Source organism: Ictidomys tridecemlineatus, chromosome 6 (assembly GCF_052094955.1).
Source record: "Ictidomys tridecemlineatus isolate mIctTri1 chromosome 6, mIctTri1.hap1, whole genome shotgun sequence".
NCBI classification, from domain to species: Eukaryota; Metazoa; Chordata; class Mammalia; order Rodentia; family Sciuridae; genus Ictidomys; species Ictidomys tridecemlineatus.
This window is the reverse complement of record NC_135482.1, coordinates 13,210,224-13,281,678: the sequence shown is the minus strand read 5'-3', so window position 1 is coordinate 13,281,678 and position 71,455 is coordinate 13,210,224. Positions and strand designations below refer to the sequence as shown.

Here is a 71,455-nt window from a genome sequence, read left to right as displayed (position 1 = left end):
TTGCCTCTGGCATTCATTCCCTGTGCTGATTATTTGCTACTCCTTCTAACTTCAGGCGTAGGGCTTTCTATTTTTGAATTGTAAGACATTGTCCGATGTGAGAAAAGCTTTCAACAAAAAGGAAGAACCCTTTGCTCTGGCTTCAACTCTTCAACAACGTGCTGTGTGAGGCCAGACAAGTTACTTGAGGTCTCTGAGCCTCATTTTCTTGTCTGACACAGGGAACTGCATCACAAGCTTCCTGCAAGCTCAACATTTTGTGAGTCTATCTCAGCTAGCTCTTGTGTTATTTAACCTTTTACATGTTTATCCTTTTCCATGAGGAGCACCGTGTATAGTTACTTCTTCTGTGAGGTAGGGGACCCTGTGTCCCACTGTTCTTTGTGGGATCCCCAGGACCTGGAATAGTACCTTCCACAGAGAAGACATAGTGAACAAGACAGGCAAGATGCAGCTCTCAGGGTGTTCATGTTCTTCCAGGGAACACAGAAAACGAAAATAAACAGGCTGTCACATAATGATAAGGACTCTCTAGTTCAGATATGTCCTTCAGGTCCATGTGCTGGGAATCCCCAGTGCAACAGTGTTCGGAGGTGGGACTGCTTTTCCGCCAAGTGCCAGGGAATCAAACCCAGGGCGCTGTGCATGCTGGGGAAGCACCCCACCACTGGGACACATCCCCAACCCCAAGAAGAGTGTGACCTTTAAGAGGTGATTGGGTCACGAGGTCTCTGCTCTCATGAATGGATTGGCGCAGCTGTTGAGGGAGTCACTGAGCAAATCCACATATAAAGAGAAAAGGTTTATTTTGGCCACAGTTTTGGAGGTTCTGTGATTGGCTGGACTCACTGCTTCTGGGCCTGTGGTTAGGCAGCACATCACGGCGGGAGTGTGAATTGGAGGAAATTCATCTACCTCATGCCCTGGTTGTGAAAGGGACAGGAAGAGACCAGGTCTCCAATCGCCTTCAAGGGCACACCCCCAATGACCTGAACGCCTCACCTTTCAAAGTTTCTACTGTCTCTCCAAAGTGCCAACCTGGGACCAAGCGTTTAACACAGGGGCTTTTGGGGACACCAGATTCAAATTACAGAAGGGGTGTAGCAGTCTTCTCTCTGACATGCATGCATGCTCGCTGGCACTTCTGCCTTCTGCCACGGGATGGTGCCGCAAGAGGACCCGTGTTCCAACTCCCTCGTCTCCACAACCATGACAAATGGGTCTCTGTACTTATGGTTACCTGGTTTCCAATATTCTGTTAGAGCAACCAAGAAACGGACTTAGTGTCAGGTGGAGAATTCAGCTGGGCCTTTGGGTTCAAGTAACTGTGACTAGCTGTGGTGAGGGAAGCCCTGTCGAGGAGGTGATTCTAGGAGGTGATTCTAGGAGGTGATTCAAAAGCTGAGAAGCAGAGCTGTATTTTTTTTTTTTTTTTTTTTGGTACCAGGAATTGAATCCGGGGGTGTTCAAACCACTGAGCCATATCCCCAGCCCTTTTATATTTTCTTTAGAAACAGGGTCTCACTGAGTTGCTCAGAGTCTTGCTAAGTTGCTGAGGCTGGCTCTGAACTCGCCATCCTCCTGCCTCAGCCTCCTGAGTGGCTGGGATTAAAGGCATGTGCCCAGACCTGTATTTCCATGAGGTGTTCCCATCACAGGAAAGGACACTTGTAAGAAACTAAAAAAAAAAAAACAACCCAAATGAGAAGCTAGACAAGACCAATGGAGCTGCACTCAAAGAGAAAGGGTGAGGGAGGGGTGGCTTAAGAAATTAGCGAAGTAGACCATAGTCAGATTATGTAGAGCTCTAAGGGACAGAAATTACACAGGGTTAATTCTGAGTACACAGACACACAGGGAGGCTGCTTAGAGGTGGGCAAGGGTGTGGCGGAAAGCCATTTAAAAGGAGGTAGCAATGAACAAGGAGATGGGATACATTTTGGAGGTAGAATTAGCAGAATTTGACAATGGATTTGTTGTGGTATGAGGAGGGAAAGAGAAGAACCAGGGACAGTTCTATCCCAATGGACAACTGGGTGTCTGCTATAGGCTGGGAGCTGGGAAATGAGGTCCCATAGGCCAAGTCTGACCTGTTGCTTGTTTATGCAAATAAAGTTTTATTGGAACCCAGCCAGGCTCATTGCTTTGCATTTTGTCTACAGCTACTTTTGCACTATTGCACTTTTGCCTTTTAAGGGAACAGTCAAGTCTGGAAGACTAGAACCTTTCCAAATGAAACCAAGGTGCTGTTGACAAGGCAAGGTGGCCATGGGGCCCCACCCCTAGAGATTGTGTTGTGGCTGGAATAGGGCCCAGGATTTCAGTTTCACAAGATCCCCAGGTGATTCTGATGACCACCCAGGTTTGGGAACCAGTGGCCTAGCAGAGGATGAGTCAGGGTTGTAGAGAGTGAAGAAGAGATAAGAGGTGGGGGTACAAGGGGCAGGAACATGATAAGGGCCCATCTGCACGTATCTTAGCTCTCATCAGCTCTGGAATTCCCCACATGCACATGGAGAGAGGAAGAGAGATAAAAAGCAGGTAATAGCAGGAATTCACCAGTTATTGCCACTGCCTTAACATATATTCACATGCATCCTAACCTTTCTCCATAATGATTGCATCCTCCTTTTATTTAGAAAAAAAATCTGCAACTATTATGCAGTGAAAGGTGATATACTGATAGTTTTGCATTATTGTCACAAAATGCCTGATATAATTAGAGGAAAGTTTTAGTCAGATGCCTTGGCACAGGCCTGTAAACCCAGCTACTTGAGAGGCTGAGGCAGGAGGATTGTATACTTGAGGCTAGCCTGGGCAACTTAGCAAGACCCTGTCTCAGAACTAAATAAAAAGGTTGGGCATGGTGGTGCACGCCTGTAATCCCAGCTTGGGTGGCTGAGGAAGCAGGATCATGAGTTCAAAGCCAGCCTCAGCAACTTAGCCAGGGCCTAAGCAACTCAGTGAGACCTTGTCTCTAAATAAAATATAAAAAGAGGCTGGGGATATGGCTCAGTGGTTAAGTACCTCTGGGTTCAATGCTTGGGGGAGAGAGAGAGAGAGAGAAATATTAAATAAAAAAGGCTGTGGAAGAGCCCTGATATACACATGAGGCCCTGGATCCAATCTCTAGCATCACACCCCCTACCCCTGAAAAGAGGAAAGGTTTATCTTGGCAGTTTCAATCCACAGTTGATTGGCCCTATTGCTTTCAGACCATGGTGGGAGCATGGGGCAGAGGAAGCTCCTCACCTCAAGGAAGCTATTAAGCAAAGAGGAAGGGGCGGGGTCCTATTATCTCCTTTGAGGTAATGCCCAAAGACTTACGACAGCCCACTAGACCCTGCCTCAAATGTTTCTACCATCTCCTAAAAGTACCAAGCTGGGGACTGAATCTTCAACACTTGAACCTTTGGGGACACTTTCCAAACTACAGCAAACTCTGAATCCAACTTGTGGACTCCTCCTCTGAGGCCCACTCTCAGCACACTCCACTCAGTTAAACTTTATTTTTTTGGTACCAGGGATTGAACTCAGGGGCACTCAACCACTGAGCCACATCCCCAGCCCTATTTTGTATTTTATTTAGAGACAGGGTCTCACTGAGTTGCTTAGTGCCTCACCATTGCTGAGCCTGGCTTTGAAATCACGATCCTCCTGCCTCAGCCTCCTGAACTGCTGGGATTACAGGCGTGCACCACGGCGCCCAACTCAGTTACACGGTTTTGACACATAACTTGTAATTACATCTCCCTAACACGTACAACTTGTAGGTAAGTCCTTGTAAGAGGCAGAGTGTTGTGCGTCAGAATAGGACCATAATGTGCAGTAACAACACTAAAACCTCAGTGTTGAAATGAAAAGGCTTTTCCCCCTTCTCATTTAAGCTTTATGTACATCAAGCAATTTCTAGGATGGGGAGCTTTGCTCCTCAGGGTCATGCAGGGACCTCCAACTGCTTGAGGCTCCTCTTCTGCCTGGGCTTCCGTGGTTTCAGAGGCAGGGGAAAGAATATGTGCTTGTTCTTAAAGCTTCTGCTTGTGACATGTGTCACTGCCCACATACTTTGGCCATGGCTGATCTTACACCCATGTTTGAGTACAGTGGGGTTGGGGTAGAGTCTCATGGAGGGAGAAGTGCCGAATATTGGTGAACAATAATAGGTTCTATCACACTAATTAGGTGAAACAACCCTTAATATCAGAGGTGTTTGGAGTTCAACCTGAGTTATCTGGATGATGATGATGATGATGTTGGTGATGATGATTTGGTACTGGGTATTACACACAGTAGTGTTTTACCTCTGAGCTATGACCTAGCCCTTTTTTAAAATTTTGAGAGAGGGTCTTGCTAAGTTGCCCATCTTGGTCCTGAATTTGTGATCCTCCTGCCTCAACCTCCTAAGTAACTGAGATTAGACATGCACCACCACACTCAGCTGGATATTTTTTTTTTTTAGAGAGAATTTTAATATTTATTTTTTAGTTCTCGGCGGACACAACATCTTTGTTGGTATGTGGTGCTGAGGATCAAACCTGGGCCGCAAGCATGCCAGGCGAGCGCGCTACCGCTTGAGCCACATCCCCAGCCCCAGCTGGATAATTTTTAAAAAAATATTTTTAGCAGTAGATGGACATAAATTTATTTGTTTTTATGTGGGGCTGAGAATCAAACCCAGTGACTCTCACATGCGAAGCAAGTGCACTACCACTGAGCCACAACCCCAACCTGGATAATTTCTTTCTCAGCTTAAATGATCTGAATAAGGAAGGTCTTGACTCTTTCCTTCTCAAAGTTTGCAGATATGATCTGGGTGTGACTTTGAGAGGCTCCCAAAAGAAAAATATTGTTTTTATATCAGATGTTATAAAGATCCAACTTTCCAAAAATTTTGTAGCTGGTTCATATCACTTTGGAAAAATGGCTTTAATCTTTTCCATTTTCATGTGTCTTCTTTCCCTTTACTAAGGTGAACTGTGCTGCTGGTTAAGAACACAGGACCAAGTTGAAAGGGGAAAATAATGAAGGATGCCGACTGTAGGCATGAGAGAGTCAGACAGTGTACAGAACACAGCATGAGCTTTTGAGCATTCTTTCATTCAAAACTTTGCCACTTTCTTGCATGACCTTGAGTGAGCTGCAGCCTCAGCCAGTTTCCTCACCAAGGGATGAGGAACACTTCTAGTTCATGCTAGAGATGTTTGCCAACAGCCTTCTGTTTAGTAGTTGCTGGAGAAATGCTCTGTGCTATTCTCAAAGGAAGTAATGAAAATGGCAGCTCTAGGAATGAAGTGATGGGTGGCTTCTGACTGGTATTTTGCCTTTTATAGACCTGTTTATACATCTGTAAAATGTGGAGCCATCACATGAATCATGGTCATGATTGCATAAGACCTCCTTGTGATCTATTTGCTGGAGGGCTGGGCTCAATCCAACAGAAAAGTACCATGGTCTGCTCATGATGTACCTAATAAACAGAAGGAGTCACAGTGATCCCTCTGTTTCATGTGGGCAAGGGGCACAGAGGCAGCCAGGTGTGATGGGTTTTCATATAGTTGTGGCTTGTCTCAGTCAGATTGGCTGAGTTGGGCTCCAAAGAACTCTAGGTGCTGTGTGGTCTAAGCAAAAATTTCTGAGAGTGCACATTCTTTGAGAGCACCATATACCCAATGGGCCGATTCTCTTTCCAATACCAAGCACACCAAGAAATCCAACATCATGGATTTCTTTCCAAGATCCTGACAGATGAAGCAAAGTATAAATATCTCAAGAACATCCTTTGGTTGAAACTGCACTGCAAATTGAGCTTCCAGGGGATTTTTCATTGGGTTTGTACTGACATGAAATCTTCAAGGGCATAGATCATTTGGCAATCACCTGGACATTACATTGAGGAGTTCATGTTCTTCCAAGTTTGGAAGGAAAACGTTTACTGTCTTAGGGTAGGGAAGTGCAAAATGAAAACACATGCAAAACAAGATTAACATCTACTTCATTAGAATTGTTTTGAGGATAAAGTCTTTTTTATGCATAAAAGGTTGACTCCATTGCTTGGTAGTAAATGCTATGTGATGCTAGCTATTGTTTTCATTAAAACTTTCCAAGTACACTACTGAGACTCGTGATCTGTTAATCACTACATCCAATAGTTCTTTCTCAGCGATCTCCTTTTCTCTGCAGGCTTGAATGAGGTCAGTGTTGCAATTTGTGGTACTTGCTTGCACTTCAGAGTTTACATGGTTTATAATGATTTACGTATCTGTTCCCTTTGAGCCTTGAGGGCTGGCACCATATCACCAATGCTCAGGAACTGCTGACGAGAGAACTACTAAGGGAAAGATGGTTGTTGGCTGCTGTGGCTGCACTTCGGCCTCTCTTTAAACCCTAAGGATCATATGAAGTCAGTTGCTCTTCTTTCGTTATGCTGGTTCTCTTGGAAATCTCATTTGCTCTGAAATTGAACGCTCCATTTGGGTCCTCTCTTTTGACTCCTGGAATCCTGAAGCACTTTAAATTTAACATGTCCAACTACAAAGTCATGATCTATTTGGAATCAAATTTTCTTAGCACTTCCTTGTTGAGAGGGAGGCTAGCCTTTCCATAACCCTGGTACAAAATTGTGGCTATATATATATATATATATATATATATATATATATATATATATATATATATATTTACTGTCAGCCAGGAATCTTTGGTTGTAAGACAACAAAATTCAAAACTGAGTTAAGCACAAAGAAAAATTTTCCCTCCAGGTGGGGTGCATATCTGTAATGCTGCCTCCTTGGGAGGTTGAAACAGGAGGATTCCAAGTTTGAGACCAGCTTTAGCAAAAAGGTAATTTTCCTGCCCATCTAGTGGGAAGTTCTTGGGTGTCCTGATTCCAGAAAGAGACAAGTCCAGGAGTTTGAATCTATTGCCACAGGGACTCCTGCTTTCTCTACCCTTCAACTCTCCTTCATGCGAGTCTCAGACAAGTTTGCTTGTGTGGCAAGATGGCTATCTACATCACATCCTCTTAGCAACACTGGGGGAGAGAGTACCTGGCTCCTGGGCAATTGAGAATATCCAAGATTAGCTCTATTCTAACCAGATCACATGACAGTTCAACCAGGACTGGAGGAAGTGATGCTCTGAGTGTCCAGGTCCCAGTCTAGGGATGGAGTCAGCCTATCCAAACTCTATGAACTGAGAATGAGGGAACAGCTGGTTCTCTAAAAAATGGGCTGTTACCAGAAGGAAAAAGGGCTTATGTGGAGCACTCTACCAATTGGAGACCCTAAGAGATGGCAGATAAGTCTCTTTAATACTGAATAATGGTGTAGGAACTGAAAATGGAGACAAAGATTTTTTTTTCTTTTTTTTGTACAGGTGATTGAAACCAGGGGTGCTTTACTGAGCTATAGCCCCAGTCCTTTATATATTTTTTGAGACAAAGTTGCTGTGGCTGGCCTTGAACTTGAGATCTCCTGTCTCAGCCTCCCAAATTGCTGGGATTACAACATGAGCCACCGTGCCTTGCATGAGAGGAAGGATTTTTAGAAGTATCCAGAAGTTAAAATTGACAGGACTTGGAAAAAAGGAGGGGAGGGACAGGTATAAGAGATATCAATTTCTGGCTCAGATTGGTGGGTAGTACCACCTTCCCTGAGACTGGGAAATATAAAGACGACAGTAAATTGAGTTTACCTGTGAATTTTAAGATGTTTATGGGACCTTTGGATGGGAATATACAGCTGATGGGGGCTCTTTATATGAATGTGGGGTCGTCAGCCATAGATGATGGTTGAAGTTATGGGAGGAGGTGTAAATGAGCCTTGAAACACGTGCACGAGGGCCAAGACCTAGTGCAGTGAATACATTAATTTTAGAGTATTTTAAGAGAATGATTAGTAGAATCAAATACTGTAGAAGGCATATAAAAATTAAAATTGACTCATCTAACTAGTGATGAGAAGACAACTGGTAGCTTTGGTTGAGTGCAGTCTCACTGGAGAATTGAGGGCACAGCCAGGACTAAAGGGAATCAAAAACGGAATGAGAGTCGAGGAAGCGGGGTCTGAGGCTGTCCTCTGAAGCAGCCGGCTGTGTCCAGAAGACCGGCCTTCCTTCACTGTCATTTCCCTGTAGAACTCATTCCTTTCCACATTCCCAAGACATCTATAACTTTTGGAAGAAACTCTGTGACAATGTTTGTGAACGTCATAGGGACTTGTTCACAGAAAGTAAATATTTGCCAACAAAGCAATGACTCAGAGTCTGGAGCACATTCTTTCTACTTCAATCCTGAGCAAGTGTCTTGGCACACGATTACACCGTTTTCCTTCCACTCTAGTACACAGACTTGTTTTAGTTAGCTTTGTATCACTGTGACCAAAAGACCTGACAAGAACAATTAGACGAGGTAAAGTTTATTTCGGCTGTTTCAGAGGGTCAGTGGATGGGGGACGACTCCACAGCTCTGGGGTCAACATGAAGGAGAACATTTTGGCTCAAGGTCATGGCAGCTCAGAACTTGGCAACCAGGAAGCAGAGAGAACTCAGCTCACCATGGACAATATACAAACCCCAAAGCTATGCCCCACTGACCTACTTCCTTGTCCATACCCTACTTGCTTACTGTTACCACTTAATTAATCTATGTAAGTAGATTAATCCATCTCTCAGGTCCTAACTCTTATAATCTAATCATTTCACCTCTGAACATGCTGCAGTTTTCTCACACGTTTTGGGGGACATCTCATATTTAAATCATACCAAGACTTGCAGCAACTGATGTAAGGCAAACTCCAGGAAAACATTTCAAGCTAGCACTGAGTGGGGCAAACAGAGTGCTGGAGTCTCTGGATAATCCTTGTTTTGATGGCTACCTGGAATTTACTGATTTGTGGAATACAAAACAAGGCAAAAGTAGAGGGCTGTTTTACAAACACTGAGCAAAATAAAATCATCTTTTTATCACAGAATAGGGGTCAAGATCTTGCTCTGCCTCAGAAAGCCAAGCAGGGGGATGAATCCTATTCAAGTGAAAATGTTGTGTTCTGCATTAAGTCAGTTTCAGATGGAACTGGCTGGTTCTTGTACTGAACAAGGACAGCACTAAATGGCAAATGAGACAGTATGAAAGCAGGACAACAGAGTAGGGAACAGATGGTTTTGCTATCATTGGAAGCCCTTGTACAAGCTGCTAGACTTTTCTGAGGCTTTGCTCAGAGGGGATAATACCCATCTTCCCAACCTCATTAAGTTCCAGGAATGGCTCCATAGTCTTCTCAACTGCCATTATTCATTACTAGTACCAAAACCATATATAAAAAACGCTTGATCGACCTCAAAGCATCAAAGCATCTATAAAATGCTTGGCATTATTATTTCATTTACTATCTGCCTGCAAGGTATAACTGAAGTCACTACTCACTTCTCTTGTAATTTTTCCAGAGGAAGTCTATATTTTCCTCTCTGCTTATCACACTATCTTCTCCTTGAATCTACAGTGCTTCAGATATCAGTTTTAGAGCAAGAACTTTTTTAAAAAAATCAGCATTTGTCAGAAAGACAAATGGTACCTGACTGAAAATGAATAGCACCTTCATACTTAACCAATCCAGATGGGCGCAAATCTCATGCTCTCTGGACAGCATGAAAATCCTCATAGCAAAGTACTGGGACAGATGCAAAAAAAAGGAACAGGCAATAAGTAATGAGGGCAAGAGCTGTGTTAAGTTGTGCACTGGACTATCAATTGGCATGTAAAAATGACTGTTACAGCAAGAGGTGATAAATACAATCTTTAACAGAAAAAAGAAAAGCTAAAAAACAACATTTTGTTATCTTGTACTTAAGCTTTCAAGTTACATCAAATGTTAACATAAAAATGGGAATATTTTAGGATTTTGATTATATCTTAATTTCTTTGCTATAAAGAATAGTCATTTCATTAGAAAATCAATGGCATGAGTTTGGTTATTTTTTTTTTCATTCACATGCTGATAACATCAATGATACAATCTTTAGCAGTGTGATTATAAGTACTTCTGGGAATATTGTAAACCAACTTTAGAGGCCTAGGATTTAGCTCAGTGGTAAAGCGTTTGTCTAGCACGCATGAGGCCCTAGATGTGATTGCCAGCACTACAAAAAATAAAGAAAAAAAGACAAGGATGTGCCCAGTAATAGCAATCACCCTTCACAACTGAAGGAATCAGATACTTCAAAGGTACTCCTAGCTGTGCAAAGGTATAAACTCTTCCTCACATCAGGGCAATAAAAATGCTGATTAATTCAGTTTCATTTGAAGATTTGTTTTTGTGGTACTACGAATTGAACCCAGGGTGCTCTACCACCAAGTTACATGCCCAGCCCTTTTCAAAACAGTATCTCATTAAGTTGCTAGCCTCCTGTCTCAGCCTTGCTGGGATTACAGGTGTAGGGCACCATGCATGGCTGAAGATTTTAGTGACTTTTCCCAAATGAGAAAATTATTTTATTATATCTTTTAAAACATTTTTATTTTTTGGTAAAACAATTTTAGAATAGGAAAAAAAGGGCCAGGGATGTGGCTCACTGGTAAAGCCCTTGCCTAGCAATGCGTGAGGCACTGGGTTCAATCCCTGGAACCACACAAAAATTAACAAATAAAATAAAGGTATTGTGACCATCTACAATTAAAAAAACATTAAAAAAGAAAAACAATGTACCTTTTTTTGAATCAAAATATTGCTTTCTATGATCATAGATAGTGCCAAGTTTGGTGAAGAATGCTACATAGGAAAAAAATTTATTAAAGAAGCAAACTGCATTGGATAAACCATTCTTCACTTCATTTCCCTTTTTCACCTGACCTCACCACAGAGCACCTTTCAAAGCATCTAATAAAACTCAACTTACGTATATAAGATGATCTACAGTATTTCCTGCACTGACATTATTTTTGGGAGGAGTCCTTGCTTTGAATTCATTTTGAATGAGACATCAGGCAAGCCCAGCTAGAGGAAGCATGCAGAGGCCCGAAGCTGCCTCACCTCAGAGCACCCACACCCTGCCAGAAGCCTGTTTCTCATCTTTCAGGGTCCTCCAGCTTCACTATGGATTTGCATCCTCAAGCCACAACAGTTGCTGGTCCAGCCTAAAGGCATGAGTCACCCATAATTATCACAGAGACTTAATTGTTTATTGATAACTTTCAAACTCTACCGTTAAAAACTTTAATATATCAAGTACTTAAGAGTCAAGAGGTATTGCTATTTCATGTTGCAAACATTTTTCCAGAGGAAGTCTGTTTTCCCCTCCCAACAGCAGGATTTAGAAGATATCCATGGAGGTTTTTCATTATAAGCTGAGGGGTAAGTTCTGGAAAGAACATTTTTAGGATGGGAGAAAACCAGAAGATAGCAACACTATCCAGGGAGTCAAAGTATAAATGCTAATTTTTCTAAGGTATAAAATATTACACACAAAATGTAAACAACATATTGCAACTTTATTAGATTTTTCTATTTTATGTTTGGACTCAAGCGAGGTCTTAGTAACCTATAATGATGGTCCTTTAACATCTTTGAGACATCACCATACATAATGTAAAATCCAATTAGGTGACATAAGACCATCAACAAAGAGCAACTGTGAATGTTGCAGCTGGCCACTTAATGCTTTTATAATAATTCAACCATGAAATGTAAAAATTAAGTATTATAAAGAAATGTAAAGGTTTTCAGTTTTATTTTTTATTTTTTTTTGCTGCTGCTATGCAATTGCATTACTTAAAAAAAGTTTGCCAGGTTGGGCCTAATTAAAGACAGATAACACGTTCGGCTGCAGGCAGCTGTTTTTAGTATGCAATTGTAAGGCTTTTAAAAATTATTTTCTCTTTTGGGCTCTATTCCTACACTTCCACACATGCCCTCCTCAACATGTTTCATTATTTAATCATCCAGTGTCCTAACTACAAGCCCTGGGTGCTCTGTAGGTAAGAGGGGTATTTAGATTTTGTTTAGTGCAGGGGTGGTTGGTAGATGAGTCAGTGAATGAATAAAGTTGAGGGGAAAAAAGAGAACATTCCAAAATTATATTTAATAGAATGTTCTTCATGACACCTATTAGGATGTAAACAGAATCTGGTGTGAAGGAGTTCATTCTGATGATTAAAGGAAGTTTCTTGATACCTCCCCCTAAAAGATTTTCCTAAAGTCTATGTGACTACTGAGGAGGAAGCACTTTCATCCTTTCCAGATGGTCCCCTCTGGAAGGTTATTTCACAACACTGGCTCTGGGATCAGCAGCCATTTTGACATGGACAGTTTCAGCGGCACACTTTGAACTTGCCAAGTCTCAAGTCTGACGTCTGAAGAGTGTTGCAGTCCACAGCCACTTCACTGAGGGTCAGTGGCGTCCAGAGGCTCCCATCAAGGTTCTACCCTTTGATAACAGCAATTGGTCTCAGTTTAATGGCCTTCTTGCTGATTCCAGCATCATGGCAGGTATTTACCACATCTGTAACGTTCTTATAGGACTCAGGAGCCTGCAGAGGAAGAATCAAACATTGTAAGTGTACTGAAAAGGGGACCTTTAAAAGTACTCCATTCCACTTAATGCTTTTATAATAATTCAACCATGAAATATAAGAATTAAGTATTATAAAGAAATGTAAAGGTTTTCAGTTTCATGTATTAAACAAATATACATTAAAACAATGCTGAGGGTAGGGTTTTTTTTTTTTTTAATCTATCAAATAAACAAAGATTAAAAAACTGAGTAAGGTCATTGTTGGGAAAGTGAGATAAACACTGTTTTATGTTCTTTATTTTAAAAACTTTTCCAAAGATTGCACATTGCTTGTATAATTAAGAAAAGCAGGGCTGGGGCTATAGCTCAGTGGCAGAACGCTTGCCTAGCACATGTGAGGCACTGGTTCAATCCTCAAGATCACATAAAAGAAGAATCATCTACAACTAAAAAAAAAAAAAAAAAAAAAAAAGGGCTGGGGATGTGGCTCCAGCGGTAGTGTGCTCGCCTGGCATGCGTGCGGCACGGGTTCGATCCTCAGCACCACATACAAAGATGTTGTGTCCGCTGAAAACTAAAAGATAAATAATAAAAAAAATTCTCTCTCTCTCTCTCTTTTTTTTTTTTTTGGGGGCTGGGGATGTGGCTCAAGCGGTAGCGCGCTCGCCTGGCATGCGTGCGGCCCGGGTTCAATCCTCAGCACCACATACCAACAAAGATGTTGTGTCCGCCAAGAACTAAAAAAAATAAATATTAAAAAAATTCTCTCTCTCTCTCTTTAAAAAAAAAAATCTCTCTTTAAAAAAAAAAAAGGCAGTAAACGTATTCTGTAGTTATCCAAATTTCTTAAATGAACATGTACTAGTAACTTTTTCTTTATAGCGAAAGTTAATAAATTCATATATAAACATGTGCAAAATTATAACTACCCCAAACTGTTTATGTAGATGTGTGTGTATGCACTCATAATTTACTTCTGTGAGTTTTTAGCAAGGCCCCCACCCTTCCTCCCTACCCATATCCTCTTGCCACCATCAGAATTCATCTCCTCACATCCCTGCTTTATCTCTATTTATGTCAACACAACCAGGCTAGGCCTCCTGGACCTATCCCCACTGGGCTCTGTACAAAGTGTTCCGGTGCATCTTTCATTCCTTTTCAGTTTCTATAACTTTCCCACTGTGGCCTCCGGAATTCCCTCTGGTGTACTCAAGTGCAAAATCCCTCTTTCCTTTCTCACCTTGTTCTTATTGAAACATACACCTCCTCTACTCCATTTTTACTGTATAGCACTTATATGGTCTTCAAAGCATAATACATGGTAAGTTCACAAGAAAGGAACATGTCAGTTCTGTTCACTGTATTATCCCTAAGCACCTAGATCTCTAGTAAGGATGCTATTCAAGAAAACAAACAAACAAAAATACCCAACCAAAAAAACCAACGGTGGCAAATTATTTCTTGCTGGTTGAAGTCTAAGTGTTTTTGTTTTCTCTGTATTTTTCTCTCTCTCTCTCTCTTTTTTTTTTTTGGCAGTGCTGGGGATTTGAATCCAGGCCTTGTACATGCTAGGCAAGTGCTCTACCGATAAGTTACAACTGCAGCCCTTTTATTTTGAGATAGGGTCTGGATAGGTTGCCCTACCTGGCTGGTCTCCAACTGTGGTAGTTTTGTCTCAGCCTCTGGAGCCACTGAGAGTAAAGGTGTGTGTCACCTGCTTTCATATTTTTTTTTTTTAACTAAACATGTATTACTCTTAAGAACAGGGAGAAATTAAATATTATAAAGAAGGCTTTGTCTTACTCTGAGTAATTCTACTTTTGAGACTTCATTCTAATTATTTTAAGACCAAGAAAAGTTTCATGAAAGAAAATCATTTCAACCTACAGTAGTAAAAACCTAGAGGATACTTATATGTACAGAAATCAAGGTATTCAGCTGGCAGAATATTCAGAAATGACTAAAAAGTGATTCAATTTTATAATGTGCTAAATATAAAAAGGGACTACACAATTCATAAACTGCAATTGTAACTAGCTTTAAATCACTATTTAGGAGTCAGGAATGGTAGGGTACCCCTGTAATCCCTGCTACTTAGGAATTTGGGGCAAGAGAATAACAAATTTAAAACTAGCCTGGTTAATTTAGCGAGACTTTGTCTCCAAACAAAATAAAAAGGAGTGGGGGTACAGCTCAGTGGTAAGTGAGGCCTTGGGTTTAATCCCCAGGACTACCAAAAAGTGGGGCAAAGGATTTAGGAAAAAATATGGCAACCAATATTCTAAAAGAAGAGGTGATAGTTGTGTTAGGGCTATTTCTGAATGACTGTAATTTTCTCTTAAATTTTTAAGAAAGAAGTCATGTTACTTCTAACAAGTATGTATATATGCGTCCAGACACACAAAAATAATTTAAACAAAAGCTTTCCTACTCATGAATAAAACAAAACTGTTTCTCTAAACATTTTCCCAAAACTTGCTTTTAAACTGAAACTTAAGTATAGAACTTACAAAAACCAAGTTATAATAGGTCAGCTCAAACTATTTTTAAGTTTACCATGTAGACAGCTAACATCACTTTTAATGGACTTGGCTTGAAACTGATCTCCAATCCAAATAAAAGAGAAGACAATACTCAAATGAGATGAACCAAGGAAGAGAAAGCAAACTGAAGTCATCAGAAATGGTTTGATGCTACATATTTATCAAAATTTCACTCACCTCTTCCATAACCAGTTTGGGTGAGGCAACACGGATTGCAATTCCCATATCTGCCAATTTGTCTAAAACATCCTGGAAATCTAAATTACGCCGAGATTTTGCTCGGGACAATGCACGGCCCTAGAATGAAAAGAAATGGGGACAGAATTAACTTCACTTTATAAATTCTGAGCTGATTTTAGGTTTGATCTAAGCAATCATTTAAAACCTTATGATTACAAGCTTTCTCCTTTATTTTTGTTTAAGATTAAAAAGAGTTTTAAAAACAATATTTCTTTTAACTCTATCAACCTTATTATGCGTTAAAAACTTCATCATATCCTTTTGGAAAATAAATTTTTATCTACATAAAACACTGTATTTAAAAATTCAGCTTTGTGTATCTCTCTCTCTCTCTTTTTTTTTTAATGTTTTAGTTGTAGACAGACATAATACCTTTATTTTATTTGCTTTTATGTGGTGCTGAGGATCTAACCCAGTGCCTCACACATGCAAGGCAAACCCTCTACCAACTGAGCTACAATCCCAGACCAGTTTTGCATATTTCTAACTATTGTCAATTAGTACTTCTATTTAATATGTGAATTAACTTTAAAAAGTGTCTATCAACATAAAAACTCTTTGTTGTGATCTGAAAGTTTCTCCACCTCAGCTCTACTGACATTTTGAACCAGGTAGCTCTGGTGTGGGGCGTCCTGTGCATTGTAGGATATTTAGCAACATTCCTGGCTTCTACCACTAAATGCTGGTAGCACTCTGCCTCCTTCTATTCATAAGAATCAATAATGCCTCCAGAAAGTGCCAAAGTCCCCAGGGGCTGGTAGGAAGTTCTGCCTAGTTGAGAACCATTTGGTTAAACTAGGAGTGGGAGGCAGCTGGAAAGGAGAAATAATCAGAGAAAAGAGCAGGGTTAAAATATACATGTGACAGTCTGTCCTATCAGTAAGTATAGTATACAGTTTCTATTTCCCATTCCAACACTGGCTAAGCACAGTCATTCAGAAGATGGGTTGGCAGACTGCAGTTTAACCCAGCACTTTTTTTTGTAAGTAAAGTTTTGTTGGAAATGTCTATTTAAATAGTACTTTTGGCTGCTCTTGTGCTAAATGGAAGCTGAACAGCTGGTACAGAGAACACATGATATAAAACGCATAAAAATATTTACTAGTATGGATCTTTTTTTTTTTTTTATTGTTGGTCGTTCCAAACATTACATAGTTACTAGTATGGTTTTAATGGAAAAAGTTCACTGATCCCTAGCTTTGCTAATAAAAGGCAATGTGGTGAAAACAGAACATGTGCCCTGAATCTTGAACGGGGCCACAAAAGGAAGAACTAAATTAGGCAAAAGAGTAGGTCTAGGGAATTACTGAGATAAGCTGTGATGTGAATTTGCATTCGTTACAGTTATGTCACTTATAAACCATTACGATAAACTCAACTAATGTAAGCTTACTGTCCCGGTATGGATTTTCTGGATTTGCAGAACAGTTCCGTCAAAATGCAAAATAACAACTAACCCAAAAAGTACATTTCTAAGGAAATTTTCATTTTCCTTACCGCTCCATGACAGGTTGTTCCAAAGGTCTCAGTCATGCCCTGTTCAGTGCCAGTAAGAACGTAACTACAAGTTCCCATGGTGCCACCAATAAGTACTGGCTGTCCAGTGAGCTGAGGATCACAAAATAAAAAATGTTAAATTTAAGTTCCTCTTGCATTGTAGAATTGTGGGAGAAACTTGGGCCTCTGAACACACTGCTCTTACAACTATATTAAGACTATTCTGATTCTTTGACAACAGGGAGACAATGGAAGAGGAAGGGAGTGAAGATGTGAGGACCAGAAAAGACACAGAAGCCAGACTAAATGTTAGAGCAAAGCAAAATCCAAAAAAGTGTAGACGAGTTGTTACTAGAACCATGCTAAGCAAGTATCTGCCCTCTTTTGGCTTTTGTTCCCTCATATGCAAAATGAGAGAACAGGCTAAAGGTCTTTCCAACTCTACCACAGGCAGACACCAAAAGAGTAAGAGGAAATGAAACAGACTGAGTTTAATCTTTATCCTTCTTCTAAAAATATGAAGGTTTTGATCATCTTAGTGGAGTGGAATACACTTAGTGCAGCACTTTTTAGACAACACACTGCAACCACATATGATGGGGGCAGGGGTCACTGCTTCAAAGACAGGGGATCCCTGTTCTCATGGGGAACAGATTACTTTCTCACAACTGCTGCTTTCCTTCATCCATATTCAGAATTAGTTAAATTATGACATATTGCTTAAAAAACATAAATGCAGGGGTACATACTTGGTAATCAACAGCAATGAGGGGGTGGTGAGGAGGGAAAGCACGGGTGGATCCCTTTCTGTGCACCAATAGTGTCCGTTCCTTTCCATCCACCACATGCTGCTCTACTTTGGCAATATTGTGAGAAACATCATAGATCACATGCAGGTCCAAGTCGTCAGGGGTTGTGTTGAAGACCTTGGCAAAAGCCTTAGGAAAAAAGCTTAAGTTAAAAGTAGTCAGAGCCAGCACTTCAGAACTTATCTTACTGACCTCAGCCAGTCTGTTCCTGAAGGGAGTGAGGGATTAAAGAGTCCAAAAATGGTAGTAGTATTAATTTCATGAAAAGGACAAAAAAAAAAACTGCTTTAGACCACACTCCACTCCATAAATTCCATATATGATTAAAAAGCTGCCTGGTTCCTCTTGATACCATCCTTTAGAAATGCTTCTTCCCAGCCTTCTCAATCTCAGTGAATGGTACTTCTGTTCTGAGACTCAAGGAAAATCCTATCAATAATTCTGGCTTCTCTTCTTTCTTTTTTTTTTTAAATACTTCTTTTAGTTGTAGGTGAAAATGGTAAGTTTTTTTTTTTTTTTTAAGAGAGTGAGAGATGGAGAGAGAATTTTAATACTTTATTTTTTAGTTTTTGGCGGACACAACATCTTTGTTTGTATGTGGTGCTGAGGATCGAACCTGGGCCGCATGCATGCCAGGCGAGCGCGCTACCACTTGAGCCACATCCCCAGCCCCATGGAAATGGTAACTTTATTTTATTTTTAGCAGTGCTGATGATCGAACCCAGTGCCCTCCACATGTGAGGCCAGCGCGCTACCACTGAGCTACAGCCCCAGCCCTCCTCTTTCATTCTCCAGGGCTGCCTGATACTGATTTAGTTTAAGAATACACCAAATTCTCAGATGCTTCTCCAGTATTTTGAATAGTACATAATATTTCCCAAACCAAACCCTACAGCCTTTGATCTGACTACACTATACTTTATCATGAAAAACTCAGAAAAGACCTATTTTACTGTACCTGACGCGTTAAGAAGGTCATAGACGAGCGGTTGACCCAGGCATAGTTCCCAGCTGCTGCCATTCCCTTTAGGTAGTCCTGACCCTCTGCAGAAGCAATTCGAGCACAAGCCAACTGACGGTCATTGACTATGATCTTGTCTCTCTTCATGGCCTTTTCCATAGCTACCAGTGCATCTGGAATGAGAGAAAAGAAGGCCCAAACCAGTTAGGTTTCCTGAAGTAAATCATTCAGATTTACTGCAGAAGGTAGGCTACATTCAAACCCATTCTATTAAAAAAAAACTAGTAAAACTTTTTCTATAATGTGCTTCTGACTCATCTATTCCCTTAATCAAGATACATTTGCCAACAATCTCCTCTTTCAGACTTCAGTGATACAAATTGTATGGGACACAAAGACTACATGTGTGTGTATTAGAACTTGTAATGAGAATGAGATGTGCACATAAACAATAACATTATAGTCTTAGTTATTCCTTTCCTAATACATGAATGAACGAGAAGGAGTAAAATACATTTTATTGCCATCATGGTTTTTAAAAACAAATTTAGTGCTTTAATATAAAAAAGAGGGGCTGGGGTTGTGGCTCAGTGGTAGAGCACTTGCCTAGCATGTGTGAGGCCCTGGGTTTGAGCCTCAGCACGACGTTAAAAAAAAAAGGTATTGTGTCCATCTATAAGAATTAAAAAAAAAAAATATAAAAAAGAGCTGGAGATATTGCTAGCTATGTATGCAAATCAAATCCATGATAAAATACAGAGAATTGCTCAGCAGAAAGTTCTGAAATACTTAAGGTTTCGTACAGCTGATAGAGGAAAATAAAGGTTCAAGCTGGCCCAAATTATTAAATTCTCACAGATGAAATGTAAACACAAAGTTGAACTATAACATGAAATTTAATGCTGTAATTTCCATGTGTCCAATTACCTTTTCATACATTTATTAATCCTTTCACACACTGCAAGTCATCCAAAGTGACCCATGTTCCGGCTTCCTGCTTTTGTTCATGTTGTCTTCTTGTCACGAGGGCCCTAAGTGTGACTGTTCAAACTTCAAAGCCCCGCTCAAATACTGTGCCCTTGAAGACATCTCTGAAATCTTTTTCCTAAACTCACTGTATTTGTGTCTCTTATAATATTTTATCAATTACTACATTTTACCCCTACTTTTATTTTAAATGAACATGATCTTTCCTTCATGAGAAAATCTTGGGATAAAGTATCTGCCTATTTTATAACCAAATCTACCATAATACCTAATCTTGCAGAGTAGGGATCTACTACATGAATGAATGCATTCTTTATCAACTTTGCAATTTAAATCTTTTTTGCTCTTTTTGGCATGAGAGCCAACAGTAACCCTTAAGTTAAACATAATAACTAGGGCTAGCATTTATTGAGTGCTTCCTATGTTTGGGGCACTGATTTAAGTGCTTTACATATTATTTATTAACCTTTTGTGAAAATATCATACAAAATAATTAAATATATTCATTTTTCTCAGATGAGAAAGTTAAGTCCTAATGAAGTTATTTGTTCAAGGTTACAAATTAGGGGCGCCAGGATAAAAATCCATGTAGTTCCAGGTTTAAATTTTCTTAAGCCTCTACATAGTTTCCTATAAAATGTACATTTTGGCACGAAGTAAAAAATTAAGTACTTTATATACCTGTGGCTACTTGGTGGCCCAAGCCTCTGCTTCCACTGTGGATCATTACACACACTTGTCCCTTATGGTCGATGCCCATTTTCTTAGCAGCATACTCATTGAAAATTTCATCCACAACCTGGATTTCTGCATAGTGGTTGCCTGCTCCAAGGGTCCCCAACTGCAAAAGTAAAATATCTGGTAAGAGGTTCTATTCTGTTTTTTAAAAAAATCAATTTAAAAAGCAAATAGGGGGGCTGGGGATGTGGCTCAATCGGTAGCGCGCTCGCCTAGTGTGCTTGCGACCCGGGTTCGATCCTCAGCACCACATACAAACGAAGATGTTGTGTCCGCCGAGAACTAAATAAAATGTTAAAATTCTCTCTCTCTCTCTCTCTCTCTCACTCTCTCTTTAAAAAAAAAAAAAAAAAAAAAAAAAAGCAAATAGGTAAAAACAAATGAACAACAAATAACCACACAAATAGTGTTTTATGTAATAAAAAATTCTAAGCCTTAGAAATGCTTTCATTTAAAACAATATTCCACACAAAAACAACAAAAAATATAGACCAGGCTCCTGAAGTCTGTTGTGTTATTAGATGCTTTTAGTATACAAACATAAAGGGCTTCATCAAAAAAAGTCATGCCATTAAGTGGTTCATGGGACATTTTAAACATGAAGAGAAAGTTTCAAATTCCGGGAAGAATGCTAGTGAATGCTGATTACTACATATGGTCCAAGTTCAAATGATTTTAAAAACATTTATAAATTCATGGACAACTGCTGCAATAATATATCCCATAACTGGAGCCAACAGATAAATTATAGAGAACAGCAGGGCTGGAAGAACCTTTAGAGGTTGCCTCATTTTGGTTTTTTTGGTTTTGTTTTTTGGTAAATCTCTTTTTCTCCTGTCTATCATCTACTTATGGTACTAGGGATTGAGCCCAGTGTTGCTCTATCCCCAGTCCTTGTATTTTTTATTGTGAGATAAGGTCTTGCTAATTTTCAGAGGCTGAGGCTGGCCATAAACTTGTGATCCTTCTGCCTCAGCCTCTGGAGTTGCTGGGATTACAGATATGCACCACTGGGCCTGGCAATCTTTTTTTATTTTATGAACACCTGCAAACTTCTAATAGCTTTTTAGAATGATACATAAAAAGATTCACATTCTTTTTTATATGCTACAAAAAACCCTGAGGAATAGCCAAAGCAATCCTCAGCAAGAAAGGTGAAGCAGAACTCATCACAATGCCAGACCTTATAGTACAGAGGTATAGTAACAAAAATGGCATGGTATTGGCTCCTAGACAGACAATGCAGATCAATGGTACAGAATAGAAGACATAGAGACAAACCCACATAAACAGTCATCTGATACTAGACAAAGGTACCATAAACATACACTGAAGAACAGATAGTTTCTTCAACAAATGGTGCTGGGAAAACTAGAAATCCACACGTGATAAAATGAAATTAGATCCTTATCTCTCACCCTGCACAAAACTCAACTCAAAGTGGATGAAGGACCTACGCATTAGACCAGAGACCTGCTCCTACTGGAAAAAAAAAGTAGGCCCAAATCTCCATCATGTTGGCTTAGGAACCAAATTCCTCAACAAGACTCCTAAAGCGCAAGCAAAATCAAGAATTAATAAATGGGATTGTATCAAACTAAAAAGCTTCTTCACAGCAAAGGAAACAATCAAGAACGCAATCAAGAGGGAGCCTACAGAGTGGGAGAAAATCTTTGCCACCTGCACCTCATTCAGAGCATTAATCTCTAGGATAAAGAATGCAAAAAACTTAACACCAAAAAAAAAAATACCCAATCAATAAATAAGCAAAGGAACTGAATGAACACTTTACAGAATAAATATGATCAGTTACAAACATATGGAAAAAAGTTCAACATTAGAGAAATGCAAATTAAAACCACACTGAGATTTCATCTCACTCCAGTTAGAATGGCAATTATCAAGAATACAATTAACAATAAATGTTGGTGAGGATGTGGGGAAAAGGTTCAGGCACACATGGCTGGTAGGACAAACTGTAGTTGCAAACTGGTGCAACCACTCTGGAAAGAAGTATACTGATTCCTCAGAAAACTGAGAATGGAACCACTGTTTGACCCAGTTATCCCGCTCCTTGCATTAACCCCAAAGACTTAAAAATCAGCATACTATAGTGACACAGCCACATCAATGTTTATAGCAGCTCAATTCACAATAGCTAAGCTATGGAACCAATCTAAGTGACCTCAATAGATGAATACATGAAGACAATGTGGTACATATACACAATGGAATATTTTTCAGCCATAAAGAAGAATGAAATTATGGCATTTGCCAGTAATTGGATGGAACTGGAGCCTATAATGCTAAGTGAAATAAGCCAATCCCCCCCAAAAACACAGGCAAAATGTTTCTCTCTGATTTGTGGATGCTGACTTACAATGGGAGTGGGAAGGGATGGAGATTCACTGGATAGGACAGGGAGGAATGATGGCAAGTGGGAAGATGGGAATAGGAAAGACAGAAGAATGAATCAGACATAACTTTCCTATGTTCACATATGAATACATGACCAGTATAACTCCACATCACGTACAAACACAAGAATGGGCAGTTATACTCCATGTATGTATGTGTCAAAATACATTACACTATCATGTATAACTAAAAAGAACATTTAAAAAAAAGTTATATGAAAAACCAAAACCCTGAGGATATGTTTTTTTGCTAACTGAAAGATAACAGATTTCATCCCTTAATTAAAATAAAATATGAGAAATTAACATGTCACTCCTGCAGAGTAAGTTACCTGAGGAAGGCCTCTTTTCTTGGCCCTTGCAGAGACCTTGTTGGGGTCAGCTTGCAGCATCCTTCCATACTCCTCACAGTGCTCCTTGTCTTCAGCCCAGGCATAGCCTTCCCTTAGGGACCAGTCCACGCCCATCTCCAAGGCCTCCTCCAAGTCTCTGGGTGAGTAATAAAAAAGTGTTACTCATTTCACAGCAAACAACATCAATTCTAAAAAACACCTCATCTCAAAGGGCAGAGGAACATGCTGCAAGTACTATCTTTGATGTACCTGGCTTACGCTGAATTTCATGCTTAGCAACTCTAGTTTTTTGAGCAAAGCAGTTGCATAAATAATTGCAATATGAAAATGGAAAGGCCCAATTCAACATGACTGCAGTTATACTTGATGTTCACATAGCTCTTAATTTTCAAGTCTTTCTTACTTTAGATTTGCCTCTTTTATCCTCAATCCTATGAAGTGGTGATCCAGCAGCCAAAGAAAATTGATAATTTCAATCAGATATTACCATCTACCAATACTTTTACCAGATACATGCCTTCAATAACAATTTACAGCTTTCAATGTTCCTTTCCCTACCAACCCAGATTGTCAGTCTATTTCAAACTTGTTTTAAATCTTAGGGTGTTCTATCATTGAGGCACATCTCCAATTCTCTCTTTTTTTAAAAAAAATAATATATATATATTTTTTTTTAGTTGCAGATGGACACAATATCTTTACTTTTATTTATTTTTATGTGGTGCTGGGGATGGAACCCAGGGCCTCAAGCGTGCGAGGCAAGTGCTCTACCACTGAGCTACAACCCCAGCCCCCTTCTCTTTTTTAAAAATAGTTTTAGTTGTCAATGGATCTTTATTTATTTGTTTATGGTGCTGAAAATCAAACTCAGTGCCTCACACATGCTAAGCAAGCTCTCTACCACTGAGTCCCAGCCCTTTCTCTCTCTCTTTTTTTAATCTTTATTTTTATTTTTATGTGGTGCTGAGGATCGAATCCAGCACCTCACACGCACTAGGCAAGTGCTCTACAATCTCAGCCCTCTTTTTAATTTTTCAAACAGGGTCCAAGTTGCCCAGGCTGGCCTTAAACTTATGATTCACCTGTCTCAGCCTCCCAACTTGCTGGGATTTCATGCTTGAACCACTATGCTCAACTAACATTATTTATTACAACAAAACTTCTATCTAAAACATTTGTAAAGATGCTTGAAATTAATTTGTGTTACTTGGAAGCTTCTCAAAATGAGGTTACTTGTCAGGGACCATGTGAAAACATGGAACTGTCATCTTACTCCATGTGTTTTTAGTGGGAGGGAGTTGCAAAACAGGCAATAGCTAAAAACATCTTTATATTAATGTGTACAAATTTTTTAAAAGAATGAAAAAGTCACATGAATTTTAAAGACACAACAAAGGTGGCAAAGAAACATCTTTGACTCTCCTTGTTAAACACACTATTTTGAAAATGAAGTTCTCTGCAAAGTTTAAGGTGAGCTGCTTTGCAGGATTTATGAAACAGTATGGTAGAGTTAATGGCCACCTGAGAGGCAGTTACACTTAATTCTCTAATTAGTTGAAGAGCACATTCAGTGCTGGCATTCAACAAGAAAACTGGATAAATGGGTTCACTGACAAAAGGCAGTGGGATTCAGAATATAGTCTCTGAAGAGTCAAAGGCTCTTTGGTTTGAATCCCTACATCACTTATTAAGCTTATTATCTTTCTTAACCTCAGGTTTCTTGGTGTAAAGCAGGGATAATAAGAGGGTTATTGTCTACAAGAAATAATATAATGCATAGTGCCTTACATATAAGAACTGCTCAAAAATGTTAGTGGAAATTACTCTACTTCCAAAAAGTGACTGAGCACTCCCCATCTCGAGTATCCTACACTGTAAATGAAGCTGGAGGTCATGTGGTTGTTCTCTCTCCCATTCCATATCTGGGAAATGTGTGCTCTTACTTGGCATTCATTGGGATCACACCTTTTGATCCCACTCCAACAGGAATGTGGTCAAACATAGCTTGGGCGAGTTGCTCTTTCACAGGCTGGACATCACTCTCATCCAAATTGGTTCTCAGCAAGCGCACACCACAGTTGATGTCAAATCCGACACCACCTACAAAATACAGAAAAGCTGGTCAAATATTAGTAAATCCAGGTGATCAGACAGTTATGCGTACCTGCAGTTTCTCTTCATTAACCTAGCATTACAGAGATACCCACTCTTTTTAAGATTACCATATTTTAATGTATTAGTTCTCTGAGGAGTGAAGTGTGATGACATTGAAATAATGTAAAGTAACATATATACTGTGGGCCTGGGAGACAACAATGAACAGTAACAAGTAAAATCAAGATAAAAATGAGTAAAGCATCACTCTTTTTCCCTTAATTAGTCATCAGAGGTTGATAGATTCTATTAGTTTTTGTGTTGTTTTTTTTTTGTACCAGGGTTTGAACCCAGGGGTGCTTTAACTACTGAGCCACATCTCCAGCCCTTTTTATTTTGAGACTGGGTCTTGCTAAGTTGCTTAGGACCTGGCTTAGTTGCTGAGGCTGGCTTTGAACTTGCGATCCTCCTGTGTTAGCCTTCTGAGTAGCTGGGATTACAAGTGTATACCCCTAGACCCAGCTCTATTGGTCTTTTGAAATAATCAACTTTTGGTTTTGCTGGTTCCTGGCTCGCCTCCCCTCTCCTTTTTTTGGTGCTAGGGACTGAACCCAGGAGTGCTTTATCACTGAGCTATGTCCCCAGTCCTTTTCATTAAAAAGAAAATTTATTTTTAAAAAATTTCTGAGACATTGCTAAGTTGCTGGGGTAGGACTCTGTTCATTTTTCACTCAGACCCTTTGAAAGTAAGGCTTTTACTTCTGGTGTAGAATGTTTTTACTGAACATACTCCGTAGCTATAGCAGTCCTGAATGTATAAACTACAAATGACCACAGATAAAACGATGAGAACAAATGCTTACTGAGTACCTGCTGTGTGCTCAACACTTGCCTAAGTATTTCACAAGGATGAACTCAATCTTTTTTTTTTTTTTTTTTTTGATGGTATATGGGGATTGAACCTGGTTGGGCTTGTTGGGCAAGCTCTCTTTCAGTGAGCTACATCCCCATGAACTCGGTCTTCAAAACAAGGCTATGTGGTAAACGACACTGTTAGACCTCATTTGTCTACAAGAATATAAAATTAGCTGAGAAATATTTTGGTTTTGTTTGGTAGCCAATGTCTGAATAGCATTTGGCATTTTAGCAAGTGTCCAAAAATTTTTAAAAATGTATACTTTTGATGTTTTAATAGTCTCTGAATGTTTACAACCAATTTTCTCAGTAAACAAGAGGAAAGGTAATAACAGGCTGAGTGTGGTGGCACAGGCCTGAGGTGGGAGGATCATAAATTTGAAAGTCAGCTTAGACAACTTAGCAAGATACTGTCTGAAAATGAAATTTTAAAAAAGGTTTGTGGCTACAGCTAAGTGCAAAAGTACTTGCCTAGCACATGTAAAGCCCTGGATTGAATCCTAGGTGTGCACGCATGCATGTGCATGTAGATAGATACACATACATACACACACACACACACACACACACACACACACACACACACACACACAAAATACGAGACTGAGATACAAAAAAAAAAGTAGTGCTCTGTTTTAAAAGAGTAGGATCCATGGAGAGAAACTACACACTTACCTGGGGATACCACCGCTTCAGGATCATTCATATCAAAGGCAGCCATATTCCCAATAGCAAACCCATAGCCTGAATGGACATCAGGAAGCCCAATAGATCGCTAGAAGAGAATCAGACAGTGAAATTGAAGCTATTTTAACCTGGAACTCTGGTTGCCAGATGGGCCTGATACTGTTTCTCAGGTTGCAGGCTGAGCTTTCCCAAGATCAAGATTTTTTTCACAAAATTTCTATTGGTGAAAATTAGGTATAAGAACTCCTAATCACAAAACTAAATACAGTGAGACAAAAATCAAAAAAACTTTCTCGTAAAAGTCTAATTATTAACTAAGGAAACCTAAGTCAGAAAAGCCTCAGACTAACAATGTGTACAGGAGGACCATAGGTAGCTTTAATATTTTAATACCTTTTAAAGGTGAGCTCATGGATGACACTGACAAATCAGTTGTGTCAAGTTAAGAAGAGGTAAATATCCATTACATGGCCATTAGAACTTAAGTAATCTATGAATATCTCAGACAATGCACAAACCGTGCCTTTTCATCCTCTTCACAGCACAGTATAATAACTGGCATGAAGAAGGACTCAAAGGGGCTGGAGTTGTGGCTCAGTGGTAGAACACTTTCCTCGAATGCATGAGGCACTGGGATCGATCCTCAGCACCACATAAAAATAAATTAAAAAATAAAGATATTAAAAAAAAATGTCTGTTAAATGGATATGTTTTCCACATGTACCTTTAGGTGAAATCTGAATATCTGACTGTGGTGGGGCCCACTCATATTACCCACTTCCATCTATTATTGCCATCATCTCTCTTTTCTTTTTCAGTTGTAGATGAACAGAATATCTTTATTTATCTATTTATTTTTACATGGTGCTGAGGATCAAATCCAGTGCCTCATGCATGCGAGTCAAGCGCTCTACCACTGAGCCAGAACACCAGCCCCTCTTTGTTTTCAAAACTATTTAAAATATATTATTTAGTTGTAGATGGACAAATTACCTGTATTTTACTTATTTATGTGGTACTGAGGACCAAACTCAGTGCCTCACATGTGCTCGGCAAGCATTCTACCACTGAGCCACAACCCCAGCCCCTGCCCTCTTTTTCAGTCATGTCCAGAACAGCTATCATGTTCTCTCTCCATCATTTCAGTCCCAATCCTTAAAACTTTTTCTTTCTATTCCTTCCCCAAGTATTCTCTTAAATGGGGCCATGGCAAAACCTACAATGATGGTAGACTAATACAGGAGTAATGATGTTTCTATGACAAAGAAATAAGAAAACATAAAAAATACTTTAAAGGTTCTCAAATGCTTATAGATTTGAGCCAAAGGCAACCAGAAACTAAGACATATTAGCCAGGCCCAGTTATTTCTTAGATCTCATGGTTAGTACTGTATGCTCAAAGGTTACTGTTTAGATGACACCACTTTGGGTTAGGAATGGTCATTCATCCATTCAACATAATTCAGACAAGAAATATAACTGATTGAAGTCCTGAAATCTAACTCACATGAACAATTCCAGGCAAGGCTGCCACGTTGCCAATCTGTTTCATGGCTGGCAAGAAGCCACCAACACCTGAAAGCAAAAAGTCAGTCTTAAAAAAAAAGATGTTTGATTTTCAGCATTAGTTACATTCATATTTCTAGACTGTATTACATGTTTACATGAATAATCTATGTAAAGAACCTAAAATGTATGGCACATAGTGTAGGATTAATGGTAGCTTTGATATTATTATTTAAGGGTTAGCTGAGACACAAAGCAGGCCCGTCCAGCTCCAAATCCTTTCTTTAAGTGCAAACGGCTAACAGTGTAATCACAATTCAGGACTTCCGTCTCATTATGTCTTTTTTTTAAGTTGTAGATGGACACGATACTTTTATTTTACTTATTTATTTTTATGGGTGCCGAGGAGCGAATCCAGTACCTCACCCGTGCTAGGCAAGTGCTCTACCACTGACCTATAACCCCACTCCCTCACTATAAATCTTGATCATTTCCTGACAATTACCATTTATTCAGGCCACAGGTTTAGGCAGATATCTGTAATACAACAAATGAAATGCTAATGTACTTACCACCACCTCGACAGGCATTCCTTAATTCCTCAAACATTAATTTCTCCAGAGCATCATTCACATAGAAAACTCCTTCAACCTGGTACCAAAGGAAAGGAAAAATGCTATTTAAGCATGTGTCCGTGAAGTATAGGCACACTGGACATAATACATAGTATATAATAATTATTTTATTTTGCTTTATTCTTTGTAAAACTTTCACATTAGCTCAAGCAAGGAAAAAACCCAACTCCTAACAAAGTCTAAAAGATGTTCAAAGGGTTTCAGATTTGGGAGTGTTTTGAATTGTATGGGTCAGGGCTGCTCAACCAGTGAAGTTTATGCAAATATGCCAAAATTTAAAAAAACTGGGGCTGGGGATATGGCTCAAGCGGTAATCTGCTAGCCTGGCATGCGCGGGGTGCTGAGTTCCATTCTCAGCACCATATAAAAATAAAATAAAGATGTTGTGTTCACCAAAAACTAATAAATAAATAAATATTAAAAAATTCTTTCTCTCTCTCTAAAAAAAAAAACCCTCAAAAATCTGCAACTTTTCCCGTCCCAAGTACTTCAGATAAGGGACATTCAACCTGTAATTTGCAAAGCTCAAAAACTGTTTTGTTTGAGGGGACAGGATAAATTTACTGTGAACATTATACAACACATGTGTGTAATAAAACATCATATGGTGCCCCATAATATGTATGATTTTTACTCACCAATTAAAATAAACAAATGAATACCCTGCCCCCATCAAAAGGGAAAAGAGCACTGTTTTGTCACCGTGGGCTTTTCTTCTCCATAGTTTGTAGCTAAAGCTGAGTGTGAATAGGGGTCATTTGATACCTTTGATACTGATTACAGGAGTGGAAAGGCTCTCAGGAACTTTTTACCAGGACACAGGACTGCATAGCCTGGGGCACTTGCACAGCACCTTAGAGGGTTTCAAAGCTATGTCACCCACAGGTACCAAAACCTGACGTGCTTTGTCCTTCACGTTAATGGAAGCCATGAGCACACTAAGAGACAGCAAGTCCAGCCTTTCACACTCTAGAGGTGGGATCCAGAGTCTCCATCATGGTTCTGGCACAGAAAGAAGTAAACTGGACGTCAGGCCCCGGCTGAGCATCTCACTGGATGGGTCCAGAGAGCTGATCCTCAGGGTCCCCTGCGAAGCGCAGAGCAAAGACCAACCAACCCTGCCTTGCTACTCCTGACGGGTGGGAGGAAGGGAGTCACTGATGGAGAACCAGCGCGGCGCAGGGAGAGCTAACGACTTGGCGGAGCGCAGAGGAGCCGAGTTCCAGTCCTGGGATCTCCACCCACCCTCCCCGCGCCTCGGAAAGCCCGCGTAGGTCGCTGAGCACCAGGTACGAGACGCATCTCTGGGGGCTTCAGACGCCCGCGAAAGCGCTCCGTGAACGCCCCGCTTCGCTGGTCCCGGCACCTCTCGTGCCCGAGATGGAGCGAGGAGGGCAGGGAAGGGGGTCAGCCTGCAGGGTCGGGGGCGGGCCGGGACTCGGAAGGGCTCGTGGGAGGAGTCGGGAGGGCTCGGGGAGTGGCTCCGGGGAGGGGTCAGGAGGCTCGGGTAGGTCTGGGCGGTCGCCGAGACGCCGCCCGGGATAGGGAAGGCCCGACCGCCGGGTCCCGCTCCCCCGCCTCACCTGCATGTTGGGCACGAAGCCCTTCTTGATTCTCCAGCAGTTTTTATTGATCTTTTCCAGGAACTGTAACTCATCGTTGTAAGTACGACTCATGGCTGCGACCACGGTGGCAGACGCTCTGCGTCCGGCTCTGAGGAGAAGCTGCCGTGCTGTCGGGTTCCGCGGAGCACGCCTTCTGGCGCTCAATGCGCAGGCGCGATCAGCCCCGCACGCTCGGCGACGGCGAGCGCCGAGGCTCCAAACTCTTCGCAGCAATCGCTTTTATTCTCCTTAGACCGCCCTCTGGAGTTTGCTTTATGAGTTGATCTCAGCCAAGCTACGTCTAAGCGAAAGCTAAGCTAAATCCAGTTAATGTTTCCTAGGATCTGGTTATCCTTCATTTTGGAAGTGTTTTTGAGCAGCTGTCGAAAACACCTTGAATCCGAGTCAGATCCAGTCGCTCTACCGAATACTTCGTTTTGGAGTTTACATCCTCAACAGTGAAAGGAAAATATATGCTTGCAGCTGAGAAAGACAATCCTGTTTGAAAAAGCACCTCACCTGAACATTTGTAATGTCTCATAATGAATCTGTGGATATACATCAAGTAACTTTCCTGTTAGAAAAGAGCATCCCAAAGAATGAAACGTGACATTTTATCATTTATTCCCCCAAACACTTATAGGGACACCTTTAAAGGCCAGAAATATGCAACAAAGATGAGTCAACCAGTGTCCCTATGGATGGTCGGGGCTTCCCCATCTGGACTTCTTTGGGGATTAAATCTTCTACGATCATGTTTATATTCTTGATTGTTTGGTTTCGTTTTTTGAGACAGGGTCTCACTGAGTGGCACAGGCTGGACTTGAAGTCCTCCTACCTTCAGCCTCCCCAGTAGCTGGATTAAAGGCACACACTGCACCCATTTATAATGGTGCTATTAAAGGCAACATCTCTTGCTAGTTGAGATAAGAAAGCTCTAAGTGATTTCAGTTTCTAGCGCTGCCTCAGGTTGAGAACAACAGTTTTGGAGTCAGGAAGACTTGGATTCAGTTTCTATCTGTGCTATTTTCTAGCTTTGTGTGATATATCCCTTTTAGTCTCTATTTTCTTATGTATAAAATGGGATCACAATTCCTCATAGAATGGTTTTGAAGATTAAATTACATGATACTAAAAAAGTAACCAGCATAGGGCTTGGCTGATGGTAAGTGGCTTTCTTCCACCTTTGCCCCTCAACTAGACTGTAAGGCCTGCAAAAGCAGCTTGTAGTTTCTGTTAAAATTTTGTACATTATTCACACTGGTTCCCCTCTCCTCCTCTGCCCCAGTTTCACCCCATTTATTCGATGCTGTCACACTATCATTATCCACTGTGAATTGTCTAGGTCCAGTACTTTTTGCTGCCATTTTATTGAGTCGTGAGGGGAAACATCTCCAAACTTAAACAAATGATGTGACCTCCAGAGTGTCCTATAGTTACCCTCTCACCAGAAAGTTTTAAGAGGAAAAGGAACTCTTTTAAAATCAAGCCTTGATATCTGCATAGCCTCAGTTTTTTTTTTGTTAGTGTTAAACTAAATCCTTTCCTTTTCTTTGACATATGTTATTAAAATACATTCAGGGCAGGAAATCTCCCAAATAATTAAAAAAAATTGACACTGATAGAAAACAATTTTAATTAACACAGGGGATGGTAACAGTGAATATAAAACATAAAATCCAACATGCAGGTGGGGGAAGAACTCGAAGGAGCTGTAGGATCTGCACAGATAACAACCCACACAAATACAGACCTTGAGAGTTTCTGACCCACTTGGTCAGAAGTACATGCTTAGCTCTTGTCCCCAGAACCTTATAAACACAGGCACACAACATGCTCACACTCACAGTCAAACCCCTGCCCCTCCACACATAGCGCGTGCGTGTGCGCGCGCGCACACACACACACACACACACACACACACACACACCCCTCCCCCCCTCATTCAGCCCTTTAACAGGCCTCGCTCTGTGTCCCAGAAGCCTCCCAAAAGATAACGTTCTGCCTAAGTAATGCACAAAGTGTGCCTTGTTTTCTCCCTCCTGGTTTACAGTAGCTGTGGGATCAGGAGTCATTTCCTTCCTGGGGCGCCGGGTGAACGGGCAGTCAAGGGGTTGCCTTCCCCGTCCACTGTCCATTTAGCAGGCTCAGGTCTTCCCAACCATGGAAAGTTGGCTGCTGTTTTGAAGGTGATTCATACTTCAGGTCGGTAGAAATTAACAGGAAACCCTGAAAAGGGGACAGCAATGAAGAGAGCATCAGATTTGGGGCACGTCTAGGTTGGCCTAAGGGTGAGGGAAACATGGTGTCTTTATTGCATCCTGAGGCATCAAGCTTTTCCCAACATCTGGCCCTCTTTTTGAGGACCTCAGATATAGGAGGAAGTTATGGAAGATTGTCATCAGATGTGACTTAAGTATTAGAAGTTGGGGGGAGAGAGAGGCAGCGAGGTTAGAAGCACTGGGGGGTGTAGAGGATTGAAGATTTCTTTAGAAACTTATTTCCACCTCCCCAATCAGACAAAGCCAAAAAGGGGGAGAAGATATGATGAAGTTAGTTAATGATGATTAGCCAGGAAACAGTTCTCAACAGACCTCGGAGCCCAGAGAAGGGTCTTCAGAGGAAAGTCATTGGGAGAACTAGAAGAGCCAATCTGAACCCTTTTCCAGCTACCTGAACCACTTTACCTCTCTGAATCTCACCGTTCTCATCTGTAAAATGAGATTAATAATCTCCGCCTTAGAGCTTGTCTTTTGGAGTAAATTGTGTAAAATGCATCAAAGAATATCTTCTTGCCGAACGCAGTGGCACAGGCCTGAAATCCTAGAGACTTGGGAGGCTGAACCAGGAGGATTGCAAGTAGGAGGCCAGCCTCGGCACCAAATAAAAAAGTGAAGGGCTAGGGATATAGTTCAGTGGTAGAAAGCCCCCCTTTTTTTAACAAGAGGGGGGAAAAAGAATATCTTCCTATACTGTGGTGTGAATAAATTTGGCTAAGCAAAACTGAACTTGATCTGATTTTTAAACATTTCATTGGTAATTGCAAATGTTAAGAGTTGAATGTTTTATTTATAGAATTCCTTGGTTTGGGAAAAACAGAACATATAAAAGTAAAACAAAAAAATAAACAAAATAGAAGGAAGCTTATTCTACCATGAAAAGAAATGGATCAGTTAGAGGAGATTGAAAATCTTACCTCCAAAACTTCGATGTCTGAATTGACGAAGGAGAGTTTATGCGGGTTGGGCAGAGGAAATCCCTGCTGCAATCTTGCTAAAATATAGAAAGATATAAGATAACTAGGCATGGGCCCAGACATTTTGGCAAACTTTTTGGCAAGAGACAAACAAGAAGCTTCTAAATAATTTATTTCTTCATTCCTCCTGATAAGTCCCAAGGATTTTTTTTCTGAAAGACTCGTTCATTCACCTTTGTTTGACAAAAATGCATCTGCAATCATGTGCATTTGGACATCAGAAACCACTTTATGCTTACCCAATACATATTTTGAAAATTCCTAATCGGTGGGTCCTGAGAACATTTTGGTGTCTAATATAAAAAAAAAAACACAGTAATTTTAACTAAGCTGAACTCCAGATGCTGTAGTTTGTGAATAATTGGAGGGCGGGCAGAGGCCCTGGACTGTCATTCAATAAACTGTTTATCCAGATAACCACAGAGGTACTTCGCAGGGAGAATCATCTCATTTCGGACACTCTTCACTAAGGAGCGTGCTCTTGATCTCGCTCACTCAGCCAGAGTTGATGCTGAGTTTACAGAATGAGTGGCTTACAAGGCTTGGACCTGACATAAGTGATTTCATGACCCGATTGTGGAGGGTCCACCCTGTAAATTTCTGGCTCTGGTCTGGATTCCTAAAAACGTTTTAAAAGTGGAAAGTCCCAAACAATCCCCAAACGGTTAGCCATTGTCAGAGTCGTGTCATTTCCCAAGAATCCCTTACCGTTGGCCAGCGGGAGGACTCCAAAGTGAAGGATGGAGGACAGAATATTCTCAAACCTCACGACCTGAAAAGAAAGAGGAAACCGCATCAGTTGCCAAATCGGGGCCGTTTGCAAATCCCACGCCCGCCCGGTTTGCACATGCCCTTTCCAGGAACTCACCAGGACAGAAAGCAACAACGAGAGTTTCTCACCAGGATATATTTTCTTTGTGGGAAATCTTATGACCGTTTCCTAACTATTTTTCCCACTGGGGATAAGCATTTCTGTTTCCCTTTACACTGGACCTTGGTGACAGCGAATGCACAGAACCACACGGTGGAAGCCAGTGCAGCAGCTTAGCTATCCACCAAGAAGGATAATCACGAATTAAGAGAGTTCCCAACCAGCAGTCTTCCCTTTCTTTATTGGAAACCTCAACCACAGAAGTTCCTTTGCTTTATGTTATGCTCTGAAGTTAGTTGCACCATCAGAACATCCAGTTTACCTTTAATAAACATGTTGGCTCTTGGGGAGATTTAGGTGTTAAAAATAAATGAATCAAAGCCAGTTGTGGTGGCCAATGCCTGTCATCTCAGTGGCTCTGGAGGCTGAGGCAGAAGGATCTAAGTTCAGAGCCAGCCTCAGCAACTTAGCGAGACCCTGTCTCTAAACAAAACCTAAAAAGGGCTGAGGTTCAGTGGTTGAGCACTCTTGGACTCAATCCCCAGTACCAAAGAATAAAAATTTAAAAAAAAATGATTCAGGATGAACATAAATTCACTGGGTGAATCCTTTTCAAGCATTCTATATGCTGAGCAATAAAAACCTCCTTGTATCATAGCAATCCTGGCTTTGAAGCCAGACTTCCTGCATTTATTTCCTCTTTCTCTTAACATTCACTATGTGATGTTGGGCAAGTTACATAACCTCTCTGTGCCTCAATTTCCTCAACTGTAAAATGAAGCTAATAATAGTTAACTATATTAATAATCTCATAGGGCGGGTCATCAGGATCCAACAAGTTCATAATATATCAAATGCCTCTTAAAAACAATTGCCATCTTACCCTGAAATGCCCCATGGTCAGTACATTCTGTTGTTGATACTAAGTAGTTTACTGGGGTCTTCCAGGAAGAGTTGGATGCCTTTTGCCTCCCCATTGGTTTCAGGAAATAGTATTTGTGAGAAAGTCACCTCTGTCTTCTCATTGACTAGATTCTCTCTTATCCCGCTCAGAATGAAAGTCAGGCTCTAGTTAGGCTACGCTCTGGGGTGCTAACCAACAGAGCCTAATATGATGCTGGTAGTTTAGACCTCAGTGTCTCCCATGAAAGAACTGACTCATTTTCCAGCTTATGGACCCAATCCTACTGAATTCTAATCTTTCCAAGCTGAAAATTAGGGTGCTTCTCTAAAATTAAACAAGCAAACAAAATCTTGTTTGGCCTCCTGGTTCAATCCTCAGACTTTCTGGCTTATCCCCGTGCCCCCATGTATTCCTGTCTTATTACCATGTTTCTGTTGAACATGGCAGTGATTAACTCAGTTCCTCCCATCTCCCACACGCTGCCTTGGTGTGAGGTTAAGTGACTCCTCCTAGGCCACAGAGCAGCCAATGTGCTGAGTGAATTCCACATGGTTTCAGCTAATCTCTCCACAACGCTGACATTCTGACCCCCGCCTCCATACTTGCCTGCACTGCCCATTCTGATGTATTTTTTTCTATAGTATGTTTCATTATATACAATATGTATTTGTTTGTTGTCTGTATCTTCTCTCAGCCACATACACATATGCACACTCTCACACCTTCTAGAACAAGGTTTCCAAATAATGGCACTATTGGCATTTGGGGATGGCCTAATTCGATGTTGTGGGGGGTCTGTCTTGTGCACTTTGGGATGCCCGTCAGCACCCCTGACCTCTGTCCCTAGAGCATTCCTCTTCCCACCCCAGGCTATAATAATGAAAAAGTTCTTCAGACATCGCCAGGAGTCCCTGGTGGGCTTACGTGGACCCTCGTTTAAGCATACCCTGGAATATAAGTGCCAGGAGGGTAGGCATTTTCTGTTTTCTCTAGAACAGTGCCAGGTCCCTAATTATTCATAAATAAATGAATGATATTAAGAGTCAACATTTGTACAGGGTTGAGAGTGAACTGGTCACTGTTGCCCTCAGGTGTTGTGACACTGAAATCCATGTATCAACTTCTGTATGATAAATGGAAGCAGTGATTCGACCTTGAAGCCTGAGGGCAGGGGTCTTCCAAGTCGCTTGCTGGGGTGTCCCCTCCCAAGCGGGAGGTCCCCAGGCTGGGCTCCCCACTCCACAAAGGCATGCACACAGCCAGCCTTGGCCTAATTTTAGGAGATAGGTAGAAGGTGTTTGAAGAATAAACCTGATCATGGCCCCATAATTTACACATAGCTTCTTCCTTTGGGATTTTGGATCTTAAATTTAATTCTATAGAATTATTTTATCCAGAAAATGGGATTTTTGAGAATACCTGTTTTCCTAGCATTACACAATCTTAACAGTCTCTGGAGTTCTTTAAAAAGTGTTTCTGCTTATATAAAAGCACCTGAGAGCGCTAAGGGGCTCGCTAGATGAGCAGCTGCACCAAGGATTTCCAGGTTAAGACAGGCAGTCCTGGAGAACGTAGGCATTGTATACATTCTCAGTCTTCCCCTTCCAGGGAGCCCTGAGGGGCCAGATCCCTACCTTAATATCCTTGCGACTGGACTCTGGCAAAGACAGGCGGAATCTGCAAGGAAACAAGAAAAGCGAAGGAGGGATATTTAAAAAACATAAAAAGCAGAACAAGAAAAAAGGGAATTTTTTTAAGCTCAAAAAGTCACTAGCTTTTTTCTTTTTTCTTTTTTTTTTTTTTTGTGGTGCTGGGATTGAACCCAGGGCTTTGTTCATGGGAGGCAAGCACTCCACCAACTGAGCTATATCCCCAATCCAGTCATAGTTTAAAAAAAATAAAAACAAACTTGAAAGGGCATCGATTACATCTTCTACTCCTGAATTTTGCTGTTTAGAAAGCAAAGCAGGTGTATTGGAGCTTCCCATTTATATGTACAATTTCCATGTATTTATGTATCAGTTAAAAAGTAAATAAAGGGGCTGGGGTTGTGGCTCAGTGGTAGAGAGCTTGCCTAGCATGGGTGAGGCACTCGGTTCGATCCTTAGCATCACATAAAAAAAAAAAATCCTAAAAATAAAATAAAGGTATTGTGTCCTACAACTAAAAGTATATATATACTTTTAGTATATATATATATATATATATATACTTTTATATATATATATATATATATATTTAAAAAGTAGGGGCTGGGGCTGTGGCTCAGCAGTAGAGTGCTTGCCTCGCATGTGCGGGGCCCTGGGTTTGATCCTCAGCACCACACAAAAATAAACAAAATAGAGGTATTGTGTCCAACTACAACTACAAATAAATAAATAAATATCTAAAAAGTAAATAGAGAGGGCTGGGGCTGTAGCTCAGTGGCAGAGTACTAGTCTAGCATGTGTGAGGCACTGGGTTCGATCCTTAGCAACACATAAAAATAAAACAAATGAAATAAAATCATGCTGTTCATCTACAACTACAAAAAAAAAAAGTAAATAAAGATAAAAATATATTCTCTTAAAAAAAAGAAGCAAAGCAACAAGCAGAAGGCTTGAACATGTAGCCAGAGTGGCTGCCCGAATACACTTGCTTACACATGGGACTCACAGTTGGCAAACTCAGTGCGGAACAATGGTAAGAAATAGTTTTCAGGCCTCTTGGCTCTGAACTCAGCCTTAAAACTGCCTTGATCCTTTATTATGATCCCAGTAACTCTATCTGTGCTCAGTCTTGGTGACACCCCCCCAGAGGGCTGTGTTATTCATGCCATTTAGAAAGCAGCTCCGTGGTAACACAGAAGGGAACTTTAGCCAAGAGCCATCTCATGGGCACGGTGCAGGGTGATTGCCAGCACAATGCCTCGGTCTCATCTCAATGTCATTCCTGCTTATTCCCTAATCTCCCGATCTTAATTTTCTCAACTATAAAATAGGGATAATATCTAGTTTATAGGGCTGTTGTGCAAATTGAATGAGATAATGCACATAAAATGCTTGGTCTCTATAAACATGAGCCACTTTATCATGAGCAGAAATACCAAATGCCAGTACATATTGTCCTTGATACTCTTGGTCAAATAACAAGAAATCGTCTGCTATAGGTCCAAGTGATACGATACTCCCTCCCTAATATGCCTGGTAAGGGTGGATGTCACATGTCCTGATGTTTGATATTTTATGGGAACATTCAGAAGACAGCTAACAGCCAACATTGTCCCTGTTCCAGTTTTGCTAAGGGCTGATCCCGAGGTAGCTCCCCCAACATGCTGGCTTGATTTCCTGTGCAAGAGTAATGGGAAGAAGTAGTGATCCGCAGGCAGGACCACTTCATTTTGCAGGTAGGAAAACTGACATACAAAGAGGGGCAACATGAATAGTGGATTTTGGAACTCAGATCTCTTGGTGATCATCTTAGAGCGCCCTTCCTTTAAAGGATGTTACTTTGTATCACTTTCCTCCTTAGTCTTCTGTGGCTCACTCCTGCCCAGGTCTAGGGCCTCCCTTCTGCATCGGCCTTCTGTTGAGCCTCTTGGTCTCCTGACTTGAGGCTCTGTAATCTGTCCTCCACACCTTCCCAGAGTGAGGGGTATTACAGGCATGTCTGAGGAGCACACTCCTGATCAAAATTCTTTAATGGCTTGTGATAAAGTCTAGGAAATACGGCACATGAGACTTTCTGTACCCTGGCTCCCAGCTCCCTTTTTAGCCTCATCTCTTTATTCTCTATCTTGAATTTTATCCTCACTAACCCAGAATTGTTTGTTGCTAAGTTTTTTTTTTTTTTTTTTTCATTCATTCACTGGACACTGTAGACCTGAGGTTAAAAAAGGTAGTGGCTTCAAAACATACCAAAAAATCCTGAAAAATTAATATGTACAAAAAGTAACACTATGGGGCTGGGATTGTGGCTCAGCAGTAGAGTGCTCGCCTAGCAAGTGCGGGGCCCTGGGTTCGATCCTCAGCACCACATATAAATAAATAAATAAAATAAAGGTATTGTGTCCAACTACAACTAAAAAATATTTTAAAAAAGTAACACTATGGCCATTGATCACTGCCCTCAGCACCATTCATAGTTAGATACAAATTAAATTTAATGTTGGCTACATCTGAATATATGCAATAGAGTTTTTGGACTGGAGTCTCTAAACATTAGAGTAAACAAGGAAGATCTTAAAAGAACTTGGAGATATGTCCCTGTATATTCCGCAATACTTTGCCCTCTCTGCCTGGGCTCACGCTGCTTCATGATCCTTGTCCTTTCCCTTTCTCTTTCGATGGTTAACTCTTTTTAATCAATTAAAATTTAGCTCGAGATGGTGGAATGTGATAGACATCATTATCCAAAGTACAAGTATGAAGACAGGAATTGGTGTCAACATACTTTTTGTACAACCAGAGATATGAAAAATTGTGCTGTGTACGTGTAATAAGAATTGTAATGCATTCTGCTGTCATTTTTTAAAAAAAATCAGTAAAAGAATTTAGCTCGAGTGCTACCTCTTTGAAGACTCCTTTCTGTGACCACATTTAAAGAATAGATTTTCTTTCTTTCTTTCTTTTTCAAAGAAGAGAATTTCACAGAAGACTTAGTTGCTTCTTATCAGACAATATCATGAGTTGGCATGAATTAGGCTTTGAGATAGCTTCAGATTAATAATTAATTACAAACAAAACAATCAGTTAAGTCCAGCAAGGAACAGATATGATATCATTAGCTCTGGGACTCAATGATCCCAGTGGGAAGTGAGGACCAGGATCTGTAGGGTGTCTTTGACCTGGCTGAGGGAACGTGAGGTTTCTCTCCCTGGTCACGGCTGTCTCTTACGTGTGCAAACCTCTTAAACTTAGGAAATCCAGGGTAGGAACGGTAGAGCACACTTAGGAGTTTCCTCTTATTTCTTTCAATACAAGCCCAAGCCCTGGCTCAGGACCGCCCGCAACGGGTGAGTTTGCCTGGGGCTTCCCATGAACCAAACTACCCTTTGTCCCAGGGCCAGCTCCTGTCTGCTTTCTAACGGACTGTTCTTACTAATTGCAGAAAAGGCAGCGGTGGAGCTAAGAGCAAACTCGCCCCGCTCCTTGGTTCTAAAGAATGCATGAGCTCAACTCAGGCCACTAGGTGGCGCCTGACTCCCGTCCTTTAACTTCATCCTTTGGGGAGGAAGAGAGCTCAAATAGACCTACCCCGAAGACATATATGCTTCATTCTTGGGCTGGGGATGTAGTTCAATGAAAGAGTGCTGGCCTAGCACGCATATGCCCATGCCCAACACAAACACACACACACACACACACACACACACACACACACACACACACACACACTAGCCTATTTAAGAAGTTTAAGAAGTTTTATTGCCTGGCTTGAAAACTAGGGCTAAAGTGAAAACTCAAGCCCAGCAAAAAGGTCATTCATGATCTGAATCATTATAGCAATTGGGACAAAATGAAGGCTAGAGTCAAGGTCAAGTGTCACAGGTACTGACAATATCACTCCTCCAACATGTTCTATGGCAGACAATGACAGTCAATCCTACTTCTCCCTGCCCTGTGAACTCTTGTTTCTGTCTTTTTCTGCAGCTGTGAACACCCTGAGGGTAGAGGTCCAGTCTTACTTATTGCATTCTCAGGATTTAGCCTGGTAGAGGTAGGAAGGTTTCCAAGGAAAGGGACCCTTGCACTGATACAGGAAGGACAAGCAGGATTCCAAAATGAAAACGGGGAAGGGAGAGGCTGCCAGGGCCCTGTGCAGGAAAGAGAGGGCTTCTGGGAGGGCACAGCAAGAGGATGCAGGAGATGCAAATGGGGGTTAACCCGGCTGGGTGCCTCAGCCACGTTGGGATGTTTGATCTCTAGTTGAAGAGCAAGGAGTCCGTTGAGGGTTTTTAGGAAGAGAGGCCACATCTGTGTTTGGTAGAAACCACTCTGGATGCAGTGAGAAGGGAGATGGGCAGGACAAGATGCTTCCTCCAGTAATGTGCTATGCAAGACAAAGAATTCAACTCCTATCTGTAATTATGGAGGGAGGAGAGAGAAGCTATACACAGGAGCATTTAGAGGAAAATAAAAAGCAGTGTGGACAATGGCTGGATTATGGAATCAACCCAGGTGCCCGTCTATCAAGGAATTAAGAAATTGTGAAATACACACACACACACACACACACAAACATAATAGAGTTCTATTTAGTCATAAAAAGATGAAATAGAAGAATGACATGGTATTTGCTGATAAATGGATAAAAACGGAGAATATCATGCTAAGTGAAATAAGCCACACTCAGAAACTCAAAGGTCATTTTTTTCTCTCATATGCAGAGGCCAGAGTAAAATAAAGAAAAGAGGGAGGAAAGGATAAAATATCACAAAGATACAGGGCAGATCAGTAATGTAGAAGAAGAGCAAGAGGTAGAGTGGGGGCATGGGTAAGGGGAGGCAATGCAGAATGAATTCTTTAAGCATCATGTAATGTGCACATAGGAATATACAACAGGGAGCCTCACCTTCAGGCACAGGTAGGAAGAACTAGTCACATATAAATTAGAAGATAAGTGGAAGGAAGTTTAGTTGAGTAGAGGAAGGAGAATGGGGGGAGCGTGGGAAGGAAAAGGGAGTGGGAATAAGGAGGGAATCATGAGCTGAAATCGAATTCCATTCAGGTATGAGTTTGTTGAGGTGAACCCAACTATTATGTATAACTATAAAGCACTAATCAACAAACAAACACAAAAAGCATTATGGACTCAATGCTCATTCATGGGTTTACACACCACAAAATTTCAATGCAGGAATTCTGAAAAGGTGAAGAAACCATCATGGGCTCAAGGTGTTGGGGGGATCCTGACCTGGGGGAAAAGGAGTTGCCCTCTGGGAGGAGCACTCTGCACATCTCTGTGCACCTCTCTTCCTGTGTCTGCTAGCATGTCCCTTAGCACTCAGTCTTGTAATTGCCTGTTGATCCGAGTTCCCCTTTCATCTACATTGGAAAGATTTTTTTTGAAAGAGAGAGAGAGAATTTTGTAATTTTTTTTAGTTTTCGGTGGACACAACATCTTTATCTTCATGTGGTGCTGAGGATCCAACACAGCGCCCAGAGCATGCCAGGCGAGTGCGCTACCGCTTGAGCCACATCCTTAGTCCCTGGAAAGGTTTTGAGGGGAGAAATGTGTGGGACCCGTTCCACTAGTGAAAGCACCCTCTCCATGGGTAAGAGTTCCCCAATGTTTTTATCTAGGTGCCTCTGGAAGGAAACCTGGAAATTTTCTCCAGTCTCCCTGGGAGAAGGATCCATTTGGGGTTTCCTCCTCCGATGGGATGGCACCCCACCTTAGCATTCCTCTGCCTGGCTCAGCAAGGGCGCAGAGGAAGGGTGCAGATGGGGGTCAGCCCGGATGCCAAGTGTGCGTTCCATTGACCTGTCCAAAGTACCATCCTGTAGAAACTGCGAGTCCATTCTGCCTGACAAGCTTTTTTTCCTGGGTTTCTGTTCAGGTGGCTCGGGCTGGGAAAGGTTCACCCTCCCCAAGATGTGAGGATGGAGTTAGGTAGCGATTCCATCTGCTTGTGGCGGTCAGCTGTATTTGCATTCTCTGATTATGTCCACGGGGAGGGGTTGCAGTGTGTGCGCGCGCGTGCGTGTGCTGATGGGCGTGGAGTAGGGTGATGGGGACATCAGAGTCTCAATCGGAGAAATCTCAAAAAAAAAGTTCCAAAGTTCTAACTAGTTCAACAGTAATATGAATTTGATTGTTTTGAGTTTTGAAGGTGCTTAATAGGGTCAGAGACGGTTCTTAACTAGACGTGCCCAAAGAAGTCAGTATTTGTTAGTATTCCTAGATTTTGCTTTCTTTGTTCTTTCCTCCTCTTTATCCTGGCAACGAGAAGAGAGCTGTGTGTCTTTTCCATTTCAGGACACCCAGCGTCTTCTCTTTGGACTTTCAATATTGAACGTGGGCAGGCTGCCTGATTCAGTTTTGCTTAACTCCCCATTTGTGGGTTTTCTCTTCTGAGCAAGGATATTGGCTTCCTAAGTCCTAGGCCTAAGTGTTAATTTCCGAGTCTTAGCTCTTCACTAGCTCAAAGGCAGGATAATGTAGTAAGTGAACACTAACTGGGGGTGTGGCTCAGCGGTACAGCACTTGCCTAGCAGGCCCGGGGCCTGGGTTCCATCCCAGCACCGCAAAGCAAACAAACAGAAAACCACCCAAGGCTTTGGGGAAAAGTTCAAGTTCTACTCGACCAGAAATAGCTCTGTGACCTCGACTGAGGTATTCCACCTCTATGAGCCCTGAATTATACCCACCTCCAGGACCGTTCACTTAATCTACAGCCGATAACTGAGCACTGTGCCAGGCCCCGGAGACCCACAGTTGTAAGGTTTCTGTGAAACAATATAGGTGCTGGGCTGGGCACAGGACCTAGAAGACAATAGGGGCTGGATAATGAAGAGGAGACCCAAGTTGTAGAACATCCATGGCTGGGCAGGAGACAGGGGAACGAGGTGTATCCTGAATAGGGACACTCTCGAAATGACCTTGTAGGGGTCAAGGGTGTAGCTCAAGCTCAGTGGTAGAGTGCTTGCCTGGCATGTGCAAGGCCCTGGGTTTGATTCCCAGCTCTGCAAAACAGACAAAATATAAAAAAAAAACCCAGACCTCCTATCATCTTGCATAATCAAATACCTCCTTGCCCTGGCTGAGACTCAAGAATAGTCATAGCCAAATTTTCTTGAGCACCAAATATACACTTTACTTGTATGAGCCCACAATCCTACAAGAACCTTCTAAAGTAGCCTTTACTTATTTATTGAATCTAATTTTATTTATTAATTTTTTTTGCAGACCTGGAGATTGGACTCAGGGCCTCTCCCAATGGAGATTGACCTCCATTCCTAGTCCCTGAAATAGGTTTTATTAGAGCTTCATTTCATAGAGGAGGACACGGAGACCCAGAGGGGGGAAGTCCATTTCCTGACACCACACAATTAATAATCTGAACCCAGCCAGACTGACTCCGCCATTCATGGTCTTACTACTTGTCTAAACCCGTCACACAGGGTTTGTCTGATTTTTGCATCAGATGTCTATGCAGCAGCCCTGAGTGGCTCTGGAAGGGACACATTGAGGCAGGGGGTGGCAGAAAGTTGTGCTGGAAACTTTATTTGGAGATCCTGTGCTCCTGGGTTCTTCTCTGTCCCTCAGATCCCCGCCCACGTTACACCTTTCCTGCTGTGTCTCTCTGACATCACCCAGGGCCAAACCAGCTCATCCTGAAAGGCAGCTCCAGGAGTGGAGGAGCCTGCTGGGGTGGCATGTGGGTGGCCTGGCCACTGCTCTTACTGTCAAAGGCCCGGGCTGGTTCAGCACAGTCTTGGAGACTTCAAAAAGGCTAGAGAGGCCCTGCCCACCTGCTTTGCTCCAAGATACCCACTGCCTGAAGGAACCACCCTTGCACTGGGCGCAGCCTGGGCTGCTCCTACCTTCTCCAGATGCTTGCTGCTTTGGTTAGCACCTGCCTGCATCCCCCCGCACCCATCACTCAGGCCTTACTGCCTCTTTCCCCTGTCTTCCAGGAGATTGGCTCTCACCTTTACTCCCAGTCCAGCAGTTCCATCCCAATCCATTGCCTTCCTCTGGTGGCCTAGCTGGGATGCCTGAGCTTCTCAGCCTCTGGCCTTTCCCTCCTCCTCCTCCTGCTCTCTGGTTCACATCCTCTCACCTGGTAGAACCACTAAATCAAAGATCACCTGTCATGCCTCTGGGTTTCACCAGCCTGATCCCTTAGGATCCCATAGGTCCTCCTATGACTTCTGGGGCCTGAGGCACCGGTCTTCTTCCTTACTTTTTTTGAGGTGCTGAGGATCCAACGCAGGGCCTCACAAATTCTAGGCAAGAGCTCTGCTTCTGAGCTACATCCCCAGACACCTTGATTGTATTTTGAGACAGGGTCTCACTAAGTGGCTGAGGCTGGCCTCCAACTTGTGATGCTCCTGCCTCAGCCTCCGCAGTCAGTGGGATTAGGTGTGCCCCACTGCACTTGACTCTTAAAATATATTTTTAAAATTATGTTTTACAACTGCATTGGTATAAAATAAGTATAATCAAGTTTGGATTATATTCTCTTTTAAGTTCTTATTTTAAATATATGAAAACATTTTCTTGGGTTCCTAAAGTTGGGTTCCTGGGGTGCCAGGGGCTTATGCCTCTTGGGCATCATGGCAAACTCAGCTCTGTATTGAGGGTCAGTAAATTTAAGTAAAGCCCCTTGGATTTTTTTTTTCTCTTTGGAAACCATCCTTTAGAATTTTGTATTCTTTTTATTGGAAAAACAATATAATTACAAAGAATATTTTTATACACTCCCCCAAATATCATAATCTCATATCCCAACATGACTCTTTTCATATGAGGGGTTCACTTCCTTTGTCAGATGTGAAGTTATTTTACACAACCCCTAACTGTGGTGCTTCTGCAGTTTTGCATTCTGTTTTTACCACCTAACATTATTTTATTTTAAAAAAATATATGTATATATTTTATTTTTTTTCAGTTTAGTTGGACACAATACCTTTATCGTATTTATTTTTATGTGGCGCTGAGCTCCAACCCAGCACCTCTCACGCGCCAGGCAAGCACTCTACCACTGAGCCACAACCCAGCCCCATTAACTAGTTTATTGAAAACATTTCCCGTGTTTCCACCCCACTCTTCCTACCCGTCAGGTGGACTTGGGGCACTCCACTGACTTCCCCCTGTTCGTTTCTTTTCTGACTCTGCTTTTATTCTGTCTTACTGTTTCCTCTTCTTTCCATGTCTTAGTCTGGGACAGCTGAGCTTTCTGTAAATTCTCTCCCCACGTCTCAATCAGAACTTCAACTATCAGGTTGATTGCACCAAAGAAAATGCACTTTGAAGACAATTTTTCCAAATGGCAATTGGCGTTCAATGACCTGCTCACCCCCCTCCATGCTGCATCGCCTGCGTTTGAGAGCCATCTGGGCCACAGGCCAAGTTCCTGTTGAATGAACTGTGTTCTAGTAATGGGACCACATCATCAGAGCCTGAAGGTACCCTGGGCACAATTCAGTCCAACTTCATTTCTTTACAGATAAGGAAACCGAGGCTCAAAAAGGTTACTAGACCCAATTGTGCTCAGAGAACCAAGAAGCGATTTGAAACTTGACTTTTTAAAAGATTTCTGCCCTTTCCTAAGACCATGATCTCTCAATTTGATGCAGGGGAACTTGTTCCTATTGCTGCAGCATAGACTGAGAACTTAGATTATAGTTTTTTTTTTTAACAATTATTTTGTTCCCTATTTTATCTCAGTAGTATTCTAATGGGAAGAAAAAAAGGAAAACTTCACAATGCCATTTTTAGTGAAGTGCGTACTCTGAAGTGATCTGAAGAATTTGTTCACACAGGATTACCTTCACCTGTTCTCTATGGAGACTTTGTTTCTGGGGTCTGTCGATGCATTTGTTCAACTGGTCTTACCTTTTCAGAGACAACGAGCAGATCAATCTTTGTCCCAAAATAGCCAGGCCCACGCTGGTACTAGCAACCTGCAGACAACAGAAAACGTTTGTCGCTAAGGTGAATGAATCTGTTTGGGCCACACGTTGAAGTTTCCAATAGTGGAAGCATCATCAACCAAACTTTCCCTCTTATTCAAAAGAAGCTGGCAAGAAATAGCTCTGAAAATCCTGCCTTCCAGCTAGGGGAACTATAAAGATTTATTATTTGAGGCTCTTCTTTAAGTTATTCTTTTCTTTTCTCCTAACCTCTCTTCTCTGTGTAGGCCTGTGTGGTTTTGCTTAGGTTCATTGTATTCGTTCCCTCCTATCAGACTGCTCTTGGACTTCATCTGATCAAGTGAACTTGAGTTCCACCTTGGTTGCTTTATTTTGAGGAAAGAGGAAATCCAGCTATCCATGTAACCGAGGTAGTGGGAACACAGGATGCAGAGATTGGAGAGAGATTTGGCATTGCATGGGGGAGTGAGTCTGGCCTCCCATCCCTCCACACCCCTCCTCTGAAACTGAGGGAAACTCCGAACAGACCACCTGCTCTTGGTTCCCGAACAAGTCCTCTAGACCTCACCTGTTCTTAGTTGCTTTTAGTTGACTACAGATAATACCTCTGACATGTCGGTCCCAGGGGTGAAGTTTGATGAAGCCTGAGCCAATCACCTTTCCCCACTCCCCAGCGGTAAGTATCCCCAAACCCTATCCTTGGGGAGACGCATTTTCCACTTGCTCTCTGTCTTCACATGTGGCCGCCTCATGAATAAACTCTGTCTTCCCAAACTCATTAACCGTGATTGGCCGACTGTGCACTGGGCAACTCAGTCTCACTGAGGCTGGCTTTGAAATTGGGATCCTCCTGCCTCAGCCTCCCGCACCTCTGGGATTACGGGCGTGCACCACCATGCCCAGCTTATCCTCACTCTTCATCGATACTTCAGCCCTTTCCTCCAACCACTTAGAAGCTGCCGGTCCATGTTCCCTGGCAACAACGGGAACGGCGCCCACAGGCTGCCCTCCTGGCCCCGCAGACTTACAAAGTCCATGGAGACGATGGATTGGAGCGTTGAGTTCTCGGGCTGGGTGAGCATCATGATGGAGGCAGGGATGTCCAGGGTGAAGTTGCCCGGTTGCAAGCTGACCGTGGGAGGCTCCGTGGCCATGATCTGCAGCATGAAGGGCTGGGACAGGATGTAGATCTCTGCAATCTGCCCCGTTCAGGAAAGAAACAGAGACTGAGTGGGTGAAGGGAAACCGTGAACGTGGGGTGGTCTGGGAGGATTGGATTTTACGCCATGTGATTAGAGTAGAAGAAAGTTCTTCTGTAGTAATAAAAATGGCACGCGAAAACCCAACAGGAATGACAGCTGACGTTGATCATCCATCCAGGGTGCCAGCTACCGGGGCAGGGACTTTAGGTATCGTCTCCTCAGATCTTCAAAAAGCTCCCGAGGCGGGTTCAGTCTGTATCTGTACCCCTGATTCATAATGGAGCGTGTGAGTCGTGGGGAGGTTAGGGGATTTCTCAAGGCTCAAGCTAAAGAGTTGCGGAACTGAGATTTGAGCCTAGGTCTGTTGGACTGGAGCTTCTTTCTCTAAAGTGTCATCATCCTTGACGGCAGACCTGAGCCTGTAGGTCCCTCGTGTCCCAAACTCAGTTTGCCATAAAGGTGTGCTGTTAATAGATGCTTCACTAGGGTCACTCGTGTGGGCATCGACCCTTCACTCACGGATTGGATTCTTCACTTAGGCTAATGAATAAAACTATTTCAGGTGTGGTGGAACCATGTGGAAGGAACCGATTATTTTATGCTCATATGTCTTTAATAGTACTTTTTTTGGCGGGGGGAGATACTACCATTTATTGAGCACTGTTTGGTGGCACTGTGTTTGTGGTTTTCTGCAACTTTCTTTTTTTTTTTTTTTAAATTCTTTCTTTATTTATTTACTTATTTTTAGTCACACATGACAGCAGAATGTATTCTGACATATAATACATACATGGAATGTACATACATCAATCATATTGTCAATTCTATTCTGCTGCCCTTTAATAGTACTTTTTTAAAAAAATACTTTATAGTTGTCAATGGACTTCTATTGAATTGATTTCTATGTGGTGGTGAGAATTGAACCCAGTGCCTCACACATGCCAGGCAAGCGCTCTACCACTGAGCCACAACCCAGCCCCTCTTTAATAGTACTTTAACCCATACTTTAATTCTACTTTTCCAGATACTGGTTAGTAAATATAGGTGGATATTTGATTAAAAGAAAAAAAAAAACTCTTAAGAACAGAAAGATGGACCCATGCTGGGATCAAAAGAAAATAAAAGAATCCACAAGCACCCTCCGCCAAAGTGATTACCGTCAAAACAAGCCCACAACCAGGGGCTCTGACCCAGAGCACTCACCTGGGAGAGCACGTTGCCAAGGCCTTGAGAGTTTTGAATGAAATGCTTGGAAATCTGAAACACAAGCACACCACGTCACTGTAAGGCTTTTACCTGATGTGTTTTCAGGGCAAACATCGTGTCCCTTATGATTTTATGAATTATGAAGATAAAACGTTTAGGGTAACCTATTGCTTTAGAGTCCAATCCCTGGGACTCTGAGGCCCAGAGAAGTAAAGTAACTCTACTCAAGGTCAGACAGGGGTGACGGTCCATCTGAATAAGCCGTCTCTGTGTGTATCCTATAGGGGCACCCGTGTGGGGGATATTCTGCAGCAATAAGGCTTGTGTGGCCATCTTCAGAGACGACTGAGAAGGAGTGCTCATGTAATTCACCTTCACAGATAAACAGCCTCCAGTCCAAAGGTAGCAGTGTCTAGCTTTTGGTGCATAAAGCAGCTGTTGCTGCCACACTTACCACCTTGAACATAAGACTTAGAACTGCCTGTACAACCAAGGCACGGAGAGGAGGAGATCTAAGAGGGATGCTCAAGAAAAGGTTTTGATTGGCTGGAGGGAGTGTTCTCACGGAAGGAGGCACACGTGCGTACTGCCAGCAGGGGGGCTTCTGTTGACCCAGCCGGGAGTCATGAGGACCACCAAGAGCTACATGCACCTACTGTGTGCTGGGCATTGGTCTGGGGGCTCCCCATGCACTTAAACCTTTTAGTGCCACCACAGGCCTGCGAGTGTGCGACTCCTTCCCAAGTAAGGACACTCTGGCACAGGGATGTCAAGTAAGTTGAAATGACCAAAGGTTGTAGGCAACACGTGGTGGAAGGCGATCTTAGCATCAGTTAAAATCAGCCTGGAACAGTGGCCAGATATCACGTAAAAACAAACGCGCGGATCTGGAAACCCAACAGCCTCCCAACTGATCACAACCTGCATTCCATGTTCCTTCATTCATGGTCCTGCTAGGAGCGATAGCCCCCAAAGGCCCAGAAGTCAAAAACTAGGACCCGAAAATCCCAGAATGTGATGCTCAGAAAAAGGCTGATCAATGGTGCCAGTGGTCACCATCCGCCAACTCTGCTCACCTCCTTCGTGGAGAGGGTGACGCCGAAGGCCCCAGCTGTGAAATGAGCGAAGGATGCGGACTTAAAGAAATACTCGGAGACTCCGATGTAGATCATGGAGTCCCCGCGATCGGGGAGCTCAAACGGAACTGGAGGGAAGGGGGGGTCCACGAGATTTTCCAGAGGGTAGAATACGCCCTGTGGGGAAGCAAAGGCCAGTTACCAGAGGAAAACTCAACTGTGCGGGACTGAGAAGGTGGACCCTGTCACGTCCGAATACGGAACATTCCAGAAACTCGGCAGGGATGAGAAAAACAGCAAGGCCTGCTGACCCCCGGGCCCGGGACCGTTTCAAAGCTGTGCTGATTCTTGTGAACCTTTGGACGTGTCTGTCCACCTCGGGGGACACAGCACAAGCTCCTGGCTGGTACTTTTCTCAGATAAAGGAAGGAGGGACAGTCAGCTGGTGGGGCCACCTCTGAACAGATCCCAAGGTATGACCTTCAAAATCTGTGACTACCAGACACTTGGGAAATTGTAAAAACACTCAGAAGAGCCCAGGACTCCAAATGGCTTGAAGCATTTTGGGGCATTCCTAATGCTGCTCTCATTAGCCACCAGGTGTCATTGAACAGATCTGAAGGCTCTGAGCGAAAGGCAAGCCAAGATGCACTTTAAAGAACAAGGACATTCACCTTGAGGCAAAACTGAACATAAGCGCGAGGAATGCTTTTCCAGGCTCGGGGACAGCCATTTCCATGGACGTAGGCCTTGACAGAGGCCAGCAGCCCTCAGTTAAACCCACCAGCCCGAGTCATGAATAGAAGTACCAATATGTACGACCTCCTCAGGTGTTAAGTTCTAAGAAGGGCAGGCCACCCTGCTTTCAGGCTCCTAGTCTCCCACCTACTCCCCGAGACAAAGACCTCCTGATGCTTCTCGAAGAGAAGGCAGACATATGTTGTCTGCAGACAATCATTAAACCCATCAAGAAAGGGCTCAAGGGTCTTTTGAAAAGGCCCCAAACATGAAGGAGTAGCTAGAAAGAAAATAAAATTATTTGAAGAGCATGTTTGCATGTTTTCTTCTGCCTAGAATCTTTGTTCCCCGAGTATTAACAGCCAGGTGAGGATTTTGAGAATCCTAAGTTCACCTTCAGGTTCAGGTCAAGGTCATGCTCAGTGATTTCTGGAGGACCGACCAGGGAAAAATCCACCAAAGTGTAGTTGTCGACCTTGGTGATGACTAAGTGAGCAAAAGAGAAAAAGGAAAAGTCAGACTCACTAAAGCATACTACAACACATGAACAGTGTCTAGAAAGACAGAACAGTATTTTAAATTTTCTATTTGAAATAACAGTCCCCCCGCTTTTAAATAAGTAATTCATGTTTACTTTTGAAAACTCAGGGAAAGAAGATAAGTCAAAATAGGAAAGGAAAAAATTTGTCCTAATCATGTTACACTAATAAAAATTAGGTAAAATTTTGGTGCACACCTGTTTAGGCACTTCCCTCGATATCTGTGTGAACATACACACAATGAAACTGTAAAGTTTCATTTTTATTTTTTTGGTACCAGGGATTGAACCCAGGGGCACTGAACCACTGAGACACATTCCCAGCAACCCTCCCTTTTTTGTATTTTATTTAGAGACAGGGTCTTGCTAACTTGCTGAGGCTGGCTTTGAACTCGAGATCCTCCTGCCTCAGCCTCCCAAGCCTCTGGGTTTACAGGTATGTGCCACCATGCCCAGCTTATAGCTTTAAAAAGGAAATTAGCAAGGGGCTGGGGTTGTGGCTCAGTGGTAGAGTGCTCACCTAGTGCATGCGAGGCCCTGGGTTGGATCCTCAGCACCACATAAAAATGAATAAATAAATAAACAAAGGTATTGTGTCCAACTACAATTAAAAAAAAAATAAATAAATAAATAAAAATTTTTTTTAAACAAAGAAATTGGCACAAAGACCCTTACAAATATCAAGCTGTATATATTGGATTGAGAGACTTTCAAGTTCAATGTTAGAGTTCTATGTAGCTAGAACTTCATTTTTAAAAATAGTAAACACGCATTACTATCACAATTAGAAATTTTTTCTGAGAAGTGACATTGTGAGAGAGAAGATAAAATCCATGAAGTTAAAGTAACCCAGGAAATTCTCATGCAAACGCTATTAATTTAATTAAATTTTTTTTGTATTAGCATTTTCAAAACAAAGCAGAAGGCAAAGGAATCAGGGGACAGTGGTGGGTGAAGTTCTTGGGAAGAAAGATTGCAGAGTCTGAGACGAACAGTAGGAGTGGCAAGGCAGCCCTGGCTTAGGGAGAGCCACCTTCCTGACCGCGGTGCTCGGAGGCGTGAAGACTTCCTCTCTGTTCTGGGGGAAGCTACCTGAGCATCCCATCTGCTGGGGGAGATGTGAAGCAAGAAGAGATGAAGCAACTTGCTAAGGGAGGGGCACAACATTATCCAACGTCATTATGATTTTAGAAATGTGTCTGAGTGTCAGATGTCGGGGGATCCCCCACCACTCAGTTGATGAAGCAGGAGAGGAGAATGAGGCTCAGAGGTAGGCACCCATTCAGTGTTTATTAACCTGGTAGGGGCTGGGTGGGCCTGGTACAGGGGACACAAAGAGGAGTCAAAATTCCTGCTCATAGTCTGGGGGAGGAGGCAGACATAAAACTAGGAAGTTATAATGCAGTCTAGTAAGAGAGGATCCAAAACCGAGCTGAGGGTCCTAGTACCCACCTGCTCTGACCTTCTTCCTCATCTGAGTAAATGCTAATTTCATTCTTCCAGTTTTCATTTGCTTAGGCTGAAAGCCCAAAGTGAGCCTCGACCAGAAGTTCTCATGACCCACATTGGGCTGCTGGCAAATACCACCGTCTATTTTCAAGGTATATCCAGGAGCTGAACATGTCTTCCCATCTTTGCCACCCACCCTGGGCCAGCTGCCCTGATACCAGGTAAGGGCTGCACTGTTCTCTCTAATTCCGTCCTTGTCCCCACCCAACCTTCCTGGGTATTGTTAGCACAGTAAGTCACGTCATACGGGCCTTGCTTAGAACCCTCCAGAACCTCATCTCAGACCAAGAGGCAGATTTTGCAGTCCCCAGCCCTGAAAATGGAATCATCCCTTTCCCCATCTCTGACCTCGTCACCTGCTGTTCCCCACACTTCCTCTGTCCCTAGTATGGCCTCCTCACAGTTCCTTCAACATCCTCGGAGGAAGGCCCTGCTTCACAGTCTTTTATTTATTTTTGGGGGGACCTGGGATTAAACCCAGGGGCTCTTAACAACTGAGCCACATCCCCAGCCCTATTTTGTATTTTTTTTTTTTTTTGAGACTGGGTCTCACTGAGTTGCTTAGCACCTTGCTTTTGATGAGGCTGGCTTTGAACTCGTGATCCTCCTGCTTCAGCCTCCTGAGCCACTGGGATTACAGGCTTGCACCACCATGTCTGGCTGCTTCATGGCCTTTGGCCTGAGATTTCCTCTACCTAGAATGTTCTTTGTGCACGCTGTGGTCTGAATGGTCCTCCAAACTTAGGTTGAGATCTAATGGTCAATGTAATGATCTTGGTATGTGGGCCTTTGAGGGTTCCTTAGACCTCGGGGCTGTGCCCTCATGAATGGATTAGTGCCCCTTTCTCAGGAGCGGATTAGTTGCGAATGCTGCTAGATTTCCTCCCTCTGTCTCAGGCACCCTCTCTTGCCCTTCCGCCATGTTGTGACTCCACTTGGAGGCCTCACCCCCAGGTGACTGGACAGACTGGACAGTCTTCACAACTCTGAGATGAATAGACTTCCACGGTTTGTCATCTTACAATCTGTGTAGTTCTGCCACGTCAGCAGAGTCAGGGTGAAGACGATCCAGCTCTGGGGCTTGCTCACTCTCTACTGCCTTCAGGTTCTTCCTGCCATGTCACCTCTCAGCAGTGCTTCCTGGCCACTTGTCTGCCATGGAAACCCTCACCCTGCTCCTCCCTTGCTTTGTTATTCTCCTTACTACTTATCACGGCCATAAACCAGATTTTACTTGCTTATCTTGCTTTCTGTCTGGCTCATCCCTCTAGTCCCGTGAGGGTGGAGATTTCTGTCTCCCAAGTTGACTGCTGCATCCCCAGCACCAAGATCGGTGAGTGCCCAGCCGATTTCAGGTGCTCCTACACCATTCTGTGGGTGAATGCAGGGAACACGAAGGAAGAGATACATATAAAGTGTTGTGCAAACACAGAGGAGGTGTCACTTTGTGGGGTGGGGGTTGTCAAGTAAGATTTCTTGGGAAACACAGGGTCTGAGCTGAATCTTAAAGAGGAGTGAATAGGACAGAGAACAGAGAGAGGAAAGGTTTGTAATCTGCAGGGATCAGCAGGCTGCTGGTGCAGAAATATCTATTAAAGGAAGAAATGAAGGGAGGGGAGAAAGCGCTTCCAGGCAGGGTGGACAGGCATAAGCCCAGGCAGGGAGCGAGAGAGCAGTGGGAACAGTTTGGTTGCAGGTGCAGAGAGAGGAGTAAGACGAAGCAGAGACAGGTAAGCAGAGCAGATCTAGCCAGCCTTCAGTCCAGGTGAAGGTGTGTGGACTCCATGCTGAAGGCAGACACTGACGGGGTTGGAACAGGGGAATAATGTGGTCAAGGTCAGCGTCACTCATTGTGAAGTGGATGGATTTAATGTCAAAGCTGGAATCAGAACTTGTGAGGGCTTAACTCCTAGAACTGCCTCTTATTCCCTGGAGCAACCCCCTTCTGCCTGGGGAAGCTGGTTAGTAGCCCAGGGGGACCTGCTCTCTGCAGAGGGAGCGTCCTGCCACATGAAGTCCTGGGACTTGAATCTGTAGGACCGAAGGAACAGAGGAGTGGGCGCGGGATGCCTTGCCAAGCAAATCTACGGAGCAGCAGCATTTGCAGGTGGGGGGAGAATCACGCAGGAGACCTGGATCTGAGACTCACCCTCCAGTGTGCTGAGGTTGACATTCAGTGCTTCCACCTCATTTGTGATAATGGGACACAGCTGGCCACCAAAGAAATTGGAGGAAAAATTAAAAAGCATGTTATCACGTTGAAAGCAAGCCTTCTGGTTAGGAGACCTTATCCCTTTGGTCACTACGATTTTCCCTTAAGTTAGTTGACCCCCGTGGGCTTTGAGTCCTGTCTATTTGGGCAGCGCGTCATTGAATACTGGCTAAACTCCATAGCAACTGGGACCTCACCCACTTAGCCTGAGGCTTTCCTCCTGTGGCAGGGGAGGGCACGTGCCCCAGTTCACGCTGCTGCTGCTGTCACACCTGGAGAACCTGTCGCTGGAGCAACTGTCTTTCCTCACTACTGAGGTGACGTCTCCTCCCTCCACCTCTATCAGCAGCTCATGCCCTGCCTGGGCAGCTGGAGCCACTCGACTACCCCCTGGGCAAGTTGGAGAGTCCAAGAGATCAGAGACCTATTTAGGGACTGTTGTGAGACTTTTAGGAAGTGGGGCAGGGGCGGCGAGTATCCATATCAGGGAGCCTGGCACCTGGGGTTGAATCCCTTGGGAAACCACTTCTCCTCTCTGACCTCGGTTTACTCATCTGCAACATGGGGGTGATAATTATATCTACCTCATCAAGTTATAGGTAGAAATTCAAGTAATCGACATAAAATCGCCCAGCGTGGAGTAAGCATTCAGCAAATGTTAGCAATTGCGACCTTAATTCCACTTTAGTATTGCTACAGCCTTGAGGGGTAGGCACTCTTCCTCTGTTTGCAGATGGGTGAAGCAAAGAACAGAGGGTGCCACAGCTGGACAGCTGGGGTCTGAACATTCTCTCTCTCTCCTTTTTTCCCCAGTGGCACAGAGAGGATCATAGATGCAAAGATCTATTATCTCCAAGCCACATAGAAATTCCAGGGAAGCTTAGCTGCTGTGACATGATTCATTTATTGGCCTCCCGTTAGAAGCTAAAAGACCACACCCTGTTTTTTAATAGGGGAAAGGTCACCATGGAGGAGACATCCTATTTGCTAGCCATCCCTGCCGGGTCGGGATGGAGAAGACCACGAAACTCCAGAGTCCCCTGACCAGCTCTGCAGCCTCTGGGGGGCAAACTGCTTGGTGTTTTGGAGATTGAGCTTCTTACTGACTTTCATTAAGCACCTAGTGTCTGCTAAGCACAGACCTGAGCACTGGAGAGACGAGGGAGCCAGACCCCATCACCCTCGTCCTTCTGCTTGGGTCCTTATCTCTGTCCCTGTCTCTCTCCAAAATATGAGAAAATGGTTCAGAGAAGGTAAGATGATTGGAAAGAGCACACAGCCAATTCCATCCTTGCCTTCCTCAAACACTGACTTCTGGAGTCAGGATTGTTATAGCTTTAGGAGGCATCCTGACATTCTGCTTTCTTAATTTATTCTTACTGTATATTCTGGAAATAGTTTTTCTTCTCCCCCGTTCCTTACATATCCAAATTCTAGCTAGACACCTGGTTCAGTCCACGTCCTGCATCCTCTAGTTCTTTATTTTTTTTCCATTTCTTAAAACTTCTTAGATTCAACCTAATCATCTGTAATTATGTACTAAATTCAAGTCCTCATACAACTGTTGCTTCACAAGCCTAAGTTTGTTTGTTTTTTTTAAAATAGACAAGTTTATCACTCTCACGTTCCCAATAGATCCTAGTCCAGTGTGGGGCATGCAATAGGTACATAATAAATAAATTTCTATTGGCTGTTTGCCCACTGTAGGGTGAGAAACTGGAGAGGGGAGTAATTTCACTCATCTCCCTAGCACCTACCAGGTGGCTGGTATAGAGTAGGGACTTGAGAAGTTGTTACTGAGTTGCAAAGGATAGTGTGTGTCAAAGGGCCTTGCATACAGTAGGTGCTCAGTGAGGGCTTACTGGTAGACCTGCTGCCAGTGCTGTTTTACGGAAGACTTACCATTCCATTTAAATTCTTTAAAATGGGTTTCTCCATGGGTTCAGCAAAGGAGTTATACAGGACACTGCGGGGGGGGGGGGGAGAAAGAAGAGTTTACGGGGGCCCACGATCTGCCACGTGAACCTCCCACGGGTGCTGAGAACCCAGCCCGGGATTAGCCATGCCCCACCACATGTTCCCACTCACCTGAGTTCCCCAGAAAATGAGACGTGGGCGTGGCTGGCTTGGGCATAGCAGTCTTGGAGCTTCAGAACCGGGTGGCCAAACTCATTTTGGGTCAGGATAATGATACCGGTAAAGTAGATTTCAGAGAGAAACAGATCAGCTCCTCCTGAGTCTTGGCTGCTCCAAGAAAAAAAAAATGTAAGGTCATCCCAGTCTGGGCCAGGCACGGAGACGAATCCTGTTTCTCAGAATGTGTTGCCTACAGGGACGATGTCATTTCTGTACCTTCTAGAAGACTGGAGTTCTTGAGATGGGGAAAACTAGAACACAGTAGGCACTCAATAAGTGGTTGTAGAATGAATGAATGTGGTATTCTGGGGCACCAACCAAGGTGTTTGAATTTGACCTCTACCTTTTCTGTGGCCTTTTGGTTGGAGGAGAGTGGGCTCATCTACCTACCATCCTCCGGCCTCCACGGGAGCTGAGAAGCTCCTTTTCCATGGTTGTCCCTGTAGATGGGGAAGTGCCCTCCAGGACCGGCTTAGGAGCATGCGGCGATTTGCCAGTGGACCTAAAGGGGGCGCACATTTGCCCCTCTGACACTAGGGGCCTCCAGTTCTTGGGAAGTCTTACATGACTTCGATCAGCTGCTCTGCACGCTCTCAATCTCTCTCTCTCTCCCTCTCCCTCTCTCTCTCTCTCTCTCTCTCTCTCTCTCACACACACACACACACACACACTGCAAGCAGGGAATTTGCTGATTTCGGTCTCACTCTGGAGAAAGATTGTTACTACTGAGAGAAGACCAACCTCGCCGAGAAAATCGTGGTGAATTTATACATTTTCCCATTTTTGTTCCATTTTTTGCCCCAGATCACCAGCAGGTGTTCGGTGGAAATACTTACAAAAGTGGAGACTTTACGGCCCAGTTTGTGCTGATGTTGGTCGTGCCGTGGTTGGTCAGTACTTTAATTCCCACCCCAGGCACAAAGGCTAATGAGGTATTTGGGAATGAAAAGGCGTTGATTTTTATGCTGTGAGATAAGGAACAGGAAACCGAGTTAGAGCAAAGAGCGAGTCCGCACGTCTCAGGCCACACTGGACATGCAGTTGTAGAACCGTCCACCCCCCGTCCTGGGTGACTGTCCACCCTCCTGTTTTCGGGGCAGAGTCTGGGCACTGCCTCCTGATTCCCCTCAGCCTTGGCAGGAGGTGTCTGCTCTCTGGTTGAGCAGGGTAGTGGGCAAGTTCAGAATTAAATGCGTAAATCACCAAACAACCTACTTCCTTGAGTTTCTTTAAACACAAAAGCAGGTGCAACATCGTTGTCATTATTTTTCCCTTCAGCAGCTGTAGTGTCACTCAAAGTGGGTGACATCAGTGTGTTCTGGAGGGAACAGCTCCTTGTGGGGGACTATGGTGCACATCACAGGACGTTTGCACAGGAGTGCCGCTCCCTACTCGTCACTGAGACAATCTAAGCCATGGCCTCCTCCCACTCCCAGTTGTCCTGGTGGCCGGTACCTTCCCTAGCTGAGAAACTGATTTGAGAGAGTTGTCTCGCCCTGGGGTGCTCTGGGCTGTTGAGCAGGTGACCACAGGGACCTGTGAGGCCCTGGGTTGCTTGTCATCGAGATGGCCACATGCACAAGGACAATATCGTGAACACCCACTGAGTGAGGACTTCCTGCCGGGAGTGTGCAAGCCTGTGCCGAGCTCCTGGTAAGCCTCCCCGTGATCCTGGGAGGCAGTTGCTGGGTTTTGCCATCTCCCGGTCACAGGCGAAAAGAAACGCAGCTGGAGTCAGACGTAAGAGGTGGAGGTGGACCTGGGACCCTCCGCAGTCTGACTTCACACTGCTCAGAAGCCCCGGCTGGGCCACTGGAGTGTGGTGCAATGAGCTCTCAACTTGGAGCTAGTTTAGTTCTAGCCGTTTGACCTTGGGCCAGGCACTTGACCTCTCTCGCTTATCACTCAAGAGAAGAGCTACTCGCAGGTGGGCTGGGAGGGCGTGCCGTAGGTGAGCTCATCCCAGGTGAGTTTGTCTGCATATGTTGTGCACAGGGAAAGGCCCGGCTATGAGCTGAGATGAGGAAAACTTTAAAACATGAACGTGATGGCGATACGGGATTATTCGCCATGTACCTCTCTGTGCATTTTTTTCCTAGCTACTCTCCACCATCTACCCTGAGTCCCACCTGGAAAGAGAATGGTGGAGATTTGTTTAATATGGGTCTTGGACACAGTTTCACTTGGACACATGAAGGCCCAGCCAGCCCTTCATCTCTGCTGCATAGTATTCCAAGCTGCGGATGGAACATTGAGAATTTCTTCCTTTGTTAGGAATGATGACTTATTATTCTTTCCAGGACGTCTGTATTATAAATAATGCCACAGTGAACATTCTCATACACACTGCCTGTGGCCAGGAACTTCTCCAGGGAGGATGCTGAGGAGTGAAATCATCAAGTCAAAAACACACATGTATCTATAAACCGTAAATCACCTTCTAAAATGGCACCTCCCCATAGAAACAGGAGATCGACATGTCATTAAAAGTTTCTAGAAATCACATTTTAGAAAGAAAACAAAACAGTTGAAATTTATTTCATTATTTTAAAATTGACTCCTGGGGATTTACATATTATGGGGCACGGTGTAGCATTTCAATGTGTGTCTACAATGTGCAATGATCAGATCAGGGTACTAAGCATATCTATCACCTCAGATATTTATGATTCTTTGTGTGGGAGCGTTCGAATCTTCTCTACTGGTATTTTGAAATATCCAATTAACAGTTACCAGACCTAGTCATCCTACCGTGCTACAGAATGTTAGAAGTTATTACTCCTATTTTAACACCCTCCCATGTCTGATAACCACACTATCTCCATCCCCTGGACCCCACCCCAGATTCTCCTCAGGCTTTGGTAACCACTATTCCATTATCTACCTCTGAGAGGTAAACTTTTTAATCACACATAAAAGTGAGAACATTTGATGTTTCACTTAATGCAACATCCTCCAGTTTCTTCTACATTGCCAGTGACAGAATTTCATTGTTTATGGCTGAATAATATTCCATTACATATGTATGAATCATATTTTCTTTATCCAATCATCTGTCAATGGGCACCTATGTTGATTCTGTGTCTTGGCCATTGTGAACAGTATCGAAACACAGATGTTGACTGCAGATTTCTTTTAGACATGCTAATTTCATTTCTTTTGGATATATACCCAGTAATGAGACTGCTTAATATGAGGTAGTTCTATTTCTAGTTTTCTTAGGAGTCTCCGTACTGTTTTCCATAAGGGCTGTAACACCTTACATTCCCAGCAATAGTGTTTGAGTTCCCTTTTCTCTGCATCTTCTCCAACATTTGTTACTTTTGGGCTTTTTTGGAATAATTGTTTTATCTGGGATAGGAGGACATCACATTGTGGATGTGATTTGCTTTTTCCTGATAATTAGTGACATTGGATTTTTTTCCCTCATCTTCACTAAAATTTGATAGTATATGATTCTTTCTGTATTTTTCTGCTATGGCATTATCATCATAATTAAATAATTAGCTTAATTAAGGAAGTTGTGAATATATGTTTAATGTCCATCTCTCCCACTGGACTTTAAGGGCAAGAGATGTGTCTGTATTGTTCACTATATTACTCCCAGTGCCTCAAACAAGCCTGGTATGTAGTAAGTGTTCAGTAAATACCGTTGAATGACTGACTTTCTATTAGACTAGGAACTTTCTCTAGATCACCATTTTTCTTCCCCACAAAGAAACCTCTTAGTTTTATAGAAGGTCATTGTTGACAGCAGGGAAATGATTCCCTCAAAGAGTTGGAATGGAAAGGTGTTTGGACAATCTGTGACTCAGTCACAGAGAACTTCATATAAAAACCTGACCCCACCCCCACACCTTTAAGATTCAGTTCACGATTGGCAAAGGCATCTTCTCCCTGTGCCGCCTTTGGGGATCTTGTCAGCCACTATGAAAGAGGTTGCAGTGTTTTCTGAACATCCATTTCTCCCCTTTCCCCAAACTTCCTTGAATTTGTTGGAGATGACAAAGTTGTCTGGTTGGAAAACTAATTTTCCTCTCTCTCTTGCTGGTATGTTTATTTATTGTTCATAGGCACGATCTTATTAGGGTAGAGTTTCAGAAAGAACTCACTAAAAGAGAGACACTGACTGAACTTTTAAGGGTCCTTTTACCCTTTCTGCTGCCTTCTTCCAGCTGCATAAAACATGGATTTGATGGCTGGAACTGCAGTGGCCATGTTGGGCCATGAAGCAAACTTGAGAATGGAAATCAGAGATAAGGATAGCAGAACAGAAAAAGACATGGAAACTGAATTATGATGAATGTGAATCTTTTTTACACAAAAGACAAAGTGCTCTTGTCCCCTACTTACTTTGAAAAATTGTAGTCTACATAATCAATCTTCAGAAATTCAAGAGACTCAGAACCATTTAAATCTGGGAGCTTCTTTTCCTTTATCATATCCTCAATCATCTCCAGCCCAGCTTGAACAGCTGTGAAGGAAACAAGAAAGTGTTGATGGTAACCCAGGCGACAGTGATGTAATGATGTTAGCCACATAAATGCAATTTATTGAGCAGGACACGCTCTTAGGTGAGAACTCAGTGGCTCTACAAGGCGTGCATTGTTGTTTATGCTTTACAGATGGAAACACCGGTCCTCAGAGCGGCGAAGGAACTGGCCCAGGACCGCGGAGCTAACATCACGAGGAGTTTCCATCTTGTGGCCGGGGCTGACGCGGGATAAAAGCCAGTGAGCTGCGACGGAAGAGCTGAACTATTCTGCAGGGGACATTGCTGTCATCACCTGGCACACCCCACAGAGGGGAACGCTGTTCCCAGGGGACTTGATTCTTGACCAAATCATACAGCTAAGAACCAGGGGATGGGGATCTGTGGGCTGTAGCCAGTTCCAGAAAGTTCCTTCTCATTCTTCTTTCTTTCCGGATTCTTTAAACTCAAGGACTTGGGGCCTGAGGGCCACCGTCCACAGGCAGCTCTAGAATGACCTGCAATCCTAATGAGAGGCGGTGGGCGGGTGGCGTGTGCAAATGTGCCTCAGGTTTTTCCAGAGACAAGGACCCCTGTTTTCACGGGGTCCCCCCCAGGAAGGATCCCGAGGCTCAGGAAAGGTCAACGACCTCTGCTTTAGTTTCACTCTGGGAGTCACCACTGGCTTTTCCCATGGAAGCACCCGGAACGCATTTCTCCAAGCTCATGGGGAAGAGCGCTCTCCCACATTGCAGAGCTCGAGAGAAGCCACCTTCATAGTTAATGAAGAAAGAACTTTCCCACGTTTTTGTTACTGCATCCTAGTCATACACATGGTGGGGTCCACCCAGCCGTGATCGTACGTCCATGGGATGGAAGTTGCTCCCTTTCATTCCCGGGAACTTCCTCTTTCTCTCCTTCTCCTTAGGACGAGTTTCTATCCACATTGTCATTCACATACAAATTGGGCAGGGTGGATCAATCTTAGGTGGCCCTGCAGGCTAGTGACCACTCCTAGTGGCCAAGGAGTCTCTCCCAAATTCCCAAAGCAACCCAGGGACAGGTGTCTCCTTATCCCAAATTCACATGGGAGGCAGCTGAGGCTCAGAGAAGTTCACGAACTTGCTGGTGGGTCCACAGCCCGCCAAGGAACGGTTCCGCTAGGACTTAGAGGAATCAGGAACAGAGAACCCAGGGCAGGTTTAAGATGGGGCAGAGCAGAGCTGCAATGGCTTGGATCCAGATGTCCCCCAAAGCTGCTGTGTTGAAGTCTTGGTCCCCACTTGACTCAGGGGCACTCGACCACTGAGACACACCCCCAGCCCTATTTTGGATTTTATTTAGAGACAGGGTCTCATCGAGTTGCTTAGTGCCTCCCCATTGCTGAGGCTGGCTCTAAACTTGTGGTCCTCCTGTCTCAGCCTCCCAAGCTGCTGGGATTACAGGCCTGTGCCACTGCGCCCGGCTTGTTCTTTCTTTCTTTTTTGATATTTTTAGTTGTAGATGGACATAATACCTTTATTTTGTTTATTTAGTTTTTTTTTATGTGGTGCTGGGAATCGAACCCAGTGCCTCATGCGTGCTAGGCAAACGCTCTACCACTGAGCCCCGACCCCAGCCCTACACACATGTTCTTAGTATATACTTCTGTACACATCATCATTCACACAAAATTGTGCAAGACGGATCAACTTTAGATTCCCTGTGTCCTGTGAGCTACTGGGGAAAAGACAAAGAGTTTCTCCCCAATTGACTCTTCCTTTCTTCCTTCTTACCCCTTCTTTCTTTCTTTCTTTCTTTCTTTCTTTCTTTCTTTCTTTCTTTCTTTCTTTCTTTCTTTCTTTCTTTCTTTCTTTCTTCATTTATTTCTTTTGCATTATCACTGGAGAGGAATTTCTTGGTTAGACGTAGGTATTTTCAGATTAGACTAGTAGTTGTTGGATTAACTACTTCAGTTAAAGAGTACCAGGAAGCTGGGCAAGGTGGCACATGCCTATATCCCACCAACTTGGGAGGCTGAAGCAGGAGGATTGCCAATTCAAGGCCAGCCTCATCAACTTAGAGAGGCCTTAAGCAACTTAAAGAGATCCCTGTCTCTAAATTAATTAATTTATATAGATAGATAGATAGATGGGGATGTGGCTCAGTGGTTAATCTCTCCCCCTCCGCCCCCTGCAGCACCCCTCTTCAATCCCTGGCGTGTGCCCATACACACACACACACACACACACACACACACACACACACACACACAAAGAGTACCAGGAGAGCTCTTTCAAACTATATCCAGCTAATCTCAGGAAACATTTTCCACAGGAAAAATATAGGTCCATATACTTTGATTTTGCAGTCCCCTTCCTTGGTACAATCTGCTCCCACCTCAGTTTAGCCCAAAGAAAACCACATTCTAACATTTCTCTTCTCCCTATTAGGTACAAACAACCTCTAAACCAGGGCCTTTTAACCTTTCAGAGTCCCCGACTCCTTTGCATTTCAAATAAATACAGCAGAGTCTCTATCAAGAAGCACAGAATCATCGCCCACACTACATTTTGCACTTGATTGGAGAAGACTCCAAGTCCCCCTTTGAAGCCAGACATTTTCTAAAGCTCCACGGAGTGGCTTTTACTCTCACATTTCCTTCCTCTCTCCTATAGAGCGCTTACTCAGCACCCCGAGGTATCCCTGCGTGGGAAGGCGAGGTGAGAGCCTGTGTGTGGGTGTGCCTTCCGGCGGGGGACGGGATCACCCCAAAGGGGGGCCTGTTTTAGTCCCCAGACAGTCCAAGCTATGAGCTGCTGGGCGTGGGTCCTAGACTCCCTGGGGCAGGGCTAAGGCCGGCTGCTGAAAGGGTCAACTCACCATAGTCCAGTGCCCGCTGAGTGACCCTCGCCTTGATTCCGGGGTACATGGTCTGAGAGGAGGAGATGTAGAGACTCCACAGGAGGAAGCATCCCCAGAGGACCGGCACTGCCTTCGTTCGCATCTGCAATGAACCGACATTTATGGCTCCTTTAATATCCTGGACTCGCTCCCGGGTCAGTCCCACCCAGCATCCCTAGCCCTCCTCATTTTCATGACTTATTTCCAGAACTTCATTCATCCGTCCATGTGTCCATCAGCCCGTTCATGCTTCCATTTGTTGAGCACATCAGAATGTGTTGTAGATGTCGAGGTGACCAACATGTGGCTCCTGACCTCTGTTTCCCGCAGACTAGGGAGTGAGACATGCATGTGAACACACACACACACACACACACGAACACACACACAATTATAATATGATACAACACAATAGCCTTATAGTAAACTCAATGATTGGGATGTGCCCCGGAATGGACACTGGGTGGGGTGGGGGAAGGGATTCTTGGAATTTTAGAACAAACAAGTTGGTAGACTAAAAAGATAGTCTTCATGCTGTGAGGCAATCCCTCATGTGCTTAGAGACCCTTGCCAAGTCCTCTTTGCCTGCAAGACTGGGCTTCAGCTCTTAGCTTGGTGATCAAGACTCTTCACAGGTGACTAGGTAGGCATTGTGCCTCCTCTTCCAAGTGGTGGCGTTCCAAGGAGGCCACTCTGGGCTATTTGCTCTTCCTTGACTTGCTAAGTTCTCTCATGACACCGTGTTCAACTCTCCCAACAGCAACACACACGCATGTCTACAGCTTGCACCCCACCACCTGAATCAGGCACCCACATTCTGCCTGGCGAAGGCATCCTCCAGGCTCAGCTCCAACGTCCTGTCTGTGAGAACGCCCCTCACCGTGTCACGTCCTCTGGGCTCAGCACACTCTCCTCTGTGCCTCGGCCACATTTGCATGATGTGGAAACCCACATTGGACACATGATGCTGTCTGACTCCAGGGGGCACCCCCACGCCCTGGTTCCAACCAATATCACTTCGCGTGGGTGTTCGCCACGGCCTCCTTGCTGGTCACCCGGCTCCAGCCTTTGTCCCTTTCTGGGTTTTCGCCACACCACAGCCAGCGCAGGCTTTGATAATAAAAGTCAGGTCGCGTCCCACCTCTGCCCCACTGGGAAAGCCCTTTGGTGCCTCCCTTCTTACTCTGTAAAAACCAGAACACTTCCCCCTGCCCCTCCCTTGATTCATTTTCCCCGAAGCACTCGTCCTCGGGCATAGGGCACGGTTACTCCTTTGTTTTCCCTACGGAAACCTTTGGTCTTCACAGGGAAGTACTTCAGCACCCTGGACAGCGACTGGCACACAGTAGGTGACCTATTGCCTGATTGGATGAGTGCATTCACGGCTCCTTCATGAGGCTGTGAGTTGGGTCACGTGCGCCTGCTGGGTTTCTACTGGACTCAGGACAGTCCTTGACCTTCGTAGGTATTGCCCTGTATCGGGATGGTCTTTCTCCTGTCTGTCTCTCCTCCGAGGGGCTCTGTTTTCCTTTTGTAACTCCAGAGTTGAGCACAGTGCTTGGCTCCCACTAGACAGACAGATGAGTCTTTAAATAAACACCCTGTCCAAGGAGAGGGATCGCGTCTATTCACCCTCATGTCTCTCAGGCTTAGCATATGGGTCAATCTACGCCTGTTGAATCAATGCCACCCTATTTTCTTGCCAGAAGCAGCACAGGTGCCCACAGCGACAGGGTTGTAGATTTCCTTTATGGGCAGCGGAGTGAGGGATGGCTCACAGACCTTGATTCTGGTCTTGAGGTTTCCCATCTGGGTGATCTGTTCCTGCTGCACTCACACATGCCGAAGACCCACAGGTGACGGGTGCCACTGAGTTCACACACACCCCTGAAACACATCGAGGCAGGGGCCTGCAGGAGGTGCCCAAGGAAGAGGAAGCCCTGAGAGCCACGTGCTCAGGCAGAGGGAGGGGAGTGGCCTGTGGCCAGGTCAGGGTGAGGAGAGGGCCCAGGAGGTTGCACGTTGGGTCATGGGGGGACCGGCAAAGTCTTGGAGGAGTTGGGAGCACTGGTTAGTGACTCTTTACTATCAGAGGCTGAGGCTTTTCAGTATCTTAAGCAGGTTTGGCCTTCTGTGTCCGTGGATGTGTCAACACTGCAGGGTAAACGGGTCTGGGTTCTGCAGGGCCATCTACAGAAAGGAGTGGTGGCAGGGCTGGGAGGGTCCCGAGGACAGGCCGGGAGCAGCAACCCCAGGGGACAACCAGAGGAGTGGGGATGAGAGCATGGGGAGGGACAGGAGGGGCTCTGCCGAGCAACCAGCCATCGGAGGGTTGGAGGAGAAATGAGGAGGGGGCAGGTAGGTGCTGTCTGTCCACACGGCCCAGCTCAGAAGGGAGGCTGCTCCAGGGCCTGTGTGGGAGCTGCCTTGATCCTTTATTGTACTCTAGGGCCAAGGGGTCCTGGAGAGGAGGAGGCCAGGTCGACATGAGTGCACCATGGGAGGGAGGGGGACAGTCCAGGGACTCAGGTCGGTGGCTGTCTGCCTATTGGTATGGAACCATTTCCACATTTTAACTAATGGTGAGGCCACGTGGATGTGTGGTCGCAGTAATATCACTAGAAGAGAAAGAATTGTAAGTGGCAGTGTCTTTTTGTCAAAGAGCAAGCTATTTTCATAGCAGTGCAAAGAAATAGGGAAAAAACGTTAGACCAAAACGTCGGTGCCCCCTAGACTGGGTGAAACGAAGGAGCAGAACCTCAGTGAATATTTGCTGACTGGCTTAAGAGATTCCAGTTAACTAAGAAAAGTTCTAGAAAAGGTTGGGGAAAAAATCATCTACGATGGTTTGATTTTTCCACATCTACAGTGGAAAAGCCAACTAAACCAAAGCCGAGATAATACTCACTAATGGAACAACAGCCCAGATCATAAGTTCGTATTTCTTTACCATTTACAAAACTCCACAAGGTAGATGTCATTTCTTGCCCCTATTTTAGACACCCGGACCTGGAGACTTATAAAGTCCAAATGACTCATCCCAAGACCCCACAAGTACCTGAGAATAAAAGTCTTCTGGTTCCCGATTCTAGTGTTTATGAATTGTTTTCCCATAGGAATGACTTGATAAATGCTAGGTTTTCTATTTTCTTCTGGGAATTTTAAATAGGAGTCGCTAAATGCCATCGTTAAAGTGGAAAAAATTCAGTAAGCATCTGGAAATTTCTAAGCATCAGACCGCATTTCTGTGTTTTCTTGGGCATGGATAGTGTTTAAAATTCCCTTCTGGCAGTAAAACCTGTTTTTCTTTCCTGGTCAAAAGAAGTTTCTGAAGTGATATTTTTGGATGGAGATTCAGGAACTGAAACTGTCTATAGAAAAACATATATATATTTTTTTCCCTCTAGAAATTTTATGAGTGAAGGAAAGGGATGGATTGTACATTAACTTTCAGTTGATTTGTTTGGTCAGGATGATAATTTGTGGGCAGGGGAGGACAGGAAGCCTGTCAAGCAAGGTGGTGACTCCTAAAGGTTAAGTAATGTGGCTGGCAAGTAAGGGCAGGGTGCGTGGCTTGTTAAAAGAAAAGATCCAAGATGACTTAGGAGCCCTCTCGGCAGCTGGGGAACTGCTTCTTTCCAAGATTCAAATCCTCAGTAGTTAAGAGTCCCGTGCCAAACGGTTCTTGTCTGAGCCACTGGTGACCAGGAATAAGAAAACACCAGCACGGTGTAGAACATTCCGGAGACTCCCAGCTTGGCTTACCACTACGGCTGGTTGGCAAGAGCTTTGACAAAGCAGGAAAACTTTGAGTAAGGGAGCAAGGAGTGAGTGAAATGTAGCCTTCAAAAGCAGAGGCACCCGTTGAAAATTAAGTTCACCAGGTTTAAAGACGTCGACGCTGGGAGGATATTCCAACAGACACTGGTTAAGACAGAACGAGTGCAGAACGTGGGCAGCATTGGAGACTGTTTCAAGGGACTCCACCTTACTGACATCTGATTTTATAGCAAGATCTTCAATGACAAAAGTCCTGTCAGTCTTTTCTCCCCAGACCCCAAGGTGAACACCGACAGGTTCCACTCTTCAGGCCAGTGCGAGGGCAGTTTTGCTCTGGCAAGATCCGGGTCACTGACACAGTTTAAGGTCCGGCTCCAAAGCAGAGATCATAACAGCTCCTCAGCCCTAACCACCCCGACGGAGAAATGAGATAGAGATTTTTTGCCCCTGTGCTGGGTGCCTCCCTGAAATGGAGGCAAATCTCAGTCCAGACCATTGAGCTACCCTCTTGACTTTGCTCCAGCAGAGGAACTAAACAGAGAGTCTAAGCTGACACCTGGGTCTTCCTTAGTCTGGTCCAGTTTTCATTAAACCTTTTGCCTAGGAAGACACCAAGTGGACATGAGTGACATCAAATGAATAAAACACAGAAAAGCCTAGGCAGAGGGTAGTAGTAACTCAGGATCTTTTGCAGCTGACTTTTCAAAGTGTCCTACCAGATCTGAGACACCCGGCGAGAGATCCCTGTTCCGAGATGGGTGCTGGCAGAGACCTGAAGTCTGTTGATTCTTACTTACCTCAAGCACAGGAGGTATCCAGAGCTGGGGAGCACCTTCGCTGCCCTCTGCCTTTGAAGTGGCTGTGTTCTCCAGCCTTAACTCAGCTGCCGGCTCGCGGGGATAATTAAGTCTGAATCACTGCCCTGGTGGATTCTTTCAAAATGTGACACAGGATTGCTTCACTACAATTACCCAATGGCATGAATTAACACTACCGTCTCTACCAAGGCGAACAGAAAATACCACCTAGGCGATAGTTACCAGCTGGAAACACACACACACACACACACACACACACACACACACACACACAGACACACACACACACACCACTTGTGAAATTGTTTCCACTACTTCACCAAAATGACTAAGTCAAGACTCCTGATGTATTGAAAAAGGTGTAAATCACATTAAATGGAAGAGGAGGAGGACGTTTCCTTTATGTGATAAGCAGCCAGTTTACCCAGGTCAGGGTGCCTGGCCGGGTGTTGGTTCTCCTGCCACAGAGAGTCCTTGGGTGGATCATCAGATTCAGTCGACCTGACAACCAGGCTGACCTAGTTGGCACCTGTATTGTTATGGGCAATATTGTTAAGGTGCCTCTCGGAGTGTCTGCTGCTGTTTAGAATGTTTGTTAGTGACTTCCTGTCCTGAGGTTTCTTGGATCTAGTTAGAGGGGGGCACCAACTGTTAGATAGCCTGATTCCTTTGGATTTAAAACCCCACCCTGCTCCATCCCTCACCTTTTGGTCAATGCATTTTATTTTATTTTTCGTCAATGCCTTTTAGATGGCCAGGGACCCGGTTACATGGTGTGTCCAGGTCTTTATTTGCAATCTTCTTAGTGAGATAAGGGGATTAGTTGCCCCAGTTTTCCCAGGATGCTGGATTTGCAATACAGGACAGTTTGGGGCAAGTCAGGAAGTTTAGTCCTGCAGTAAGAAGGACAGGCACTTTCCTGGGCACTGTCCCCACCTCTGACCGAGGGTAAGGTTTCTCATCTGAAGTACCTCAAGCCTCTGCAACCTGAGATTTCTCAGGGGTAAAGTGGGGATAGAAACAGGATCTCCAGTGATAGGCTCTGAGGAAGAGAAACATGGATGATGTATGAGATCATGCCATAACACCATTAAGTGCTATAGTACTTTATTTTTATGTGGCCGTATCAGTGGTGGCACGAGCCTGTAGAGAGTGTCCTCATAGAATCGTTTACTGTCAGTCATCCTACATCGATCCATTCATTCAATCAACAAACATTTATTGAGGGCCTACTGTGTGAAAAGTCCTCTTTAGAAAAAAAGATAAAAAGATCTTTTGGGTATAGTCTGAGAAGAGGGATAGCTGGGTCAAATGGTGGTTCCATTCCCTGCTTTCCCAGGAATCTCCATACTGATTTCCAAATTGGCTGCACCAATTTGCAGTCCCACCAGCAATGTATGAGTGTACCTTTTCCCCCCAGCACTTGTTGTTTGTCTTCATCATGGCTGCCACTCTGACTGGAGTGAGATGGTATCTTAGAGTAGTTTTAATTTGCATTTCTTTGATTGCTAGAGATGATGAGCATTTTTTTTCGTACATTTGTTGATTGATTGTATATCCTCTTCTGAGAAGTGTCTGCACATCAATGTTTATAGCAGCACAATTCACAATAGCTAGACTGTGGAGCCAACCTAGATGCCCTTCAATGGATAAATGGATAAAAAATGTGGCATATATACACAATGGAATATTACTCAGCACTAAAAAATAATAAGATCATGGCATTTGCAGGGAAATGGATGGCCTTAGAGCAGATTATGCTAAGTGAAGTTAGCCAATCCCT

At 43.5% G+C, this 71,455-nt stretch overlaps 2 protein-coding genes across 2 annotated transcripts; both read right to left on the bottom strand.

Moving 5' to 3' along the window:
* Window positions 1–11,463: 11,463 nt before the first annotated feature.
* On the bottom strand, window positions 11,464–30,661 carry Rtcb (RNA 2',3'-cyclic phosphate and 5'-OH ligase). Its single transcript, XM_005322320.5, has 12 exons — window positions 30,470–30,661; window positions 28,824–28,902; window positions 28,253–28,320; window positions 26,734–26,833; window positions 24,993–25,149; window positions 23,029–23,185; window positions 20,223–20,382; window positions 18,552–18,727; window positions 17,534–17,722; window positions 16,785–16,895; window positions 15,225–15,344; window positions 11,464–12,520 (listed from the first exon to the last, which is right to left on the bottom strand). Exons 1-12 carry the CDS (start codon window positions 30,560–30,562, stop codon window positions 12,413–12,415), a joined length of 1,518 nt encoding a protein of 505 aa, XP_005322377.1. The 5' UTR covers window positions 30,563–30,661; the 3' UTR covers window positions 11,464–12,412.
* A 1,441-nt stretch (window positions 30,662–32,102) lies between these two features.
* On the bottom strand, window positions 32,103–65,177 carry Bpifc (BPI fold containing family C). Its single transcript, XM_005322319.3, has 15 exons — window positions 65,054–65,177; window positions 62,074–62,194; window positions 58,557–58,685; window positions 57,673–57,828; window positions 57,487–57,550; window positions 55,522–55,582; window positions 51,720–51,811; window positions 50,588–50,764; window positions 49,509–49,562; window positions 48,132–48,302; window positions 47,066–47,133; window positions 37,156–37,198; window positions 34,455–34,518; window positions 33,687–33,763; window positions 32,103–32,719 (listed from the first exon to the last, which is right to left on the bottom strand). The coding sequence occupies exons 1-15, from the start codon at window positions 65,175–65,177 to the stop codon at window positions 32,597–32,599; spliced, it is 1,524 nt and encodes a 507-aa protein (XP_005322376.2). The 3' UTR covers window positions 32,103–32,596.
* Between the last annotated feature and the right edge of the window lie 6,278 nt (window positions 65,178–71,455).

What these genes read in the sequence shown, in the direction of transcription:
- Rtcb (XM_005322320.5), bottom strand. Translation starts at nt 30,562, where the DNA reads ATGAGTCGTACTTACAACGATGAGTTACAGTTCCTGGAAAAGATCAAT. An exon ending in GCTTCGTGCCCAACATGCAG is followed by an intron (nt 28,903 to 30,469) that starts GTGAGGCGGGGG and finishes CTTTGGTACCAG; the next exon opens with GTTGAAGGAGTTTTCTATGT. An exon ending in TGACCTTCTTAACGCGTCAG is followed by an intron (nt 17,723 to 18,551) that starts GTACAGTAAAAT and finishes TTTTTTCCTAAG; the next exon opens with GCTTTTGCCAAGGTCTTCAA.
- Bpifc (XM_005322319.3), bottom strand. Translation starts at nt 65,177, where the DNA reads ATGCGAACGAAGGCAGTGCCGGTCCTCTGGGGATGCTTCCTCCTGTGG. An exon ending in ACCTTGACCTGAACCTGAAG is followed by an intron (nt 50,765 to 51,719) that starts GTGAACTTAGGA and finishes GCTTCCCCACAG; the next exon opens with GGCGTATTCTACCCTCTGGA. An exon ending in TTGGCAACGTGCTCTCCCAG is followed by an intron (nt 48,303 to 49,508) that starts GTGAGTGCTCTG and finishes TGAACGGGGCAG; the next exon opens with ATTGCAGAGATCTACATCCT.